Here is a 71855-nt window from a genome sequence, read left to right on the forward strand (position 1 = left end):
GGTCAGAAAGGGCAGAAGGGTCCAAGGTCATACAACAGGGAAGTGGCAGCAAGAGAGTGTTTCTAGGAGGGAGGAACCTGCCATTGCATGGATCTTTGGCTGAGAGGACCCAGAAGTGTCCTCTAAAAACCTCTGACCTGGGCTTGTAAACACAGAGACTGACAGGGCTGCGCAGGTAATGTGAGTGGAGGGAAAGCCAGGCAGGGACTTTGAGGAGCCAAAAGCCCTTGTTCATCTAAAGGGAAATGCCCCTTCCAAGGTCCAGACACTATTTCTTTAAAGTAGTTTGGTTGAGGCATAATTCCATATAACACCATAGAACTTCAGAAAACATACCGTAGAACTCACCCGTTTAAAGTGATCCAGTTCTTGTTTTTTCATATAGTCACAGAACTGCATGGCCATCGCCACGATCTAACACAAGAGCACTTTTGTCACCCCAGGGGAAATCCCATGTCCATTGGCAGTCGCCCTCCCTTCCCACCCCCCTCCACCCCCGCCCACAGCCACCAGCCCTGTGTAAGCACTAAGCTCATTGGAGTTCTTTCAATTTGCCTGTTCCTGCCATTTCATATCAATGAACCCATATGGTCCACGGCAACCATCTTTATGACTTTCTATGTTCTTAATGAAGCCTACATCAGGGTTGCATTCCTTCTCATTGTCAAATACTATTCCACTGTATGGATGTCCTACACTGTGCTCACACACTCCCCAGTTGAGGGACATTGGTGCTGTCTCTCCTTTCCTGGCTCTTACGAAAAATGCTGCTTTACTCACTCAAGCACAAGGTTTTGTGTCAGGTTTTCATTTCTCTCCTCTGCGTACCTAGGAGTGGATGTAACCGCTAGGCCACGCCAGAACTCTACAATTCACATTTGGATGAATTGTCAAATCACTTTCCGGAGTGTCTGCTCTATTCTACACTCCCAGCAGCATGGGAGCCGGGTTCCAGTTTCCCCACATCCTCCACGCCCATCTTTTTGGTTGTAGCCATCCTGGGTTGCTTTGGATTTGGTTGCTATGCTTTGGATTTGCGTTTTCCTAATGACAAAGGTGTTAAACATCTTTCCGTAGGCGTATTGGCTACTTGTGTATCTTCTTTGGAAAAAATCTCCATTTAGACACATTGCCCATTTTTTAATTAAGTTCTGCTTTTATTATTGAACTGAAAACCTTGCTTATTATATATTCTGAATAGAAGTCCTTTATCTGTCTACGATTTGCAAATATGTTCCCCATTCTGGGAGTTGTCTTTTCACCTCCTCAATGGTGCCATTTGCAGCACAGAGGCTTTTAAATGTAATGCAAATCCAATTTATCTAATTTGGGGGAGGCACTTGTACTTTTGGTATTACCTAAGAAGCCACTGACAGATGCAAGGTCAAAAACGTTTATGTCTTTTCTTCTAAGAGTTATATCATTTCAGCTCTTGCATTTAGGTCTTTGATCAATTTTTTTTATTATTAATTTTTAGAAGTGGTGTGAGGTAGAGGTCCAAATTCATTCTTTTGTATGTGGATATCCAGGTGCCCCAACACCATCTGTTGAAAAGCCTACTCTTTCCCCATCCTATTGTCTGGACACTCTGGGCAAAAACAATTCCCTTGACTACGAACCTGCCGGTTTATTTCTGAGCTATCAGTTCTATTCCATGGATCTACATGTCTACACTTTTGCCAATACCACACTGTCTTTTTTTTTTTTTTTAAGATTTTATTTATTTATTTATCAGATAGAGATCACAAGTAGGCAGAGAGGTAGGCAGAGAGCGGGGAAGCAGGCTCCCTGCTGAGCAGAGAGCCCGATGCGGGGCTCGATCCCAGGACCCTGAGATTATGACCTGAGTCGAAGGCAGAGGCTTTAACCCACTGAGCCACCCAAGTGCCCCAATACCACACTATCTTGATTAATGTAGATTTGTAGTAACTTCTGAGGACTGGAAGTGTGTGCATTTTTTACCTTTTCCTCCTTCAAGATTGGGTTAGCCATTTTAGGTCTCTGGACTCGGATGGACTAAAAGATTGGCTTGTCAATGTCTAGGGGCAGCCATTTTTGCCACATGACAAAATAAACCCTTTTTTCTAAGTCTTCTGATTTTTTAAGAGAAGTAAACAGTTTGGATTTTTTTTTTTAAATATAAAATTTCCAGGTTTAAAAGCACCATTCAGTCCAAACAAAACAACTTTTGCAGGTTAAATCTCAGGACCACTAATCTGCAACGCCAGCTTGAATCCAAAGTTCCAATTTTCCAAATGGGGATCTGGGACCCCGAGAGTGGGAAAGGACATTTCTTCTGGTCATAGAGCAAGTTGTGGAGGTGGGATTAGGACTTGGAACTCTGGTTTCAACACAGGCGCTTCCAGAACCCTTCCTCTCTGCAGGTCCTCTCCAAGCAATGTCTCCGGAAGGGCACCCCACACCCAGCCCAGGTGCCTTCGGCCAGGAGCATTCCTCAGTCCCATCCAGTCTAATGACGGTGAGCTCCCAAGATGCTGGTGGCTCCTTTGGTCCCCAAACTGAGGTCCAAATCCTGCCATTGTCTATGACCCCTGAACACGCAGACTGTACCATGTGTTTCACAAGCTCAAGGACCGGAAAGACAGAGGCCCCACTCCAGACCTCTCCTGCCACCTCGGGAGGACACTGAGAATGAGCTGTCCTTCTCCTTCCTGCGACCTCTTTGGGCTTCCACGGCCCCACTTTAGGAAGGAAGAAAAAAGAAAAAAGAAAAAGAAAATCAGTAGTAGCCAGGAAGCCTGCAGCCTCCACAAAGTAATTTGGAGCAGGTAGAATAGAGAAAAGAATTCGTCAGATTAAGAGCCAGGCGCATTCTGTGGGCCAGAGCACGGGGGCTCCAGGGAGACAACTGGCTGCAGCCTTGCTCCTGCAATTAAGATGATAGCATCGAGGCCGCCATAATCCTCGGGGTCGTAAAATGTGTCACAAGGCACTTCCTCGACAGGGTGAATCCAGCAGGCAGCTGGTCATAATTTTTCTCTCTCTTTTTTTCTTCTTCTTCTTTCTTTTTTTTTTTTTTTTTTTTTTTTTTTTTTTTTTGGTTAAGACAGCGATGCCAGCTCTAATTTTACTGCAAGGTGGCAGATTTTCATTTCAAACTCTCTGCAAAGATTGATTCACTGGAGTGTAAAAAAAAAAAAGAACACACACACATACACACACACACACCACCTTGAGGCGTCCCACATTCTTCCTTCCTGATCATTTCTGAGAAATCAAATCTTACAGCATATGATTTTCACAGATTTTTTTTTCTTTAAATAGTTTTTTTTTTTTTTAAGTCATTGGTATTAGGGTTCATAGAATCCTGAAAAGGAACAGCAAGAAGAGTCCTTGAAGCTTTTGGCACCCAGCGTGCCTCCCCCATCCCCGGCCCCACAACTTTAAAGCAGAGGGCTCTAAAAGCCAAAGAAGCAGGGACTTTCCTGACATCCCACTGTTTGTGGCTGAGCGGCCGAGAATGCAGGCCGTAATGTGTGCAGAACGTGTTAAACCTTTAGATACCATCGACCACAGAGTGTTTCATTTTATAGCACAGGGCTGAGGCCCCGACAGGGGATGGGACATGCCAGGTCCTCCGGGGAGTAAGGTGGCAGCTCTCACTGTAACAGGGGTCGTGGACCACCCTGCTTGACTCGGGGGGAGCCTGTGGCGTCAGGAGATGAGGGGTGGGTGGGAAAAGGAGAAGCCCATTTGGGGTGACCAGGAAGAGCAGTGTGAGAAGCAGAGAGATGGGGATAGCCCAGGGGCTCTTCTCTGTGCCCTTCCTTGTCCCCTCGCATTGCCCCCTCCCTCAGACTCACCCCTTGAGAATGGGCCAGAGTATCTATTCCAAGGCCAATATGTACCCCGTCTCCACAGAGGTGATCAGCTCCCCATGATGGTCGGTACTCACAGAAGGTAGCGGCCGGCTCTGGGAGAGAGGAGAAAGTCAACAGAACCCAAAGAGTTCCTGAAAGGTATTGTCAGACTTTCCCCATACTTTATTCTAGAAAGGTCAGGAAGAGATGAGTTCTATGGCCACAAAGTTGGGCCCAATTTATTATCTAATAACCTGGGAAACTCCTAAACACTGCTGAACATGGGTTCACACCAGCCCAGAAGGAAATACCTAGTAGAGTGCCATAGGCTCTGTTCTCTACCCTTGTCTTCTAACAGCTTTTATTAGGTTTATAAATGAGCTCATAGGTCTATGCTGTTCTAAACAGGTGGCTAGAAAAACAAGTGTGGGGGATGATAGTTTTGGGATCCCAGCTGGGTTTCAACAAGCATTCATTAAGCACCTATTGTGTGCAAAACTCTTCCATCCCTTGGATTTGCGAAGGCTCTTTTACCATGCAGTGGGGACACTGAGGCAAGGCCAGGCCCCTAGGGCTACACCTGGAGTCCAAGGGATTTTGGGAGTAGACAGCCTGATAAGACCCCCAAAGGCTCCACACTCTTGGCCGGGCTCCTTGAGTGAGGACCTGGTGCAGGGCAAAGGCAGCAAGACTTCAGTTGCTGAGCGCTAATCCTGGAACCAGAGCCAGCAGAAGAGGGGGTGGAACCGCCACAGCCAGCCTTGCCCCTCACTTTGCATGCAGACAGAAAGCACATGGGCCCTTGCGAGCCCATGGGACAAGGGCACCCAGATGGCATCCCCACAGCGGCCCATTCTGGGCACTGGGAGGGCTCTCAGCTAGCTGGCCAAGGAGCTCTTGTGTCACCCTCTCAGTGCCAGACCCCTCTTTCCAACTTGCCAGTAGTCCCAAACACCACCACCCACCCCCAACATTCAGCTCCGTCTGGCTCTCTCAAGAAGCCTGTAGGAACCCAAACTGGGTTCTCCCAGGACTCAGGGCGCCCTGATTCATTGGGCACAGGTCTTTCCTATGCCTGACAAGCGCTCTCCACGGTCCCAGCCATCTCCACATGGGATTCATCACTCCCTCACCTTAAGCCTCTGGGTCCTATCCCCTCCATCCACCGCCACAGTGTGAGCCACAGTCTCTTGTCCAGATTGGACCTCTGATTTGTTTTTTCGGTGATAAACTGTAGGCCAGGTTCTGAGCTGGGTGTTGGAGTGCCCCAGTGAATAAGATGCCAGCCCTGACCTTGGAAATTTGCTGTCCAGTGGGGGATGGAGACCAACAAATGAGCAGTAATCGTCCAGGGGTCTTGTGGTGGGAAGCACCCCCCCAGGGGTGGGCTGTTATAGTACCCACAAGGGAGGCACCTTACTTAAATCAGGGGCATCTGGGAAGGATTCCCAGAGGAGGTGATGTGTACACTGAGACCTAAAGGATTGGCAGGAATTAGCCAGGTGAAGAGAAGGAGTGTGTTTTGCCAACATGCAACACCTGCTTTTTTGAAAGTCTACTTTGCAGCACACACCAAGGATCAGCAGTGAATAAGGCAAACATGCTCTTGCCTTGGTGGAACTTAGAGCTTGGTATGGAGGTTGATAGGACACAAGGAATCATATCAAATTACAACTGTGTAAGAAGGAAAGGTTCGGGGCATTCAGAACATAGAACAGGAAGGCTTGGATGGAGACAGAAGTCCCTGGAAAAGTGAATTTAGGTAGAAGCTTAAGGAAAGATGGAAGGCCCACCAGGCAAAGGGCAGGGGAGGAGGGAGGGCACAGCAGGAAGGAAGTGAACAATCAAACAAACTGTGCAAATGCCCTGAGGCAACAAGGAATTTGCTGTTTTAATAAACCTGAAAATAACAAGTAATACCGAGAGTTTGGAGCCTCGTGGCAATGTGGTAGTTACCCTTTGTTATTATTATGAGCATCATGTAATGATTTCCAAGGTTCTTAGGTTATCACCTTGCCTTCCCACCATAATCATCACAGATGATGGTGGAACATTCTCTCCACTTCATAGATGAGGAGCTTGAGGCTCTGAGAGGCAAAGCCTGGTGCCCAAGATCATGGAGGCAGGAAGTGCACCCCTCCCTTCCCCCACGGCCCCAGTGTGTGTCCAGCACCACTTCCTAGCTTGTCATAGGTTGGAGGTTGTAGGGCTCCAACCCAGGGCCCTGGCCTGCAGCCTCCGCAGTCTGAGGAGGTGTCTAGGGCCCCCCTCCCCAGCTGCACCCAGGAGCATGCTGACTGTGCCTGGGATTTAAATGTGAATTGCCCATAAAGTTTTTCATTTCAACAGATCCCAGCTGTGACCCAGAGGGAAGGGGGGCTTGAGAGAGGAGGTTGTTAAAATGTGGAATTTGGAAATGGCCATCTCCTTGAAAAACAAAAGCGTGTTTTTGCTACAGGCATCTCAAGGGCCTCTTGTCTCCTCGGTCACCCGCCAGAGTACGTGTTGCATGTCAAGTGATTCCATCTTAATCGACAATTCAATTGGCCCAAATTACATTATGTATGTAAATTTCCATCTGCAAATCAGCACGGCTTGGACCTCACTCCCAACGGCCAGTCCCTGCCCTGGTCTCGGGCTCCCAGGGCCCACCCTCTGCTCCTCCCCTACCTACCAAGGGTGGGGCCCTGGGGGGACTAGGAGATGGAACAGAGAGCTGAGCATGGCCTCACAGAGTAGAACTGTACCCAGGCAGAGAGTGAGGCGATGCACCCAGCTCTGGGTGCAAACTGGGTTTCCACTATCCATTTCCAACGAGAGCTGGGAAAACAGCTGGCAAGGAGCCGCCCGTCTCTGGTTTTAAGCCCAGGCAGCATCAGGTGACACTAAACAAGGACACTGTCTACCAGGGGGGCAGTTGTAGGGAGCAGCTAGGAGCGTGGACTCCGGGGCCGGACTGCCCGGGTTCAAATCCCAGCTCTGGGGCGCTTCTGCGGTGAGATGTCGAGCAGCTCACTTGAGCTCTCCCGGCCTTGCTTTTCTCTTCTGTAGAATAGAGACAAAAGTTAGTCGTCATTCTCATCCTCAGTAGCAGTGGTACTACCATGGCTTTGCTGCAGAGCGTGCTGGAGGCTGCAGAGTGAATCTGCGAAACCCAGGAGTGCGCAAGCTGGGAATGACCTTCATTTTCTTCCTCACCGAGGACCGGGAGGAGGGTGAGCCCAAGGGAAGCACTGGCCTGGGGAGCAAAATTTAAGATAGTATCAAAAATCCCAGGAATACCAAATAAATCATATTTTAAAGCACTGTTTTAAAAAAAATCAGAATCAAAAAAGGCCAAAAAAAAACCAAAAACAAAAACAAAAAAACCCCACCACGTCCACAATGTACAAAGTACCAAAATGTAAAACCCGCTAGATGGGTGTGATTCTTTCCCTGAGCTGAATGAAATCTCAACAGGTTAGTGGCATACATTTTTTTCTATTACTCTCTGGTAATAAATTCCATAAGTAACCAAGAGTCTTATTTTGCGAACTAGAATGTCCAGTCCAGTTAAGACCATAGTCTCGTCCCATTTCCAGCCAGCCTCCTCCATCAGCTGGGGCTGGAATGCCACTGGCCTTGAAGGAGAGAGGCAACCTACCTCCCCTCTCTCCCAACCTCTGCTCTCCTCCTTTAGTGCATGACCTTGGATTCTGATCCCTGAGGGTGAGGCCCAGCAGCGATCAAGGGGCCGGATGTCCGGACTCTTCTGCAGCAGGGCATCTGGGACCTGGTGTTGTCCTCCATGGAGCTGGTAGATAAAATCCAGCTCTTTCTCATGTGGGGCTGTCATGGGTTCTTGGATGAGTCCCTTGCTGAGAATACCATCATCTCAGCTATGGCTGATCACTTCCAGATGCTTCCTTAGTTGCCGGGCCTCTGAGGAGCTTTTTGAGGCCCCACGGCCCCTCTGGGCCTGCTTCTTTGGAGGAGCTGCTCAGCCGGATGCTGGAACACAGGTGCTCCCCTGTGTGCTCACTGGCAAGAGGGCAGCTGACCTAAACGCGTGCTTCATTGTTCTTTCTGCTGCCCCAGACCCTGCCACCCACAGTGGCTTTCTATCAGACATCTTGGGCATGGAGCAGATGCCTAACATCGTATTTCCCAAACTTCGGGGTCCTTTGCCAAGCTCTCTGTTATGGCTAATATTATTTGTCAACTTGACTGGGTTAAAGGATACCCAGGTCACAGTTAAACATGATGTCTGGTTGTGTCTGTGAGGGTCTTTCCAGAAGATACTAACATCTGAATTTGAGTAGAAAAGACTCATGCTCACTAATGGGGACAGGCATCATCCAATCCCTTGAGGTCTAGAACAAAACAACAGAGGAAGGGCAGATTTTCCCTCTCTTCTTGAATAGCAATATCCGCCTTCTCCTGCACTTGGACATCAGAGCTCCTGCTTCTTAGTCTTTGGACATCAGAGTTCCTGCTTCTTAGTCTTTGGACTCCAAGGCTTAGACCAGCAATATCTTATTGGTTCTGTTTCTTGGAGAACTCTGGCATACCCTCCTGAAAGCCTCTCATTAGGCTGGAGGGGAGGGGGAGGACACACGCCCCAGCACCCTTCCCCTAACCCCCAAGAGAGCTCTTTTGAGGGCCTCTTCCTTATCCTTACAGTGAGGAGTGTTGCGCTACGCTCATAAAAGCTGCTATTATTCATCTACCTCGAACCCCAGCCTGTTCATCTGGCATCTTCTTTGGAATCAAAGGGTACCCACAGTAGTTCTCAGCCTTGGGCAGCTTAGCCAAAAATGAGGCCCAGAAGATGGCCCCTGAGTTTCCTTGAGCCCTCACTATACCCTGAAGGCCGTGTCTGATTATTCTGTCCATAAATGAGGCATCTGAGGACCCAGAGACAAAGCCCTGCAACCCATTCATGGCAGTGCTGAGACAGACGCCCTGGGCCTCCTGCCTTCTCCATCAGCCAGGCCAACTCTTTAGTGGCCATCTAGGAAAGACACTGGTTAGAATGGACAAGGGAATTACCAGCTTTCAAGAGGGAAAGGCAGGTGGCTATCCATGGGGACTGACAACCTTCAAAGAGACACGACCTTAGCCACATAGCCATAAAGCCACACGTCCTCAGTTAAGCACCTGCTGTGTGTCCAGGCTCCACCCCTGACTTCAGCGAGTGTGAGGCCAGATGACCAAGAATGACCCCTGCGCAGCGCACAAGGAAAAGCAGCATAAATCAGATCCCACCTGTGATTCGGGCCTTGAGGATCAGGGAAGCTACAAGTGTTGGAGCAGCCCAGGCAGCTCCCCGTGGGAACAACACCAAGGCTGGGGCAAGTCCACAGGACTCCAGGTGGAGACAGTTTTAGTATCTGGAATGTGTCGTGGGGGCAGGAGGACCTTCTGTCCTCTTCAGCTGGACACAGGACCCTCCTTAACCAGACACACAGGCTAAGCCATCTGTCTTAAGGACAAAGCCTGGGCTGTGTGAACTTGGGCCCATGTCTTGGCCTCTCTGAGCCACTGAGTTTTCACTTCCTCCTCTTTGTAAAATGAGGATGATAATGGCACAATCAAATCCTAAGGCCATGGCAAGAATAAAATGAAATGATGCATACCCGGGGCCAAGCACTATCTGGCGTAGATTCCAAAGTACTTTAAGGCGAGCAAAACAGGGTCTCTTGTTATTTGTCAGGGCTCTGGGCCACCTGAAGGGTGGAAGTAGGGGACATAGAGCAGGACCAAGTCCTTCAGTGCCCCATCTGCACTTTCCAAGCAGAAGAGAGGAAGGCCGTCCCAAGGCCTGCCAGGTCAGACATTCACTCAACAAACACCCGCCAGGCACATGGCCTTGGATGCCATGGATGCACAGAGCCCCTAAGCACAGCGACTGAGAACAGCGGAATAAAGCTGACCCAAGAGGAAGCCCAACTGGGAGGAGGCTACCGGAGGACTTGCCCTATGAGGTGCTATTCGAGCCAGACCTTGGAGAGGGAATGGGAACTGGTGGGAGGGCAAGAAAAGGGGAGGAAGGAGGAGCCCACACAGAGTGGAGGACTCAGAAAGTTCCCCAGGGCGCCCCCGCCAGGGCAGCCACAGCTTCCCTGGCCATGGAAGACCACAGGGCTCTGCCTCCCCCTAGTACTATGCACTCCATGGGGGCAGGACCCGATCGGTCCCAGCCACGGGAGAGGCCCTAGCCCCTGCCTACTGTCGCCTCATGGTAGATGCCCAGGAAGTGTTTGTCCAACTGCTCCTAGGCCTCTGGAGACCGGGCATGGGCTCCGCCTGGGACTCTAAACCCTCCACTCATTTATACAGTCCTTGCTAGGTGCCAGGCACCTCTGCGGGTGATGAGACACAGTGCCGGGCACGCATGGGCCTGGAGTCACCAGGAAGCTAACTTCCACGACCCTGGGAACTGGGGCCTGCTCTGCCCTCCCAGTACCAGTGAGCAGGGGCACCCCAGGATTGGTCCAGGTGGGGGACAGGGACTTGTGTCTGGCTATGAGGACTGCTGAAGTGTGGCTGAGAATCTAACCCAGCCTTCCACCCCAGGCTTCCAGAAGCATCATCGAGGCCCTCCACTGGCCGACCTTCTTCCAGATGCTGCTCCTGCTCTGGCCGGGTCTCAGGGAATCAAGCTACTGGAGAAGCTTCAGGCCACCTCCCTGACTGTTCACACCCTGCTGCCATTCTCCCTTAGCAGCTCTGGCTTTTCCAGAATCTCCTCTCAGGCCACTCCAGCCTCCCCGGCCATCCTCTCTGCCTTGGTCACTTCATCTGCATGAACTCTGCTTCCCCACTCCAGTCAGGGGCCTTTCCCGCTCGGCCAGAACCTTCCCTCGAGGGAGATATTCCAGATCTCCTGTAAGGTTGTCCATTACAGTCGGCCTTTCTCCACGGTAGTTCAGACATTCCCCAGCCTCAGCCGTGGAACGAACCACCCGCCCCAACCTGGGCCCAGGTCTCCAGTATCTGCAGACCACTGAGTATCCATTGTCCCAGCCAGCCCGACAGGTGTGCAAGGGCAGGTGAACAAGCAGGTGAACAAGCCAGGGGCAGAAAAGAAAAGAGGCTCAGGAGGCTTCTGGAGCTTGAAGGGCCAAGCTGGGATGTATTTCCTCTTCCCCAGCAATTCAAGGCAGGACCTCCCCACAGCTCCATACAACCCTGTCTACAGTCTAAAGCACAGGGGGCAGGGTGGGGAAAGTGGCAAATCCGTGACCCAAACCTGGGTGTTGTAACGGGCTAACAAGAGCATGTGAGCCGTGTTGCACTCCAGTGCCGCCGGTGGGTTATGCTCACTCCAGGCCTCCGTGGCCCCACCACTCCTGCCACCCTCATTGATGTCTTCTGTCTGCCTGGCTTCTGAAGGCATCAGAGTTTGTCACCCCAAGTGTGACCCCCGCAAGCTGTCCTTTGTGTCTCTGCCCCTCTACCCTGCTGGTGCTGACTACACTCCCTTCCTACCCCGCTCGCCTGGGCTCTCAGCACCAGCACTGAGCTCCCAGGCTTGCCTGCTCCCACCCATCTGAGCTATTCCATGCACCTGCTCTACCCCCTCCTCTTTCTTACCTGGAAAACCCTCATTCATTCATTCATTCATTCGTTGGTTCATCTGCTGAACATGCACCAAATACATAATCCTGTGGGCCAGGCACTGTTCTGGGTGGTGAGAATCCAAGGGTAGCAAAGACAGGGTCCCTTCTGTAAAGGGGTCCCAGCCTTCCTGGGGACACAAACACATACACGGATAAACTTAGTACAAATTTTAAGTGTAGTGCTGGAACAACTTTTAAGTGCAGTGCTGGAGAGGAGCACAGAATAATCTGGGCCTTGCTCGAATATCACCTCCTTCAGGATGCTTTCCTGCCACCCAGCAGTCAGGGACTCCTCCTGTGTGCCCCCAGGACCCCTTAAATGGGCCTCAAATAGGGCTTTTTATTATCTTGCATTATGGATACTTTAAAGCTGGGATCAGAGACAAGATATATGAATTTTAGTAGAGCATATGTCCTGGTTATTGTCAGGACTGGGTGAATGAATGAATGAATGAATGAATGAATGAATGCCATTACCGACTTGTTCTCCTGGGGTATTTATATTTGCACACGCACTACTGTTAGTATATGCATTTCTGTTAAGCTACCCATCCCGGTGGACACACTTAACCACTCACTGGCTCTATGTGGGCCTCTTGCTGGGTGCTGGGCCCAGTGGACAAACGGGATGTGGCCCCTGGCAGACGACACAGACAACAGGGGAGACAGGCCCGTAAACACCCTGCCGTATCCAGCAGCTCGCCGTCCCGACCCGGTGCGCATGCGTGCAGCTCCACTCGTGTCCCATGAATGATAATTGGAAACGTGTCTGGTGAGTCCATTGGATCCAGTCATCTGGGAGTGATTTCCATGATATGACGATCTGTCCCTGGGCAAAAAAAAGAAATGAGGAGAAAAAAGGAACTTTTGTCCATGAACCTGGAAGCTCAAATATGGCCCAGGGAAGCGGGGACAGTGGCTAGAAAGGGGTGAGGACAGAAGATGGAAACCGGCCTTGGCATCGGCCCCAACCAAGCAGCGTCTGGAACATGGGAGGGACCCGGACAGTGGCTGGGAAATTGGAGTAAATTGGAAAATAAGAGGTGCCTGCAACAAGCAGAGTGGGAAAAGTAGCTCTGGGGTAGTTCGGGCTCACAAGCCCATGAGCACCCTGGCGGCGCGCCCCCTCCCGGGCCCTCCTCTGCCTTGGCCAGCTGATGTCACCTCTCGGAAATACAAAGGCTAAAAGTCTTTTTCTCCCGGCAGGCCCCATGTGGACAGGAAGTGGCATTTGGTGGAGCCCTGATCAGGGGTGAGAACACCACCGCTTCCCCAAATTGGTTTTCCGACAGTAAATTATAATTGCTCTAAGTGTTCTAGAACTCGGGGACGGAGATTAATTACGGCTCTGTATCCTATGGCGCTCTGAACTTTAAGCACAGCGTGGTGCGCAGGTTGTTAATAAGAAGGGAGATCTGGGAGGACTTTTCAGATGAGCAAATAAAAAAAGAAAAACAATTTAAATTGGCTTCTGCACCTGCCAAGGGGGACCCTTTGGGCCTGAAAGGATGCTTTCCGTCTTTCCAACCTGGCCGCAGATTGTGTTAATGATGACCAAAGCAAAGTGGCTGCTGGAGCCTGGGGACACGCGGCAGGCCTCTATCCACCTGGCCCCGAATGGATCCAATCACTAGGCCAGTCGGCCCTTTACAGGAATAACAAGACCAGCAGTGACAAACTCGGATGTCAGGAGAGTCAGGAGGGTAAAGAAAGCAAGTGGAGCTGCCAGGGAGGGGGGAACACAAGGGAGTGGTGGAGACTGGGGACCTGGGGAGCCCCTTCCCTCACAGGCCACCTCAGCTCGGCTCTGGCCAACCACTGTCACATCCCAGGAATGCAGCCTGTACTGCTACGTCTTCAAGAGCAGAATCCCAGGTTTCTATTTAAAAAATCTATTTTCATAGTTGGAAGCTTATTACAATTTTAACATATATTATGGAACCAAGCAAAATCTATCCATGCTGGAATTTGGCCCATGGACCACCATCTTGAAACCTCTATATCAGAGATGCATTTCTTTCCTTGGGTGAATGGTCGGTTTAGCTCTCTCCTCCCATGGAGAGGAGAGCCTCCTTCCTTCCTTCCCACTCCCTTTCTCACTGCAGTGCTCACCACAGGTGCCATCCTCATCTCTTCTGTGTCCCCGTTATGGGACGCCTGGGTGGCTCAGTTGGTTAAGCAGCTGCCTTCGGCTCAGGTCATGATCCCAGGGCCCTGGGATCGAGTCCCACATCGGGCTTCTTGCTTGGCAGGGAGCCTGCTTCTCCCTCTGCCTCTGCCTGCCTCTTTGTCTGCCTGTGCTCGCTCGCTCTCTCTCCCTCTGTCTCTGACAACTTAATTAATTAATTAATTAATTAAACTTCAGGTCCCTCGACAGGTGTGGATTAGACACCCCTGTTCCCAAACAACTAAGAAAAGGGCCCACAAAGTAGGGGCTCAGACAGTGTTTGTCCAAAGAGAGAATAAACAACATTCAAACCTCTCTGCTTTTCTCATTCTCTACCTCGTCAGTCCCTAATCCAAAACCTGACACATGCCTCCAGTCCAAGCCAATGTCCCCTCCAATCCCTTCGCCATGTTTCCAGGCTCTGAAACTGAGACCAGAGCCAAGAAGGATTAGAAGCAGAAGGGATGTAGAGCCCATGGTCCAGATGAGGGAACCAAAGTCTGGCAGGAAGAAGAGATTTGCATAAGGTCGAATCATGAGTTGGCAGCTGAACTGAACCTTGAGTCTGGAGTAGGGCAGTGTGACGTGGAAGCCCCTCACATCTCCCCCCCTTCCTAGGCCTTCTCTCCTTCCGTCTCTCTCAGAGCACTGCCCACACTCAGGGGTCCACACCTCCCACCCACCCCCATCCTGGGCAGACGTCTGTAGAAGACCTAAAAGCCGTGACCACCCCAACGTGCACTCAGCTCAAAATGTACTGGGAAAGCCGTTCCTATAATATAAAACAGAAATCACTATTTATAATGTGAAATTCATTTATTTTATTAAAATGTGTTTTGGAGCCAGGCCCTATGGCTGCTGCTGGGCCCTGAGGGCAGGGCCCACTCTGGGAATATTGACCCTTGCAGCCCAGTGCCTGGCTATGGTATGGTTATGACCAACCCCATCCCAGGTCAGCTGCTTGCCAAGATGGCGAGTTATTATCTGGACACAAGAAGGAGATTGGAAGGAACAGTATATTCATGCTGGGGTCTAGCTGGCTTCCTTTCCACCCTTCTTTTCCCAGCTGGAAACTCAGAGAAGGAACCACTCAGTGGGAAGGGGAGGCAGGCAAGTATAGACTTCAAAAATGTGGGCTTCAGAGTAAAACGTCTGGATATGAGTTCAAGTTCCAGTGTTTACTAATATGTGACCTTGAAATAACCCTTCATACCCCTCTCTGCTTTAGCTTCCATCTCTACAAAATGGGGCAGGTGAGAAGAATAAAACCAGTATATTTCCAAGTAGGAAAAGTGCTACAGATTATGTAATCCTCATAACAGTCCTATGAGACATATACTATTACCATCAGCTTCAGTTTACAGACATGGAAACTGAGGCACAGAGAGGGAAACTGGATTGTACAAAGTGACACAGCTGGTAAATACTAGAACTGGGATTCCAATGTAATTACCCCTCTGTTAAGTAAGTCTAGAACCCACATTCCTCTTCTCTTAATTTTTAAGAAACTTAAGAAAACATAAACATGATTCAAAATCCATAAAACGTCAAAGATAGCGCAAAGCCTCTTCTTCATCATTACTCTGTATCTTCCACCACCCTCCTCTCAATAACTATTCTTCTACGTCTCTTAAACTAACTTGCAGTTTCTTTAAGAGTGTACAAGCAAACGTGAACATAAATTCCGTCCCTTCCCTTTTGCAGGAAAGGTTAGATACTATACGCATTGCTCGGCACCTTACTATTTTTATTTTTATTTTTATTTTTTTTTAAGATTTTATTTATTTATTTGACAGACAGAGATCACAAGTAGGTAGAGAGGCAGGCAGAGAGAAAGAGGAGGAAGCAGGCTTTCCACGGAGCAGACAGCCCGATGTGGGGCTCGATCCCAGGACACTGGGATTCTGACCTGAGCCAAAGGCAGAGGCTTTAACCCACTGAGCCACACAGGCGCCCTGCTATTTTTATTTTTAAATAATTTTAGACTCACGTAGAAGTTACAAAATAGTAGAGAATTCCCAAATGCCCTCCAGCCAGCCTCCCTCAGTGACAACATCTTCCGTAGGTATAGTACAGCTAGCTATCAGACCGGAAAACGGACAACAGCACAATCCAATTACAGTTCCTCCCATTTTACCAGGTTTAGGTACACTAATTTTTTACCTTTCTGATAAATAGCTCTATGAAGCTTTATCGCATGTGCGGACTTGTGAAAGCACCACATTGGTCAGAATTCAGAACTGCTCCCTTACCACAAAGAACGTTCCACATGCTACTCCTTTAGAACTACGCTGTTCTCCCAGCCTTAACCCCTGGCAACCACGGAGCTATTCTCCATCACTGTGTTCTGTCACTCCAAGAACAATAAATAATAAATAGAAGCCACAGCACACGACCTTTGCCATGGTCTTCTTTGCTCAAACTAAGGTCCTTAAAATCCACCCAGCATTTGCAAGTACCACTAGCCCATTCTTTTGCCTTGCTGAGTAGCATTCCATTGTATAAACACGGCAATTTGTTTCTCCATTCCTCTGTTGAAAAATCTTTGGGTTGTTTCCATTTTTTAGCTCTTGCTGTGGAGTTATTCGCACATGTATGAGTATGTTTCTGCATGAATGTAAGTTTTCGTATTTCCTGGGTAAATACCCAGGAGTGGAATGCCTCGATCACCTGTTCCTGTGTGTTTAACTTTGTAAGAAATTGCCAGACCATGCCAAACAGAGTGGCTGTTTCATTTTGCCTTCCCACCAGCAAAGCATGACAGCCCCACATTTTCACCGGCACTTGATATTGTCAACATTTTTTATTTCAGCCAGTTTAAGATCTGTGGAGTCGTACCTCAAAGCACACCTCACATTTTAAGCTTAGTACGACTTGGAGCTCTTTCTATATCCAAATAGAACTCTATTCATTTTTTTTTCCCTGCAGCTGCATTGTACCTCTTTGCACACCAATATTTACTTAACTGAACTGTTTTTTGTTTGGTGTTTGGATATTTCCCATCTTCGCTCTTTCAATGATTTGACCCCTAACTTTCAATCACCACATTTAACTGCCTTTGTATATATCAAAGTGTTGTGAGTGTATATCCTGTCTCTTTCAACAAAGGATAATGCTTTTAGTGATTTTTAAAAGTATCAGGGAGAGAAACCTAACTTGAACCAGCTTGAGTTAAAAGAAGAAGAAGTGTTTGAGTCATAGCTGGAGGAATTGAATAGCCAAGCCCTAGGAATGGGGGGTAGAGGGCAGGAGACCCAGAACCAGGGCCCCAGAGGGCACCTCCCTTGTCTCTCTGTGCTGGGTCTCTAGTCTGGGTCTTCCCCCTTCCTCCACAGCACAGCAACAGTGACGAAGGGCAGCGCCCGTTGTTACCTGACAGCCCCCCATACCATCATGGGGTGTGGGGACTGCCTTTCTTTGCCAAACCTGAATCAAAGGTATCACAGAAGTCCAGCTCAGTGGGAGAAGTGGGGACAGTTTTAATGCCATGCCCACCATCCCAGGAATGTAAGCTCATTCCTGAGATGGCTGTACATGCAGAGGAGGGGTTAGAAAATGAACCCAAAGATGCAAAGATTTCTCCACTCTTGGGGCTGACAGTATCAGAAGCATTCCCTCATCTCCCAGCACAAGCAGTCAGGCTCAGCACATATTAGATGCTATCGGCATGCAGCTGGTGCTGAACAAGATATGTGTCAATCAATCAAGCATTCTACTAAATGGCCTCCTATTTCTTCGCATGCTGGGGGAACCCACCATTTAAAATAATGCCGTTAAATTCCTCTGCGAAGCAGGCTTTCTTCACAGCAGGATTTGCTTAAAGTGGGGCATGCCTGCAGTCTCAGTTCCTGGGGGAAACCTTTGATTTTCCTGACAACCCACTGAGCTAGGCGAGGATGTTAGGAGGGCAAACGGTTAATGGATGTGAAAGCTTTCCGTGACCTGTAAGTGGCATAGAAATGTAGGACCTCACCATGACTATTATGATTACCCTTATTTCATCTCGTCTTTGAAGAGCTTTACACTGTAATTTTGGAAGTGGAATTGGAGACACCTCTCTAACAGTTCAACCTCATACTTCTCCTCCAAGGCTCAGTCCGGGGTCTCAGAGCACCGTTTCCCAGCGGCCCTGTTGCTGCTATTCAATGCAACATAAAGAGATTTCCACAGCCAGAGGCCTTCTTGGATGGGAATAAAGGGATGCACTGAGGCAGGGGCTTCCAGAGGCACACCAAACTACCCCATGACAGAAAAGCCCTTTCTATTCCAAATTTAGGGATTTGATTCAAGGTCGGAGTGCCTAACAGTATGCTGGAGGCTAGACCTCCAGGAAGCCCATGGTTTGCAGGAGGCGGTGTACTCAGCTAACCGCACTTCCAGACGGGGAAGGGAGATTCAAAGGTCCTCAGGACAGGGGATTGGGAGGTGCTACGGGAAGGGCCCCAGGTCTGACGTTGACAGAGAAGAGATGAACATTTGAATGACCCTGCTGACCTTAGGAACCCCAAGTCTTCCCCAGCTGCCCCTCAAATCCCAAGGCCCTTGCACTCCACAGGGGTCCTTTGGATTTCCCCCAGACTCTTTCTGTCCTCTACATTTTCTCTCCCTTTCTCTAGATTTCTTCTCCTTTTTTCCTAGGACTCCTCTGCCCCGCCCTCCTTCCCCAGAGCCCACCTCCATTCCCACCTCTCTCCCATGCTTGGTTCTACAGAGAATCCCATGACCCTCCCCTTCCCTCACTTGCTCTGCTGGGCCACAATGAAATGTATTTAGCTCCTAGAGTCTTTGTCATAAATCAACCTCTCCAGAGGCTCAATCATTTTTATTGCTCTTCTGTGAACATCCTGTCATTCCTCTCTCTGTCTCAGATATTGGCAAGCCTGGAACTCACAGCACTTTCCCTGGACACGTCTCATTAGAGAGCTGCCCATGGCTTTCTGCCTTTGTACTGTGAGGCTTCCCCAGCCAATTATCTTGACCCCATCATGACTTTTGGCAGACACCCCAAAAAAGCAGTTAGGGGTGAAGCTACATTATTAATGGGGAGTCTCCCAGGACCTCACCACTCCTGTCCCTTCTCATTCTCATGGAACAGCCCAGACATCATAGTTGAGTCTGGACAATGGTGCTACTGGCCACAGTGAGCCCCTCACCCCAAAAAAGGCTAAGGGACTCTAAAAGGAGCAAACATTGCACTGGAGTCATGATGCTCTGCAGTGTTTGTGGTGCCGAAATGTTGGTGATTGAACAACAGTGATCACAAGGAAATTAATTACACTGAAAAGGTCATATATCATGATAATTAATAAACACAGACTGTCTGAAGTCAGTGAACTTGATGGAAAATACACAGGTCACTAGAACCTTGAAGATGTACAGACAAAACAAGGAGGGGAATCACTGCAGACTGCTTGCATTCTTGCCACCTCAATGTGAGGGGAGCAGAGAACCCACTGGAGTTTGACCAAATGAAGCAGGGATTCTAACAGAGGCTGGTCTGAAAACGAATCTCCCCCCACTTTAGAATAGAATATCAGAATAAGAAAGCAACACATAAATGCAGTTATTAGATATTGAATATGAACCAACACATGTTCTCATTAGTCTACCTAAAGAGTTTGGGAAAGTTGGTGCTATGGACAAAGAAGGAAATAAAGGAGACAGGATTTAAGAGCTATGTTCAGCTTAAATAGGATCTTTGCACTGGAGAGACCATGTTTTTCTCCCACTGACTTGGGTTGAGATCAATGTCAGTCATATAATGTGGCCGTACATCCACAGGGTCATACCTGCACTATTGACTGGCACTGCCGCCTAAAAGAACTGTGGTCTAGGGGACCCCTGTCTATAAGCTTAGTTGTAGAGCATCTGAGCATCTGAGCATCACTGTGCCAGTGTGATGCTCAGATGCTTAACCTACTCTATTGCCCAAGAGAATTGGACCCTCCTAGAAGGGAGCAGTTGGAATAAAACCAGGAGCCAAAAAGTGGAATTCACTTTTTCCTTCAAATCCTAGTTATTGAGACTCTACTATGTGTCAAGCATTGTTGTAAGATAGGGATACAACAGTAAACAAAGCTGATGAAAGGAAGAAAGAAAGAAAGAAAGAAAGAAAGAAAGAAAGAAAGAAAGAAAGAAAGAAAGAAAAGAGTCCCTGACTTCATGGTGTTTATAGCCTAGTTCCCTGAATATTTTCTAAAATTTCAAAGACCTTGTGGATAAAACTGAAAGTTTTTTCTTCCTTCAATCTGTACTCCTCCACTTTCACCCCAATAACAGAAGAGGTAACTCAGTAAAACACCTTTATACTACTTAAAATGTAGTGTAAAGAGAAGGATAACTATGTCTCAGTTCACATGGGAACACAGTTAAGCACATCCACTCACTATTTGGTAGTCAAGAACTGAATAGCAGTCTCTATGTTAGGAATAAACAAGATTAAAATAATCAGCGTAACAGCCATGCAAACATGATTCAGGAAAAAAAAGTAGAAAAAATAAGAACCAGATAAAGAACCCATTCTGGAAAAAAAGTAATTCCAAATAACAGAAGAACACTTCCCCATGGTAATAAAATTTAATTAAAAAAATAAATGTCATTGGGGTGCCTGGGTGGCTCAGTGGGTTAAAGCCTCTGCCTTCAGCTCCAGTCATGATCCTAGGGTCCTGGGATCGAGCCCTACATTGGGTTCTCTGCTCAACAGGGAGCCTGCTTCCCCTTTTCTTTCTGCCTCCCTCTCTGCCTACTTGTGATCTCTGTCAAATAAATAAAATCTTTTTTTTAAAAAAGTCATCAAAATAAGAACCTAAAGAATAGGTGATAAAACAATATGAAGATAAAGAAACCGGCACCAGATCTACCCTATCACCTGAAACAACAAAGAAAATAGAACAACCTGAAACAACTGTTGCAAGACACCAAACAAGAAATGAAAGTTGGGAAACAAGTAAGATGAGGCTTACAACCGCCCCAGCGTACTGCCTGGAGGGCCTCCAGGCATCCACACATGCAGCTGCTCATATGGGGGGCGGGGAAGGTGGAATTGTTCCTGTCCCCACCAGGTTGCTTCCACAGGCTTTAAGTAAGGTACTTCAAAAGATTTTGCTTCAAGGTGGAGGGTCAAAATTAGTCCAAGACTAAATGCTGCTCTGGTCATGCCTAACAAAGCTTAAAATAAGACATGATAGCATTGAGTTTTTAAGAAACTTAGGTACATCCCAGAACAAGACTCAATAACATATGTAGGACTATAAAATTATCCAGTGCCACATAAGACCAAATTCAAAATGTCTGACATCCAATAAAAAATTATCAGAGAAGATAACTCATAGTAAAGAAAAAATGTAATCAATCAAAACTGACTAAGAATGACACAGAGATTATAATTAACACACAAAAACATTAAAATGGTTATTATAACTGCATTCCATATGTTCAAGAATATGAAGGAAAGAGATTTGGAGACTGGTGATATAAAAACCAAAATTGAAATCCTGGAAACGAAAACCTCAAAGTCTAATATGGAGGGGAAAAAAAACACTAGGTGGAATTAACAGCAGATAAACAATTGCAGAAAAACAAGATTTGTACGCTTTAAATAAAGTGATAGAAACTATCCAAAATTCAACAGTGAAAAAATAAAATTTAAAAATAGATGGGCAAAGCATGATTGAGATGTAAAACAAACTCTAGTGCCCTCATAGATGGGTAACTGGACTCTGATAAGGAAATCAGGGAAGACATCTGAAAACACAATCACTAAAACTTTTATACATTTGAGAAAAACATAAACATAAGAGATCCGAGAAACTCAACAAACCTCAAGCCCAAAAAACGTGAAGAACAGTTCAGCAAGCCATGTGATTTTTAAAAATTGCTTAAAATCAATGATAAGGAGAAATTCTAACAGGAGCCAGAGGTGGGCTAAAGGTGCTGTAGAGAGAGAGGAAGAAGGAGAACAACAGATGTCTCATCAGACCTAGCAAGCCAGAAGAGATGGAAGACCATCTTTAAAGGACCAAAGGACAAGGCTGGCCAACCTGTAATTCTATACCCAGCAAAATGATTCTTCTAAAATGAAGGCAAAATAAAGATTTTTTCAGACAAACAGAAGCTGGAGGAATTCATCACAACTAGGCTTCTCATACAAGAAATGGAAAAGAAAACCATTCAAGCAGAAAGGAAATGATGCCTTAAGGAAATGGAGATCCCTTCAAAGAAACAAAAAAGCCCTGGAACTGGTAAGCATGTAAGTAAACATGGAATATTTTTTTCTTATTTAAAGTGATTTAAAAGCTAATTGACTGTTTGGGACAGAAATAATCAAAATCTATTGTAGGAGGTAAAATGTGTAACCATAATAGCTTCAAGGCCTGGAGAGTGGGAGAAAAGTATCTTGTAAGAATCTTACACCAAACACCGAAAGGGAAATAACAATAAGTTGAAAGCATATACTACAGACTCCAGAAGACTAAAACAACGGAATAACTGAATAAAACTTCGAGAAAGTAAGCCAACAAAGAGACAAAGAAATTACCGAGGGGTGCAAGGAAACTTTGGGAAGTGATGGAGACGTTCATTATGTTGATTTGTGTTATTGGTTTCATGGCGTACTCATACGTCAAAACGTATCAAGCTGTCACTTTAATTATGTACAGCTTGTTTTATATCAATTACATCTCTGTAAAACTGTTTAAGAAAGCAATAGAACAATATAGAAAGGAAACCACAGAGCCCATGGAACAGAGCAAGAACCATCATAATACCTTCATAGAACGAAAAAGAAATCATACAAAATTAAGAACAGAATCGATACAGATGAGAAATGAATTCCTGATATCAAGTAAAGCATTTTAAATGGGCTGCCAAGTTGTATAGCTCCAGGGAGTTCATATCTGTTAGACCGTGATGTGAACAGGGGCCCTTGTGGCTCTGCACTCGTAGCCCTTGTGGCCCTCAGCTTGAGGTGATCACAGTGAATGCAGAGGAAGAACACAAGAAGGTCAAAGTAATACAGTGAGATTTTGATGGATTTGGAGGACAAAGTTGACTTTCTGTTAGAAACCAGAAAGCATGGCAAATGAAATAGAAATATAGTAAGAGAAATATTTAAATCCCTGAATTGAAAAATAATGGAATTTGCTGATTAAAAATACCACTGGTCCCAAGGGTCTTGGATAGGAGGTGGGGAGATAATAGAGAAGAAGCAACATCAAGACATAGTCAGGCAATATTTCTGGACTTTAACGGTAAAGAGAAAGTTCTTTAGGCATCCAGGTAGAAAAGTTAGTCACCCACAAGCTGCAATGAAGCAGGCCTCAGGATCTTTGTGTAACAGTACACATTGTCCAGGAGACATGGAGGAATATATTCAAAATTCTGATGGAAAGAAAATGTAAGCCAAGATTATTATATCTACCCAAGATGTCACTCAGGAATAAAGGCCATAGGAAGACATGTCCAACTAGGAAAGAATTGAAAGAATTATGCTTACTCTTGATCCCATGTTAAAAGGCTATTTGATGATACAATCCAGCTAGTCAAAATCCAGAAAACCTCCTATTATCTCCTTTTCCTGCTTCTCTGGTCATAAGAATCTTGACATTTCTGCAGGCACATTGCCACCCACCTGTAAGACTACATAACCTTGCCTCCCTTATAGCTAGTTAATGGTCAAGTCCTAAAGTTCTAGTGAATAGTATATAAGCAGACATGGTGTGTGCAACTTCCAGGAAGTCTAATTAAAGGGAAGGAGGATACATTCTTTAGCCTTCATCCATTATGCTGCCTGAAGGACAGATGTGATGGGTGGAGCCCTAGCAGCCACCTCAAACCACAAAGACAAAGACTAAAGCCTAATGATGATAGAGAAGTCACCTAGGAGTTTACCTGCTTAATATATTTGTGTACTTGCCTCACCTCCTCTGGACTTCTTCTTCAGGATTACCTCATACAAAAAAGAAGCAGACTTTTATTTTGCTTAACCCATCAGTTTTTTTGTTGTTGCTGTTTTATGCAGTGGAACCAAATTCTGATCGATACACCAGTCAACTAACAGATATGTCTAAATCAAGGGCTGAGATATGGAGAAGCTATGATTTTTATACTCAGAGTTCATGAAACTCCATTCATGATGTCATTAAAAACTGACATAATTATTATTATGGGGTGGCATAGAAATGTTATATAATGTAAAAGATAAAAATAATATCAGTAATAATATCAAAGAGTGGGAAGAGGGAGGCGGGGAAGTGTAAGTGCTGATCTCCTCAGCTCTCTGAGCAGGAAGTCAATCAATACTGTGCAAATTTAAAATATGTCGTTTTAAAATAGACTCCAACCTCCTAGTGTTTTCTGTAATCCCTAAGAGGGAATCTATTAGAAAATAATATCTCTTGTGCTGAAGAAATATTTATCTAAATGGAGCAATTCCTTCCATTTCATTTTAGTTTCTTGTTCTTTTAAACTAACATAAAATTTAATGAAATACTTTTTTATTAAAATGTTGCCTCTATGTTATGGCCCCACCATTATACTCCTGTCTGTGTAGACTCTCAAGATCTCTGCATATTTTGATTTCTGGGGATTACACTTTGTGAGGACTTTTTACTACCTTTTTCTTGGTGGTATTCTTACTGTCCTGATTTTTTTTTATAATGACGTATAAAACTCTTTTTTTAACATTAGTGGGTTTCGGGTGCCTGGGTGGCTCAGTGGGTTAAGCCGCTGCCTTCGGCTCAGGTCATGATCTCAGGGTCCTGGGATCGAGTCCCGCATCGGGCTCTCTGCTCAGCAGGGAGCCTGCTTCCCTCTCTCTCTCTCTCTCTGCCTGCCTCTCCATCTACTTGTGATCTCTCTCTGTCAAATAAATAAAAAATCTTTAAAAAAAAAAAATTTAAAAAAAAAAATTAGTGGGTTTCTAGTACACATTCTAGTGTACAGTACTTATAATAATTACCAGGGTCCTCCCTCCAAGTCACTGATTAATGCTCTATAGCATGGATGTTTTTTTAATTTAAGCACCTTTATATAAAATTCCAGGTTTTTTCAACATCTCACCTCCCCTTCTTACTTCAGTATTTTGATAGCCAAGATTTCCAAAAATGGGGCTTCTGATCCAAATGACACACTTATTTCAAACCTTAATAGTGAAATGATTGTGTCCAATTTACACTTTAAACCACTAAGTATGAGGGTACCCGTTTTCCCTCTTCAGTAATGGATACTAGGAATATTTTTTACTTGTGCTAATGTGGTTTAAAAACCGGTACCTGGGTGGCACAGTCGGTAAAGCATGTGCCTCATGGTTTCAGCTCAGGTCACCATCTCAGGGCTGTGGAATCAAGGGATGTGGAGTCTCTGTGCTCAGCAGGGAGTCTGCTTGTGATTCTCTCTCTCCCTCTCCCTCTGCCCATCCCCCCACTCAGGTGGGCTCGCGCTCTCTCTCATTCAAATAAGTAAATAAGATCTTAAAAAAAAAAACAAAACCTGGTATTTCATTGTTATTTTCATTGTATTTCCTTGATTCTTTGTTAGGGAGGGACTCTTTTTTCCCTACATTATTGGTTATTTGTGGCTTTTTCTTGTCCATTTATCTATCAAGTTATTTGTCTTTTTCTTATCGACTTGTAAAAAGCTCCCTAGAGATAAAGGCTATCAATTTTTTGTAATACATGCTATAAGTCTTTTCTCCCAACATTTATCAAATATCTTCTGATTTTGTTTATGGTATCTATATAGAGACATAAATGCTTAATTTTTATGTGGCATTTATCATTTTTACCCTAACAGTGAGGTCAAGTTTTTTTTTTTTTTTAATGCTGAAAACTAAACATAACTAAAAGCAATGCTCTTACCCCATTACATCACTCCTACCCCGACCCTCATCTTTGAAGTCCAAGCTCCCCAATGGGCTTTCAAAGTCCTCCATGGGAGTCCTACACACTGGTCCAACAAGGCTGCTCCCTCCTCCCCCAGAAGACCGGATCCTTCGCGGGGACAAAATGCCAGTCTGTCCTCTCATGCATGTCAGGGGCCTCCTGCCTCTGAGCTGAGCCTCAGCTCTTCCCTGCTTTAGCCAAAGCCCACTTTCATCCAAGATCCTGTCCTTCGCTAAGGAAGCTTCCCTGAAGCCAAGCTCAAGAGCTCTCTTGCGGGACCCCTGAGCTCAGCGGGTGTCCAGTCAGTGGGCACCTAGACACCCTCCTGTTGCCCACTCACCAGCCACCATGCAGTCTGGTCAGGGCCTGCCCCTTATTTCCTATGACCTAAGCACCTCTCCATTGCCCTTATTAAAATACACTTTAGGGGCACCTGGGTGGCTCAGTGGATTGAAGCCTCTGTCTTCCACTCGGGTCATGATCCCAGGGTCCTGGGATCAAGCCCTGCATCAGACTCTCTGCTCAGCGGGAGCCTGCTTCTCCCTCTCTCTTTCTCTGCCTACTTGTGATCTCTGTCTGCCAAATAATAAATAAAATCTTTTTTTTTAAAAAGAAAACAATTTAAAATAAAATACACTTTAATTATCCATTTATCGTCATCATCCTCTGGACTAGCAGCTTCGCAAAGTCAAAGTTCTGTCTTCTTCCTATTTGCATATCTCTGACTCCTGCTTCTCTTCTTTCTAGCAACACCTATGTTCTTGGCAATTGCTATTTTCCATTCCAGTCTCAAATCTAACACATCCATGGAGAGTCCCTGATGACCACAGTGAAGGGATAATACAGCCATTTTACAGGATAGAACACTGGGCCTAGGAAAAGCCAAGTCAGTGTCTTGAATTTTGACATTGGGCATAATAAATTGTAGGCTCAGCTGCTGGAAGAAACTCCAAGCTATGTTCTTGCCCAACACTGTGACTTTCGGTTGATGGTCTCGAAGGACCATCCCATAATAGCTTACCCGTTTTCTAGTTTGATAGTTCAAGTACCTCGAGATACGAGATGCCAGCAGTCAGGCCTGTTCTAGTAATGGCCAGCAAATAGTTCTATCTACAAACTTCCAACAGTTTGCCAAGTGTCTCCTAATGTGGCCACCTTAATATAAATTGCTCTAAAATATTATTTTATGAATATACAGTATCCAATAACAAATAGTATCTTTTTGTGAAATTAATTTCAATTTAGCCTTAACTAATACTAAATTGCTATGGAATTACATATTACATACACATTACTACAGAAAGAAGTTCATCATGATTAATGTTATTACAGTGAACACCAAAGGAATTAATAATGATTTGCAGTTACTATAAAGTGGTACTGGTGTAGGAAAAAAGGTTAAGTCTAATTAAATTCTGGCAACCACTTAGGGCCATGCAGCAGTGAGGATGCTGGGTTTTATGTTAATTAATTCTATATGAAATGTTGCTGAAGTGTTTTAATAATGTCCAAAGAGCCACATTTTGACTACCGATGTCTATTTTGACTTCTTTTCCCCACGGTGACATGGCATGGGAAAGGTGTCGAATCCTTGGGATTCATCAGGAATTAGAAAGCTGTGGGGGTTTCTGATTCTGATCTCAGAGGAGTCACGCTTGGTGGTGAGACCAAGTTTCTCCAGTTCCCCGCAATGACCCATGCTGGAAAGTGGATGACTTTTCTTTAGAAATAGGTCTTGTCTGTCCTGAGTTGCCTTCTGGATTAGACATAACTCCACCATCGTCTGTTCACATGGGTGGATTGGGCAGCCTGGACATCCCAGAAGGGTTCCAGCTTCCCCAAAAGCGGACGCGGGTAACACAGAGCCCGATCTTCCACTAGGAGATCGTCCAGCTCGCGGATGAGCTTGGGACTTGGGAGAATCTGAAGATTCAGATTTCGTTATGGTTCTTTAGCTCATTTCCTTTGTAACTTGGGGCAAGTCATTTAAATTCTGAGTCTGCATTTCCCCAGACTTCACAGTATTGTTTTCAGAATTAAATCAGAAAATGGATAAGAGAGAGAGATGGGAAGTTCTAGGAGCTAAATAATAAATTCACATTCTTATTCGTGACCCTCCCCTGGGCGTGACGTCCCACTGTTCTCAGGGTTCATTCTTATACCCAGCCTCAAAAACACCTCAAAGCAAAGGAAGGGCCAGACCTTTTAAATATGATTCCTGCTTCACGCCACACAGAAATATTTAATTTAATATCGCAGATAGTGAACCTGTTTCCATTAAAGCAGATGCTCACCCACTTGACTTTTTTTAAATTAATCAAAGCACACAACTTAACATCTCGGGCTGTCTGGCATTGTAAGCCAAGGGCATGGCTGGAAGCTTGGCTAGAATAAAGTTCAAATAACTTAACTTTAATTCAAATAGATGACTTTTAGTTGGAAGAAAGAATGGATGGTGGGGTGCATGGGTGGATGGGTGGACATCCCGATTCCTTTGACCCAGTACCAGAAATAACATTTGTGATAACCCAACCAAGACAGAATCTGAATCCTGATCCCAGCCTCAGTGGTCACCATTCCAGTTTTGTGGGCACTGGTGGGAACAGGTCAGGCTTTGTCAAATTCACCTGCAACATTCCCACTCCTGAGCACGGCTCATGGCAAATAAATGCCTCACAAGCACCCAGCAGCTACCCCTGTAGCCTTCCCCGAGCATATACTGTCACCCACAATGATCTCTCACTATGCTGGGCCTATAGAAAGCGTATGTCTCACCCAGAAGGTCTCAAACTTCAGGGGTAAGAGAACGGTCTAGAGGGTTTATTAGAATACAGAGCTTTGTGCCCCACCTGCAGAATTTCTGATTCAGTGGGTACGGGACAGAGCTGAGAATTTGTATTTTAACAAGTTCCCAGGTGATGCTGTGACTATTGGTCTGGGGACCACACTTTGAGAACTTGAGTTCTAGCCCAGCGGTCCCTATAGAACTTACCAGAGTAGTAACTTAGAAGAGCATTCTCTTGAGTAGGAAGTTTCTCGAACACCAATATGGCATCTCCTTGTTGCCTTGCAGCAACGTTCTAAAGATAGTGCCATTACTAACTTTTGCTTTCAGAAAGGGAAACTGGATTGTGGAGGGAGACAGCACCACCAAGGTCATGGGAGGCTGGATCTTCTCTCATTACCCTGTGCTGACAGTCTGGCTGGAAAGGCAATTGCTGCATGAAAACACAGCATGTCTCCCAGGAGCCGTAGCTAATACAGTGAAACACATGATGTGTGAGCTCCACAATGTTTCACAAGCAGTAGGTGGGCAATGACAGACTCATTGACTAAGGATCAACTGTGCCAAGGATCCTGGGAAGGACAGTCTAGCCCAGTTCACCTGACCAGCTGTGTGACTTTTGGCAGGTCAACTAACCTTTCTGGGCCTCCTAAATCCTGCCCAAAGCACTCATGCTCCTTCTGCCTCTGACTTCTGTGTCCGTACAGGTCTGTATCAACTTTGCCAGGATCATCTGAGAACCTAGCAAAGTGGGCTTTCTTCTGAGGCTTCATGCTTCCCACACAACCCAGAACAATGCACAGGGACCAGGGACACCTCTTCGGCCCCTTTCCATCCTACAGCACCAGAGGCATCGAACTAATAATACCCCTGTGGCCTTTGGAGGGCTGGGGAGGAAGTTACCAGAAGCCAGAAATGCAGACAACTAATTCCTGATGAAAAGGAAACCTATTTTGTGTAAGTTAACATAAAACAAAACCAAACCCAAACATAACATAAAACAAAACCCACCATGGTTCCTCCGCGCATTCACATTTCAGGGCTGTGTCATCAGCCCTGAATCCATTCTGAGTCCATTAGCAGCCCGATTGCGAGCACAGAGGCCCCCAGACTCCTTGGAACCTTGAGAGTGAGTCTCTGGGGAGCTGACTCAGCCCTTTGTCTTCACAGAGGAAGAGAAATTGGATTCTAAGGCACAGAGGACAGCAAGTCTGCATCCAGAAGCCTGGAGAGACAAAGGACTCAAGGAGGGGAACAGCCCAAAGTTCTGGACTAGAGCGAAGGTGGGGCCTCCCTATGGAGGGAGAGAGGCAGAGAGGAGAAAGGATTGATTTATTGTCCACAACTCCATGGTGGACACTGCGCGTAGTATCATTACTTCTAACAATGACAAACTTTCAAAATAGACATTATTATCCCCATTTTATAGTTGCCACAATTGAGGCTCATACCTCTAAGTGACTTAGGGAGCTCATAGCTTCATGTAGACTCAGGCAAGGGAGACAGGATCAATTCAGATATGTCTAATCTTGAAGTTCCCGAATATTTCTTCTTTCCTCACCCCATGCAGTGCCTTGGGGTCAGTGACCAAGAAGGCTCCATAAGAAGAGAGGAGAGAGGGTACCATGGTGAGGGGCCCTGGACCTTTACCTGGGCTCACCTGAATGATGCCTCCCAGATGCCCTGCCTGGGCCCGCCAGCTCCTGAGCGCAGGAACACTTAGCCTCTGCAGAGACATGGAAACATCAGTCCTTCAGGAGACCTCTCAGGCTGCTGGGGGGTGGGGGACAGATGTGCTGCAGGGACATTGGTGCTCACTGCTCAGCCACTGGCAATAATGTTACCCGAAGCTCAGAAGTGAGGACCCCACACTCATGGGCACTGATGGGCCAGTCTTGTCCTTAAAGCAAACCCAAATGTAGACCGTTCTCTAGCTGAAAATTCCCTGCTCTCTGGGCAGTTTTCTCCAGCTTCCCAGGCTGACCCCCACCCTCCAGAGAGCTCCATGTGTGTGCCTCATGTCTAGCACCTGGACCCATCCTCAAACAGCTAGAATGGCTGTGATGTCTCCCCCACCTGACTGTGAGCATCTCAGCTCCTCCTCCTCCCTCCATGCCCATCAGCACAGGTGCAGCAGAGAAGGACTAGGCTACAGGTGTCCAGTGGAGCTTTGGGCACGGTCCAGTGCAGTAGCCACTAGTGGCATGTGGCGCTCAGGAATCTGAAATGTGGCTCGTGCAAATGAAGAACTGACTGTTTTTGTGTATTTTATTTCAATGTGTTTCCGTTTAAATAGCTACCGCTTCATGAATACCTGTTGCCTCTGAAAGAGAAGGACAAGAGAAAGGAAAAGGAAGGGAGTCAAGCTGATGAGGGTGAGAATAAGGAAAATCCCATCAGTAAGGAGGGAGGGAGGGAGGAACTGTCTAATACCAGACAACTGGTATTAGACAACAGACAACCTGCAAGTTGGTGTCTGGCTAATGTTCATTTGTGGGCCCTCCTGTGTGGCCTTGGAGTGACAGAGAGGCACAGAGCAGCCCAGGACCCCCCACAGCCTCCTTAGCTCTTGGTGAGCGTAGCTCCCGGGAGAGCCCAAGTCCAAGCATCTTCTAGAACATCACGTGCTTACCACCCTCTGAAGGCTCCAGACTTAGCAGCAGAGACCCAAGAGTGTCAGACAGAACGGCCCCCCGGCTGGCCCTCCTCCTGGCGGCACAGGCAGGGGGTGAGCTCAGAGGTGGGAGATGGCTGCCTCCCACCCACTCCCGCTCCCATCCCCCTCCTCCCTCCCTCCCTCCCCTCCTCCGTCTCCACATCAGCAATAGATTTCCAGGACACTCTAATGAAGTACATCTTGAGTCTCCTTTTCACGGCTAATGAGGAGACAACAAGAATTTGACTAATACCAGTACAATTACTGGAGCAGTCAAGCGAGGGCCTCTGATTAGACGTGATAATTTGCAAGGCTGGGCTCTTCACATTAAGTTTGCAAACAGTTTAAAAATCACTTCCTCTATTTATCCAGCTAATCCCTGTTTAATGACTCCAGACCCAAGGAAAGAAAGGGGAAATGTCTCTTTAAAAATTAATAAATAAATAAATTAAAACACTAACAACCCCAACCTTATTTGCCCAGACAGGAGAGATGGCAGAAGGACAACCCGACTGTCATATTTTCAGGCAGACTCACTTAAGATTTCCTAGCTGCGAAGGATTTTGTCCTCCCTAAACCATGGCCCTCGTGCTCTCCCCAGCCGCTCAACCAGCCCGGCCACTCCTTCCCTAAGCAGACAGAATGGTTTGTCCACCTCCATGTTGATGGGTCTGATGGCCCAATCCTGGAAAGGCTGCAGGTGGTCACTGGTCTCAAAGTGTTGTTGAAAGGACAGACCCAAGGGTGAAATTCCAGAGGGTTCTTTATCCTCTTAACCACTCAAAGTATAGTCCAGGGACCAGCAGCCCAGGCATCCACCCTGGGGCCTGTTACAAATGCAGAATCTAGGGCCCCATGGAGACCTGCCCCTTCAGAATCTGCCGTTTTCCAAGCTCCTGGGTGACACGTCCGCTTGTCAGCGCTGCTTTATGCCATAGCATTTGCCTGACTTTGAGAATGACCTTGAGACATGTGGTTTTGTTGATTTCCATCCATACTATGCATTCTGTGGATCTGTGCTTGTCTGTACCTCCTCTGTAGAGATTTACAGTGGGGCTTATTCAAAAAGAAGAGCACATCTGGGAAATGCCGGGTCAATTCAAATCAAAATTATTTGTTGAATGCAGGTTTTACAACATCTTTATAATACCAAGCAGCATTTTAACGTCCACGAGGAAAGATACTGTCTGCGGTGTTTCCCAGACTCACTTGAAGCGGGAACCCCTCTTGGTGAGCGTGGAGCGTAGCAGATTCCTGGTGACTCAGCAGCGCCTGTGCAGGGGAGAGCTACTAGGGATGGTGGGTGATTCTGCAAGACACACGGAGTTCTCTGTCCCAGCTGTGGTGTCCCGACAGCAAAGGTACATCCAGGAAAGGAAAGCTCGGGGCTCCCGGCTCTGTCCCAGACTTTCCTCTCCAGTCATCTTCCTCTGGCAGTGTCCCAGGCAAGAGGAAGGACCCAGCCCAGGTATCAGGTCCTTAACTAAGACCATCAAATCCAGGCATCTGGTAAAAGAAAGGGATCGGGGGTGGGAGGGTACCAACCTCCTTTTCATCATAAATCACGGTGGAGGTGATGGTAATGCCTTTCTCCTCCAGCTCCGGGGGAACGAAGAACTGCTCACACGTATAAGCGAGGCTCGTGTTGTGCCAAGAGCTTTCTGCACCTTTTCATCCGATCTCTAGGAGAGCCTGGAGGTAGCCAGCCTCACTGGCCGTGTCACAGATGAAGAGAACAGAGGCCACTGAGGTTCAAGTCGACCCAACTAAGTAAGCAGTGGCACTGGGATTCCCACACAAGCAGACCCAACAGGCTCTGCTCTGTGCAAGGTGAACAGGCACTCGGTGGTGATTAAATCCTAGGGAATATATACACATACCCACATGCTCAAATATATGACTCTAGTCCCTAAACGCTCTCAGGCATATATATGTGGGCATACACATGTATATACAGGACAACGTGCAGTGCAATTTCTTGTCCCTGTGGGAATCCCAGAATTGGAAAAAGCTTGGTAAAATCTCCAATGGCAAATAGCGCATCTCATCCTTGCAATGCCCCTAACAGTAAAACAAACCAGGTGTTCTTACCCCCATTTTATGGAAGGGAAGACGGAGACCAGAGAGAGGAAGTGATTTGTCAAGATCTCAGGCTCACCAACAATGGCCCAGCAAGCATTTAGGGTGGATCTCATTGTCCCCTGGGGCCCGACGCCACACTCAGGCCACCACACTCGGGCAGCTGCCCACCTCAGCCTGTTACTATCACACTCCGAAGGATTTAAAGGCTCCCAGGATATATGGAACTTCAAAACTGTGTGTCTGGGGTAGCACCAAAGATTTGACACCCAGAGGTTATGGAGCAAAGGCTGTGGGTCTATACATCTGAGCCTCGACTACCACATACACACATAAATAAGACATACACACCCACCCATATGCATACACACGCATACACGTACACAATATACACACATACACAAGACATACACAACCCGCCCATGCGCATACACACACATACATACATGATATACACACATACACATTCATTTAGTACACAACCATCCATGGGTACACACACATAAGCATACATGATATAAACACATACACACTCATACACACCCACCCATCCGCACACCCATACACATGCATGATATACACACATACACTCATACACAAGATATACACACCCACCCGTGCACATACACAATATGCACACATACATAAGACATACATACCCACCTACCCATGTGCATACACACTCATACACATACACGATATACACACATACACAAGACACACAACCCGCCCATGTGCTTACACACACATATATACATGATATACACACATACACATTCATCTCATATACACCCACCATGTGTACACACACATATGCGTACGTGATATAGACACATACACACTCATACACACCCACCCATGCGCACACCAATACACATGCATGATATACACACATACACTCATACACAAGACATACACACCCACCTGTACTGTGTATACAGATACACAGTATACACACATACACTCATATACAAGACATACATACCCACCCATGTGCATACACACACATCCACATACGCAATATGCACACATACACAAGACATGCACACCCACCCATGTGCACAGACATGCATACACACACAAAATACACATGTACACTAATACACAAGACATAAACACCCACCCATGCACATACACACACATACAAATACCAATGCACACACTAAATACACAATATACACATGTACACACCTACACACAACACATCCACACCTGCACACGTCCACCCATACACATGCGTGATATACACACATACACTCATACACATCCATGATATATAGTACACACATGCGTGCACAGAAATATACAATACATGTGCACACATGTGGACACGCACGTGCAACACACATGTGCATATACATATGTACACACATCACACGTGCACACATACAACATGCACTCTGATCTACAACACACCTGCACAGAACATGCACACACATATACAACACACACACACACACACGTACACACACAGCTCTGTGTTTCATGCTGACCAGGGTGGTTTTCAGCTGCTGACTTTGCCAGAATTTCTTGCACAAGCCAGCCCACTCCCCGCTGCTGGCGGAGGCCAGCCTTAGCCAATGAACACTCATAGAAATGGGGTCTGGCCTTTGGGCATGGGCTGAGAGGAGCCTAGAAGTGGTCATCTTGACAGAAGACAGGAAGAAGCTTGGAGGAGAGGGGCACTAAGTGAGGACCCTCAGGTGGGGAGGGTGTTGGGTGCAGGCAACCTAGGGCCAATGCCCAGACTACCAGTCAGGAACCCTGGAATCCACCCCAGTCCTGCTACAGGTGCACGCTGTGACCTTTCCCCTTATCTCTCCCCCCTCAGTGTGTCCACCTGTACAACAAATCTGATCCATGGTTTAGTGGACCACTTCTGTGAGTCTGACTTTAAGTCTGGTTTATGGGCAGAAGAGCCACCATGAGCTTAAAGCCCTCTGCCCAGGAGGTCAGGGAAGGAGAGGTGTACTTCTCACAACCCGCCACTCACGTATGAGAGACCTCAGGTATCTGGCCTGATTGGCAGGGCCACTAATGCTTCCCCTCGGGGAGCCACTGGGATGCAACTGTGTGACCTGGATGGAGTCTCTTCCCCATCTCATGGGCTCAGGAGCTTCAGCTGGCTCCTAAAGATGCAGCACTGGGTAGCTCTAAGTTCTACAGCAGTGCAACACCATGAAGAGAAGGATTCTGCACCCAGATTGCTCTGAGTTCAAATCCCAGACTTTACCACCTCCTTGTGATGTCCTCAGGTGTGTTTCTTGCTTTCTTCATTCCTCCATTTCCTGCCCTGAACATGAATAGTAACGCTGCCTGCACGCGGGAAGGAGGGAATGAGCACAGTCGACATCAGTAGGGCTAGACAAAAGGAGGAAAGACTTTGGTTGGATTCTTAGGAAACAAGTAGAAAGAGAACCCGGCTGGGGGATCTGCGCAATATGGGTGGAGGTCTGGGTTCAAACAGTCAAATGCCTGGTTTCGTTATGGCACGACCCCTCCCAACAGAGTCCTGTGCAGACCCCAATGTTACCAGTGTAAAATGATCTCCAGGTAATACTGTCCAATGACAAACAAACAAAAAAACCCCAAGGTGCAAAGCTGCACATACAGAGTGTTTCTGCTAGGGTGTGAAGGAGGCCCCAATGCAAATATGTAGCTGCTTATTTTTACAAATAGAAACACTGGATGAATAAACAGAAAGCAGGAGGGGAGCTTTACTCATGGGGGCGCGGGGGCACGGGGAGAAGCAGCAGGGCGGGAGGTGAGTGTACCTTTCCATTTAGTAATCACTTTTGAGTCATATTCCAAAATATTCAAAAATAAAAACAAAAAGAAGCTCAAGCTGCCTTGTGGGAGGCGGACAGCTTGGGAAACCGGCAGGAGCCAGCCGGCTTCTCTAATCCACATGGACAAGCAGACAGACAGATAAACAGCCCCTAGCTGGAGTCCCCGAGGGCGGAGAAGCCGGTCAGCCTACAGCCAGGGAGGCCCCCTGTCCACCCGACCCTGACCCAGGCCAGCAGGCAGCCCCGAGCCCTCTCACCCACACCCCTGCTGGCAGGGAGCATTCCACTCCCCAAGTCTTCCCGGAATGAATGCTTTCTCTAAGCTCATTGCAAAACATCCTGGCTGGAGCTGCAAACGGGAATCCAGAAGCACCCCCTGGAGAGAGGTAACCCCTTCCTGAGGACATTCCGGCCTCCTCCGTGCGAGGGCCTGCAGCAGGAGAGGGCAGAACAGGCCAAACGGCCGGCCAAGCCTGGGGCCCCGCGGGGCAGCCACGCACTGACTGGGTGCCACATCTGGGCTGGACCAGCCACCCGGGTTCAGGCAATGTTGGCTGTTGGGAGGGTTGCCCCACGCTTTGAGGCCTCTAGGAAGACAGGATCAGTTTCCCCAGCTAGGTTCCAAGCCCTTGCCCGAACTCCCTCCCAAGCAGACAGTCATGTTGATATCACCTGACAATCCTAACAGCCCGGTTACTCCCCCACTAGACGGTGAGCCCCTCGGGTCCACAGCCTGCATTTCCTCCCTCGCTATTGCCGCCAGACCACCCCAGCACTGGCCTGGCACAGGGCAGGAGCCTGAAGAAAGTCTGGTAAATAGGGAATGGGTAAGAAAGTTGGCAGGATTGCAGGCAGGGGAAATAAGGGGGGAATTGTTCCCCAACTGTGTCAATAACAGACCCAGGATTCTTTCTCCAGAGCGCAGCCCAAATCTGAGTCAGTCACTTCTCTAAAGTGAACTTGAGAGGCTGGGATTGGCCATGGAGGCCATTCCACGGAGAAAAGAAAGTCTCTTATCTCCCTTGGTCCATCCTTGAACACAGCCATGCTCACAACCCTCCGAAGCCATGTCTGGGGAGGGGGCTGCAAGGCAGCAGAGGGCTCATGGCACCCAGAAATCCAAGTCCCAGGGCTGACTCCAACCCCCTGAGTTTCCCACATTTGGTGGCACATCCAGACTGCCAGCATGACGGGTGAATTCATTCACTTGTTCACAGGTACTTGCTGTGCACCTGCTAAGTGCCAGGCTCCATACTAGGAAGAGGAGTTCAACAGGGCTGAGTCAGGCTCATCCTGTTTCTTTGTTTTTGCATTGGATTTGGCGTTGAAGACCAGGCATCATTTCCACCATCACCTTCATTCATAACCGCCGTCACCCCCTTCAACAGACACTTGCTGTACCCCGTACCTCCATGAATCACTCCTCAGGAGAGGCTGCTCCCTCTTGTTTAAACAGATCCTTGGAGCAGGCAGGCTCCTGTCCCCAGCATCTCGCAAGTCAGAAGACCAGCATTTTGCCCTGGTTCTAGAAAAGACCACCTAGCCGTATGAACCGGGATAGGAGAAGTGTGGGCTCATATGTCCTTCTTCCTTCAAAGCCAGAAGGGTAATTGGCTTCTACCACTAAGAGGCCCCAGTCGTTCTAGCCAGAGGTGCTACTAGCTGCCACTCTAGGGGCGGCCTGGGGTCTGGGCAGGGCTGGGTGAGAAGGAGTGGCACCCATCTCCAGCCCTACCCACAGGACTCTGGCCATGGCCCTCTGCAGGGAGGGAAGATCGGGCACTGTGGCCTCACCCTTTCCTTGACTTTGCACAGTGTCAACCCGTTGTGGAGTTTTGGTTTGGATTCTTCATCAAATGGGGCCTCCCCCAAACAGTAAAATCTTTGTGTAGGTCCCCTGGTGCCCCAAACCCCACTCTCTGGAGCCTCAGGGTCCAGATAACAGCCATTTAGCTGTCTGGGGTCCTGTCCAGCTCATTCCAATGTGTCACCAAGGGTCTCTGCCTTTCCCTGAACAAATACGGGGAGGAGACACCAAGTCAAGGGGCCCGAGGGACTGGTGGATAAAGGCCATGGGTGCAGAAAACAGGAACAGGAAAGACAGGGTAAACTCAACTTCAAAGTAACAATCGCAAGATGGAAAAAGGCTTGACTGCCCTTGTGCGAAGGGACAGGCTAGGCTGCCCGGGCCCCTGGACTCAGTGTCAGAGTCCTGAGAGAGCACTCATTTTGTCGAGGGAAACTGAGGCTGAGAAAGGAGAACTCGGCTTATGGCCCTCGGCAGATGTGATGCGGGGCCAGGCAAACACCCAGACTCCCACTGTCAGACCCATATCTGAGCAGGCCCACCAGACCCCACCAGGCCCAACCAGGCACCCCCCCACCGACAGGCCCCACCAAGCCCCACCAGACACCGCCATGGCCCCACCAGGCCCCCCGCCGACAGGGCCCACGAGGACCCCCGCTCCCCGCCACAGGCCCTGCAGGCCCTCCCAGCTCTGGGCAGCCTGCTGCTTCACTGCAGAGTTCAGTGCTCATCCTTCGGCATCTCTGGGGGCAGGATTTGGGGATATCCACTGGCCACGGCGGGCTCAGGGGCACGGCAAGTTGTTCTCACCCTGGGTAGCCTCAGGACACCGGGGTCCGTGTACTGAGTGTGCCAGCCAGGAGCAGGGCTAGGGCCAGAGGCTGGGGCGGTCAGCCAGGCTCTCAGTCTGGACCCCCTTTCCTACTTCTGCCCCCTCCCTGCGTCCCTACTCTGTCCCTCTGTCCTCAGGCCCTGACCTCCCTCTACCACCTCTGCTCATTCACTCGCTCTTCTACCCTCTTTCTCGTCACCTCCTGGTTTCCCAATTCGGCCTGCCTCTCTCCTTGCCAACCCTAGCCTTCCCCCTCAGTGTTTCTCACTCTCTCCATTTCCCCGTGTGTCTACCTCCCTCTGCTTCTATCTCTGTCTGTGCCTCTGTTTCTCTCTGAATGGGTGAGTGGGTGGCACAGTCTCTCCCTGTGTCTGTGTATTGCCCCAGGCTCGCTCTCATGTTCTCTCTCTCTCTCTCTCGTTCCCATCCGCCGGGTCTCTTTACCTCTCCCACAGCGATGCAGGACACACTCTTGCCTCTCTTACCTCATTTGCTCTCCACAAGGACTCTGCTTCTCTCTGTGTGCCAGGAAAGGCAGCAGCTCAGAGAGTCTGAGAGACTGTCCAAGGTCACACAGCTGGCAGGGCCGCCTCCCCACGGCAGCGTCAACCGACGCTGATGAGAGGGCTGTGTGCAGTGTGTTCTGGCCTCACACGGCGCAACACGCTGCTCCCCGCCCCAGGGCTGCGACGACCCGCCGGAGCACTGAACACTGAACTTTCCTGTGCTCGTTCTGACCCAGGTTCTCCAGATCATCCAGCCCGACTCCCGGGGGACAGCTCCACTATCCCCAGAGGTCCCCAGATGTGCCAGTAACCGGCCGTGTGGTAGTTCCTGAACATGAGTCTCCAGGGAGGTGTCCCGGCTCTGCAGTGTGACGCAGACCGCTGGACTGGGAGGGGTCAAGCAGCCCCCCACCCTCCTCTCAGACCCTGTGCTAGAGTGGCTGGGTATCCTTTGTGGGCCTGCCACGCAGTTCGGGAGAGAGCTGCACTCAGAGTCACCGGGAGGGCAGGAAGGACAGAGATGCTTCCCCACCCTGGACCGCTGCCCACTGGGTCACTCCTTGGGGGTCCCACAGGCCCTTCCAACACCCACATCACATCCAAGTTGACGTTCCCACCTGCCACCACTGCAGCCCAGCTCCTCTTGGACGCCCCCTTGGGGGAAAAAGAACACTACCACCCACCAGTACCCCCTCCAGCAATCCAGGATCATCAGTAGTTCCCCAAAACCCTTTGCTCCGAAGCCAAGCCCATGAAAAATCCAAATAGGCCTCCTACTAGGCTTTGTTTCTCCCCACTCCTGCCACAGAGTTCTGGAGTTCTGGCTTGCCTGTGACCTGGGCCCCTGCCCCCACCCTGACACTCCTGTCTTGTCCATCTGCTGCACAGGAACAGAAGGGAAGCAAAGTCCCGGGCTGAGTTCTGCAGACAGACAGACTGGACTCGAGCTCCTGGGGCACTACCCTTTGTGTGGGACTTGGGGCTAAGTACTTACTCTCTGAACATTGCAACAGCAGCGAGCTAACTGTCTTGTCTGTGTCTTCCTGCTTACCAAGCGGCCTTCTGGTTGCCATCTGACATCCCCCCTAGAATCATCCACCAGAAGAGAACAAGCCGAGCAGGATGACAAGGCTGTTCTATGCAACATGACCGTTCCAGCTCTCCATGTAAACCCGTTATTTGGTGTTTTCATTTACCAAAGATAAAATAGAATCATGTAGAATAAAATGCCCAAATTGGAGGGAGGAATCTGAGGACGTTCACATAACAACAATCATAAACATGACAAAGACGGAGAAAAGGACAGTGTATGGGACCACACGGCCTTCAAACACCTGTGAGGCAATTAGAGAATAAGGTTTATGTCAGCGGCTGCAGCGTTAGGACTCATGTGGATACGGTTTAAATTGAGGTAAATAATTGCTACCTTACTGAACAACCGGGTAGTGAGGTGCCTGTTGCTGAAGGTATGCAAGCATATGTGTCAACCTTGGCAGGCATGCTACAGAGAGGCGTCATTCTTAAGCCTTCCTTCTTCCTTCCCATTGCTACAATGAAGCACTAAATAACTCTTAAATCTGTCCGACCCCCTCCATGCCACCAACCGGCACCTGGGCCCATCTCCCCTCTCCTCCTGCCTGGATGACCACAGCAGCTCTGACTCTCCCCAGCACCCTCATCACTGTCCACTCAGAAGCCGCAGTGATCTTCCCATGCATGAATAAGCCCGCTCTGTTCCCCCACCACACCCTCTCTGCAGCCCTAGTCTCCCTCACCCCCGGGTCTCCACTGCCCTCAGGGTAGAGTCTCAACTCCATAGAGTGGCTACCAAGGCCTCTAGACCTGATCCTGACCAAGCCCCAGTACACTCTCCTCCCACCCATGCCTCAAGTGAGATACCCAGACAGACAGAATATTTGTCCATCCTGTCTGAGCCTCCGCCTATCCCCAGAAAGCTGTCCCGGGGGGCACCCCCCTACACATCCTGCTTTGGACATTTCCCAGCAAACAGCTCATATTAGCTGCAGCAGAGCTGGCTAGTGCCTCCCCAGGAGGGGGAACCGCAGGGCAAGCAACAACTCCACCTGTGCCTGCAGCCCTGAATGGGTTCAGGAATGGCTGGTTCAAGGCAGGAAGGAAGGGAAAAGAGGCAGGCTCCATGGAGGGGATGAGGTAAGCCGGGCTGGAGGCTGCCCTTGATGTCCTGCCTAACCTTTCTAGAGTTGTTCTGATCCCAGGAGGGAGGGCTACTCAGATCAGCTTAGAGGTCCTCCAAATATATTTCTGCACTGCCCAGGCAGCATCAGAGAACCACCGGCCAGAGGGTGGGCTGGAAGGAGTGAGAAGAACTCTGTGGGCCTCAGCCCATTTCCTGGGGGTCTTGGGCTCAAGCAGCAGTCCCCAGGCCCAAGGTAGGGTCACGGATGTCCCAGGTGTTCCTGAGCACTGGCCTCTGCACGCTATTTGGAACCCATCACAGCCAGGGATGCATTGGTCGCCGGATCTGGCTAACATGATCTTGGAATTTTCAGGGCCTCACATGTATTCCCCAGCTGGTCCCTGAGAACCGAAGACCCAGAAATGGTCCCTCTCACTCTCCATGTGCCCGCCAGAGATGGAAAGGATGGGACAGGCCGGATATGCAGGCCACAGCTCCCCATCTGGACCCCAGGTCCTGGGCCTTGTCGCAGAAGGAGGGAAAAAACCAGAATAATCACCCAGTCCTCCTCTCAGACCCAGAGCACTCCATTACTGTTACAACCACCGTGAATCAATGGCTACAATGTGCCAGGGACAGTTTATGCATGTTACACATAGAAATTTATTTAAACCTTTCAATAATCCAGAGTCCTATCGCTGTATGTGTCCACAGCCAGGATTTCAACGCAGGCAGCCAGGCAGGCTAGACTCAGACTCTACTGCTTCTGGATTATTCTGTGAGCACAGCAGCCAAAATTAAAGGACACGCCCAATGTTGGGTCACTCAGATTCTGGCAAAGAGTTGCACGGATGCCAGAGCTGTGAACCATTTTCTCCACAGGCCCACAGGTGATCATCATGGTCCAAGGTAGTAAGAACTAAGAAAAGATATTGTGGACATAAGGGTTGAAAAGAAGCGCACAGTCCACCAGATGCCAGTGGAAGCCATTCTGGGGCCCTCCCATTGCGGCAGGGGGAAACTGAACACAGGATCATGAGGATGTCCCAAGAATGACAAGGAGAGAAGGCAGACCTGGTCCCAGCCTGGGCTCTGTCTCCTGCTGCTTCTCAGCCCAGCACTGCTCATTTCTCCCCACGGAGCCTCAGATTTTTTCCCCTTATAAAATGGGTCGATAAATGATGAAAAAGGGAGCACATGAGTAAGAAGGACCGTGGCCCTGGGCCCAGTGCAGAGGAGGCCCCTGAGGAACATGCCGACACCTGGATCGGAAGGCACAGGGCAGGAGGCCTGAGCCGTCCATACAGAGAACTGGTGGCTTCAGAGCCGACCAGGAGAGTGGTCCGTGGGGAAGGAGAGACACCCCTTTGAGAAATAAAGGCCCACAGGTCCCCTCTTGGCTTTAAGCCTCCTTCAAAGAGTCAAACCAGAGCCCAGTCTGTCGGGCAGTTTTCCCTTGGGACAGCCAAGGAAAGGGGTTCCTGCTCCATTATCCTCCACCCCCTCCTAATTCACAAACAAAATATAGTTTCTCTGGATTGTCCATCAGGTGATGATGACCGGGGAAGGGGGAGGCCTGAACCGCAATTTCCACGAAGTGTTTACTAAGCCCACAGGGGGCAAGTCCGTCTCTGCAGCCACCGACAGCCCGCCAGCACTCAGGAGGAGAGGGAGGCCTCCGGAAGCCCAGCAGCTGTTACAAAGTGGCCCCAGCCTCAGCAGGGAGCACACAAGGGAAGTGGGAACCCAAGAAGGAGAAGAACCCAGCCAGTGCCCCTGGGTGATGTGTGGGGCGATCTGGGCCTCTGGGTCCAAAGCTCCCTCTTCTCACCTGGGCTGGGTACAAATAAACCCAATGGGGAGGACTCTGCTTTGGAGCCTCAGAAACAAGCCTATGCATGGCGGGAATCCCAGGGGTCCCCTCCGCAAAGCTAGGAGCTCTGAGGACCGACGGAACGGAGACTGGTCAGTGGGGAACACATGAAGGGTCGGCCAGGCCGCCTCATTCAAATCTTGTTTCCTCCTCCACCAGGGATACGGGGAGTCAGAGCTTCATCTGGCAAGGGTCGGGGCGGGCGGGGAGGGGCCGGTGTGATCTTTGCTTCTGCAAGCTGCTGGGACGACTCACAGGGAAAAGTTGCACCAAAACCCCTCCCGTGCCCAGCACCCAGCGGGTCCCCAGCTGGTGCCTGTCAAGGACGACCGATCCTGAGTCCACGGTTCCCAAATGTCTTGTGGGGACCAGAGCACAACACTGAGTGCTCAGTTATCTGGGCCTGGCATCTGCAGATTCTACTCAGCCAAGACCCGACTCCATAGCTTCCCATCTGATCTCCAACCCCTGTCTGTCTCTCTTCCCTCCCCATCTTAGAGCTAATTCTACCATCCTCACATCCAGACAAAGGCCAGGCACTCCTGGGTACCCCCCTGCATGGACCCCTCCCAATTGAACAACTCACCTAGGGTAGGTGTGCTGGAGTTCTCATCAGCCTTCCCTCCCCAGAACCCCCTAATCCTCAGGTCCTCTCAGCGTGGCGGCTAGACTGGGAATTGTTTGAGAGATGAGCAGCTTCTCACCCAACACCTTACCCCCAAAGCCCAGAACATCAGAACCCAGTGGGAGCTTAATAAATGTTTCTTGAGTAGAGGGACGGATTAGAAAGACTTCCCAATGGTGGAGACATTTGAGGAGTCGGGAAGCGTGTGTAGAATTAGTCCTACGGACACAGAAGGAAGAAGTGTTGAAACGACCCCACGTGGCAGATCCTCAAAGGGGTAATAGGATGACGGCGTGGTGAGCCCCAAGGAACGGGCGGGATCGGCAGTGCCCACACCCTAAAGGGGCCTTGAATGCCACACTAAGGAATGCAGTATGAGGAGGGCTGACTGTATTTACTTTTCTTTTACATTTATCTTTTAAGCAAAGACCACTCTGACAGCCTTGAGGAAGACAAATTGTGAGACCAGACCAACACTTGGCTCTGCCTTCCCCGGGCCTCTCATGAGATCAGGTTTCCCTGCCTTGGCCAAAGTCTTTAAAACACTCTGGCTTTGGGTGAAAGATTGCTGGGGCCCAAGGGCCGGTGCGGGCAGCTTGGATGGTGCTCAGGGTCCCGCTGGTGCTCACGCTGCTGCTGCTCCTGTACCCTATCCTTGTGGCTCCTCCAAGGCAAGGAAATGGGGCAGACATGGCTGGGCTGGGCATAAGGGGTGCGATGGGATCCGGGGTTCGACCCTCCCGAGGACATCCGTTGTTGCCACTGTGGATGCGTCTGTGGGTCCATTCTTGAGCAGCCTCTGCAAAGCACCCCCAACTAGAACAGCCTTCGGGCGCCCCCACGGTCGCCTCCAGAATGTCTCAGCGGTCCCCATCCATCCTGCCTCCTGGTGCACCAGCCTCCTCCTGGATGCGCAGTAGCCACGAGTGGTGTGGGATGGGAGCTCAAGGAGAAGCGATGGGACATCTGGGCCACTTGAGTGACGCCAGCATCACTTCTCCTCCCCCTCCCTCCCATGCCACCCCAGGTGTTCCTTGCGGGCAGTATGCATCTCGCATGGGCCTCCCCTGCCATCCTGGTCCCTGCAGTCCTGGTCTACACCGGCACCCCTCCATCACCCCACCCCCGACCTCTCCCAAAGCACCAGCACTCTGCCTTCAAACACAGAAGCACACCACCGGCTGTGCCCTCCCCACACTGAGGTTCTTGAAGCTGCGCCTCCCTCCTTTGGGTGCCCGGAGCCTGGGGCCAGCCAGGTGTAGAGTAAGGTTCCCTGCACCTGACAACAGGAGCCCCGAAGACAAGAGGGGGTGGCGGCAGGGGGAGGGGGCCGCACTCTGGAGGGAAGGAGTGACAGCCAGGGCCTGGGTAGAGAAGGAAGTGGAAATGGCCGTCTGGGTCACTGGTACTCCCCCTTGCCTGGGCTTCAGAACCCACAGGGGATCTTTAAAACCCAGACCCACTCCCGAGCTTCTGACTCAGCAGGTCCGGGTAAGGCCCAGAAACTGGCATTTCTGACAGGCCCCAGGTGATGCTGATGCTGCTGGTCCCGGGACCCAGCTTTCTGGGGTGACGTAAAGAGAGGAGGATGAAGAACCCAAAGGAGGAGGTGGGCTGCCCGTCATTCCATGGTGGCCCAGGGGAGACTCAGCCGTGAGCAAGGACAGGGGGACAAGAGGAAGGAAACAAGAGAAGCCTCGTGCCCAGAGGCCTGGAGGCAGGCACCATGGCCCTGGGTCCCCCTCTGCCCCTGACTCTCTGTGTGGTATCAGCCAGCTCCTCCCAGGGGGCCTGAGTCCCCTCCCCTGTAAAAGGCACACAATCCCCCTGTCCTGCCCACCTCCTCAAGGGGCAGGTGTGCCTTGCAGGGAGAACGGCCATAAGAGGGTTTTGCAAACTGGAAGGCCCTCAGCAGATGTGAAAGTGATTATTATAATCCCCCTCCCCCAGATGGCACTATTGGGGTTGCCCCCTCCTCGCCTGCCAGGCCCCTCTCTCGGCGGTCTCCAGGGACGTGAAGGGCCCCGGCTGGTCCCTGGCTGCCTCAGGGGGCCCCCAGCCTGGGCTCAGCATGGGCCAGCCTCCAGCTCACGGGGTCTTTCTTCAGGTGCAAGGACCCAAGTAGCTGTCAGCGGGTGGCTCCTCGGCGGGGCACCTCAGGCGGGCAGGGGGCGGGGGAGGGGGGGGAGGCTCAGCGCAGCCGGGAAACAAAGGCCGCTGGGAGCTGGCAGGGAGCCATCAGGGTTCAATGCACAATGGCCCGGGGGGCTGGCGGCTTCGCTCCTGGCCGGCATTTGCATAATGTCTGGGGCAGGAACAGGTGCCCGGTCAATAGGCAATTGTGAGGCTGTTCTGTCAAAAGAGAAGGGGCCTGTATTGAAGGCTAGGCTTGCCTATTGCAATGCAAATAGCATTCAAAGCAGACCAGCCCAGCTCGGGCTCCCGGGAGCTCAAGCTTCATGAAAGCCACCGAGCCGACCCAGGCCCCAGGGCTACCTCTGCTGGTGCCCGCTTTGTCTGAGGCCAAAGGGTGGCATCAGCAGCAGGGGCTGGGAGCCCTCAGCAGGGAGGGTGAGCAGACCAGCCCACTTATCCAGGAGGGCTTCCTGGAGGAGGAGGTGATATCATCGAACTTCAGCCAAATACGAGAATGAAGCTCTGCAGCTTTTTTGACAAGACCCCCAGAGTAAAGCCACTACTCCAGCTGGGTGTGCCATGGTGAAATCAGAAAGGGCCCCCGCATGCCAAGTCAACCCTCACTTCTCTTTGCCTGGGGTCAAGCCTGCAGATTCAGGATTCTGTCTTAACTAGGACCTACGGAAGGCTTCCTGCGGACTAGAACTGTTGTAGTTACTTCCTGTAGATTAACGCATTTGATCTCTCAGCAACCATGCGGGGTAGAGGAGAGTATTACTCTCATTTGACTGATGAAGAAACTGAGGCACAGAGAAGTTCAAGGTTACACAACTAATATGTGGCAAAATTGAGGAAAGAACCCAAGCAGGCTGGCTCTGGAAATTGTGTTAACCACAGTGCGAGGGCTGCAAATAGGGTCCCATGACGGTTTCACGATGGGACATCGGTCCGGAGAGGAGGCAGAACCGCTCGCTAGCTAGACCAGAACCCATTCTCCCGGCTTCTTGCACTGCTCGTTTCTTACAGCTCCAGCTGTAAGCATGGCAAAGAGGCAAAGGACTCCCGCCCAACTCAGGAGAGACCCGTGGTGGGTAACACTCCGATGATGCTTTTCCTGACGTCAGCAATGAGGAAACACTTCCCCTTCACTCCTGGAAACAGTCCAGTTTATGGAGACTTTCACTCGGCACGTTGTGTGGTTTCCCCCAGAAAAGTGGGGGGGGGGGGCTTCAGAAGTTGGTCAGGGTCATCACTTACAAGCCAGGTGACCTTGGACAACCGGCTTCTTTCCTGTTCTCTGGGTCTGAATTCCCTCCTTTGTAACATGGGGGAGGATAATAATCCCCGCTGCAAGGAAGTGAGGAACACACAGCGCCTGTCCAGAGCTGGTCCCCACTACTGTCGGCAATCTTCCCCACGCTTCATGTTCTCTGGAAGCTCGAGCTTCAAAAATATTTTACCCCACCCAGTTTCATGTTGAGATGAAGAGGGAGCACAGGCATGTGTGTGGGTGTGAATTTATTAAGTCACTCGCTTGCATTCCATTGACTTTGCAAGATTCATTTTTTTTTTAATTTCTTGGAAATTATTAGGGAACTCCCCAGTGGAAGCCATTAGCTGCCGCATCATGCTTAAGATGCTTGAACCAGATAAGAGGAAACTCCCTTTAGGGCTGGGACTGCTTGACGGAGTCTCCAAGCTTTTCTCCAGGGCCTGAACCCTGGGTCCCTCCTGCCCAAGATGTCAGAGATGCCATCACCATTAGTGATCCCTGAGTGAGGTCTGGCACCAGCGCTGGACGGAGTAAGGGCAGCGCACACTTGTCGTCTCTGATCTAGTGGCTACGTGGGGAAATCAGACCCCGAGAAGAGAAATGGCTTCCCCCGGATCACCCGGTGACAATGTCGAAGGTGGAAACCTTGATTATTTTTCTTTAGAACTTTTCCCTGAACGTTTTACAGTGACCCTGTATTATTGGTAGAATTAGAAAAAATAATAAAGTATTTTCAGTTGAAAAGTTAAATAAAATCAAGATGATTCTATTAATATCATAGGAAAGGAAGGCAGAGGGTGGTCAGAGTCCAGCTGGGGTGGTGAAGGTGCATTGACGGCGGGAGGCTCGTGTTAGCCTCAGCGCTGCTACACGCATTTACCCAGTGATTTACGATTCCTGTGCTGCGTCTCATCTGCTTATGCAGTTCGTTCACCCCAGAATGCTGGGCCAAGAGCAAGAGCAAGGACGACTTACTCCCATTTTGCATATGAGAAAATCAAGGCTGCCAGGACTTACCCAAAGTCAGAGATGGTGTAAGTGGACAACCTGAGACGGGAACCCTGGGGTTAGGCTTTGGGGAAAGTCAGAAGGGAGCCCCAGGGAGCCTGGAGAGAGCCTGGAGACCTTCCGTTCGTGGCCCAGGAGGGTCCCCATCCGAGGAAGCAGGCATCTAGAGGCGGGTCCCACTGCAGTGCATCCCCAACAGCGTCCTGCGCAGACCTGCTCCGGCTGGGGTCCTGCGCCATCCCGGAGGAGGTGGGCAAGTGTCCTCCTGTTCCCAGGCCCCTCCCAGCCCTCCTCGGCTGACCTCATCAGCTCCCTGGACACAATGCACCCTTCTTCTCCCCAGAGCACCCCTCCCCCAGCTCTTAATTAAACTAGCCAGTGGTGGTCTTCGCAGCAGAGGCCCAGCGGTGCCTTTTTCTTGAGCTGCCCATTGTCTCACCCCAGCTCCTGGGTCCAGCCTCCAGTGGGCACCCATCCGGCCCCGGGGCTCAACGTCTGATAGACCTGACCCCTGGACACAAACAAATAGTGAAAATACCAGCTTTGCAACAGGGAGGACTAGGATTTCTCCTTCCTGAATGTCTGTCAAAGAAATCACAAACCATTTATGGGTTTGTTGCAGGAGAAATCAAATAAACCCATATTAATAGAAAAAGAAGCATCCTGTGGGAGAAAGATCTGGAATCCCAAGACGAGAGTTTAAGACCTGATGCTACCATTGAAAAACCAGATGGCCTCAGATGAGTTGTTGCCTCTCTGAGTCTCGGTGTTCACATTTATAAAAATGGGAGTCACAGGAAAACGCAGGCAAAGAAATGGCAGGAAAACGCAAACCAAATGATTAGGAAATCTAGAAGGCTCGGCTTTACTGGAGCCGAATGCCTCTCCCCCAGACCTCACTGAATGGAAACCTCCTTCTACCCTTTTCTGTGGCCACCTATGAGAAGTCTACCTCTGGCCTCTGCCCAGGTTCTTACAAGAGGAAAGCAAGCCATAAAGAAATTGGCTTCTTCTCTTTCTAGTGGATAAGATCAGAGACAAACGCAGCCTGTGAGTTCGGTCCAGTGGGAGAGGCACCCTTAGCTGCTGAGAGCTTGCTGGAAAGATTTTAAAGTTGTTGCCGTTGACTTAATTGGTCACATACATGAAGCTCAAGGACCTGACCCTGGCCACAGCAGTCATGATTCTCGCAGACCCACGAGCACATGCAGAGCACACAGAGCTGTGCGCCAATCTCAGGTTCCAGAGACACGTAGTCCCGAGTTCAAGTCCCGATTCTAAGCTGTGAGGTCTTAGCCTAGTGACTCAACTATCCTGGAGCCTCAGTTTCCCCATGTGCAACAGAATGAATTCCACCTGCCTGTTAGCATTACTTTAGACGGAATAGAAAATGCTGAGAGGTAGGGTGGGGGCTCAGGCACGCAAACTCCCCAGGCCACTCTCCATACGGTCTCCAGAAGGGCCTTTCCCAAGTACAAAGTGACCGTGTCCTGCCCCTGTTTAAGAACCTCGAGAGCCCCTCATTGCAACCAAATCCAAGCTCTTTAACTTGACACGACATTCCGACTCCAACCATCCCCTGTGCGTCTCATCATGGCCCTCTTACCGAGACTCCCCAAAACTATGTCCCACTCACGCCTAGCTGCATGATCCCCAGACTGTGCCATGATTTCTCCAGACACCTGCCCCTGCAGGTCCTTCAAACACTCCTGACCTTACCTATTCTCAGACCTCAACCTGGGCTAACAGAGTCAAGGAAGACTCCTTTATCTCTGTTTAAAAACGCTAATGGAAGATATTTTCTTTTGAATAGGAAATGCATTCACGGTATTGAAACTCCAAAAGACACAAAGACTATATAGGGAAAAGGCTCCCTCCTCCCGAAGTCCCCAGCCTCCCAGTTCTTGGCTCTGCTCCCCAGAAGCAGCCACTCTTCACGGGTCTTTGACCTCACCCAGAGAGAAGTACAGAAGACGATGATGTATAGAAGAGAGTGTACAGAAGCGCACATGTGTCCAACATGCGCGGCGTTACGGAGACCATACTGAATGTAATTCGAATCACGCTACCGTTTGTATAAAAGTGAAGACGTATATACATTCTTTTTCTTCACTTTTATACAAATAGCAACATAATTTGCATTAAATCCCATTGAATGCCTTGCCCCATTCGCTTAAATATGTATCTTGGAGCTCAGTTTATGTGAGCTCAGAAAAGTCCTCCCTACTACCTTTTTGTAAATGAGTGCAGAGTATTCGCTTGTGCAAATCTACCAAAAATTGTTTAGCCAACTCCCTGGTGAGGGGCATTTCAGTTGCTTCCAATCTTTGATGACACAGAAAGCACTTCAGTGAACCACCCTGCCCCAGTAGAGGGGAACTAGACTTCTAGGGACAGATTCTTGGATAGGGGCAGTGTTCAGGTACTACCACGTGTCCCACCACAAGGGGGTCAGATCGATCTCCACCATGGGTTTGTACCATTGTGCACTGTGCCCACCAACCGACAGCAGGTGCCTGGCCCATGCCCTGATGAACAGGGTCTTGAACAGCCTGGGGATGAGGCGGGAGTCGCATCTCAGGGACACTTTCGTCTGACTTTCCTCATCCCAGCGAGAGAGTCAGCCTTCTTTCATGTTGTTGGGTGTAGAGCCCTCCTACTACCTTTTTGTGAGCTGTTAGTTTATATCCCTTGCCCAGATTCCTAGGGGGTTGTTTATTTTTCTTAATGATTGGTAGGAGCTCTTTATTTACCAGGGAAATCAATCTTTTGCGATGACTTGAATTGCAAATATTTTCAGTCCTTGGTGGAAAGGTTCCTTGAAGAAGGCAATACTTGGAGGGAATTAAGTATCCCTCCTCTGTGAACGAGTTAAGTAGGAAATGGCATGAATGAACGGATGAATGAGTGAATGAATGCGTGAGTGAGTGAATGAATGAATGAATGAATGAACGGGACTCATTCCACCTAGTTTGTCAATCAACCAAACAGATACATCAGGAAAACTGCCCCAGGTCACAAGCAGCCTGACAGATGACTGGGATCCCACCTGGACTGAGTAATCACCCACCCGAACTCAGGCTCCCCAGACGGACCCAGGGGCCTCCTGGCGCCTCTTTTCCCCCCACACAGTCCCCTCTTCCCTGGACAGACGTTAACATCGGCAGAGCTCCACAGGGCAAGGGAGCAGGGCTGCATCTCCCATTACAGAATTTATCTTTCTTGTCGGCCTGTCAGAAACAGAGAATTTATTGCCTCATTCACTTTGAACAAAACCTGTTTCTGGAGATTTTTATGATGGAGGAGTAAGAAAAGGAGTAAAGTAAGGGAGGAAGTGTCAATGGGAGGGATGCAGCCCAGAATGTATAATCTTGCAGAGACAGGCGTTTCAGCATGAGGCCAAGTGTGGGCTCTGGGCCCCTCTGGTTTCTTTGGCAACCTTGTTCCCGGAGGGGCAGAGAGTCACTCGCCAACACGTGCAAAGGGTAGATAGGTCCTCATCTCCCAGAAACAAGGGGCCGGCCTCTTCCCTGCACTGAAGCCTGTGCTCTGGGCCCCCAGGCTCTGTCCCATAGGGACCCCGGCCACCCCCCCCCAAACCTGACCCTCGGCTCCATCAGAAAGGGCTGGCCTGTGGCAGAGAACAGGGCCAGGAGGGCCCCTCTCCTGAAGGGAAAGAGACAATCAAATGAGGAAACTCATTACATGCCTACCCTGGGCTGGCACTCCGCGTGTGTCATCTCTGACAAGGCTCCCCACACCAGTCCCCAACAGGGTCAGGACAGTTACTAGCCCCACTTCGCAGAGAAAAGGATGAGGAAGGACAGAAAAGAAAACCCATGTGCCCAAGGTCACAGCTAGAACCCAAACAGAGGGGGGCAGTCTGAACCAGAAGCCACCCACCTGGCCTATGCATCAGGCCCCGGGCCCAGCGGGAAGAGTCATATAGGGCAGAGTGGGGTGAGGCACTCCCGGCAGGAGCCTAGGGCTAGCTCGGAGAGGAGGCAGGGAGGGAGTGAGGAGGACAAGAGCCTCCAAGGCAGTAGGAGAAGCGAGGCCGGTGCTGCTGGAAGACAGGAAGTGGGGCCGGACAGCTTGTGGGGGGACGCAGGATGCCGGTGGCCGGGGCCTCCGTCTCCCGGGTCCCGGGCCATCCCCCTGCCCTGGAGACCCGCTTCCGCTTCCGCGGACCCTCTGCCCAAGGCCCCACCTCGCCCAAGCCTCTTTCCCTACAGCCCGCCTTGGGCTTCTCTTCCTTCCCTCACGCACCCCTGCAGCCTGTCGTGAGCGGCGCTGCCCACCAGCCACAGGGAAGAGGCCCATTAATAAGGCCCATGAATAAATCACAGCATCTTCTAAAGAGAAGAGCAGTTCTAAGTGCTATAATAAAGTGGCGTGTGAGTGCAGAGGAGGGAGCAATTAAAACTGTCTGGGAGGAGGGCAAGGTTCGGGAAGGCGCTTCTGAGGGGCTGACGCTCCAGCTGGGCCTGAAGGGCCGGCAGACAATGGCATGGAGGGCGGCTTCCTCGAGGGCCAGCTGCCCTGGCAGACAGAGCAGACTGTGTTCTAGGAGCCATGGGCCTGACGGACGGAGGGACCGAGCTGGAGGAGACGGGAGCACGGGGAGCCCCAGGACCTAAGGAGGTGCTGGGCCGTCTGCCTCCAAACTCAGTGCCCGCACGGAGACGCAGGCGTGAGCAGTCAGATGAACATGCCGGAAGGGCCCCTTGCACGGCAGCACAGCCCAGCACAGGAGCAGCAGCCCCTCTAACCCTGTGCCTCCTAAGCCGCCCTCCGCTTCTTCCTTCCCCAGAGCACGGACCCCCAGCTGGAGATGTTCTTAGGTTACCCTCTAGGAAACGGCCAGCTGGGAAGGTCTAAGTGGTGGGATTTGAGCCAGCTCAAAGACCCCCACCCCTTCTTCCATTTGTTGTCCATCCCTCCACTTCTCACTCTACACCCCCCACCCCACTAAAATCTGAGTTCCACAAACAGAAGGGTTGTAATCCTTCTTTGGCTCATTGCCACATCCCAGTGCCCAGGACAGTGCCTGCTCATCAGCAATGGCAAGAGAAAGGAAGAAAGGCAGAAAGAGAGAAAAAGAAAGAGAAAGGGAAGGGGGAAGGAAGGACGGAGAGGAGGAAGAGACCAGCAGAGACTGGGAGGAAGGAATCTTCCTAAGAAGATGGAGAGGACAGACCTTAACTCCAGCTATAGGAAGCAACAGGCCAGCTCTGGTCTCACCTTCTGAGGAACCCTGGGCAAGAAACGGACTCTTGGAAGCTTTATTTCTCCCTCAGTAACAGGACCAAGAACAGACGCCTCAAGCGTTTGTTACTAGGATCCCATCAGAAATCGTGGGAATGCCCCATAGAGTTCCCGACGCGCAAGCAGCGCTCCCCAAATGCTATCTCCTCCTTGCCCCCCTCTTCATACACCGCGCCCTATTTTGCCCTGTCCGTACGTAAAGATCCACAGAATTGAGGGATTTTTTTTTTCCCCTCTAATGTGAAAGTTGACGTATTTTGGGTTCACCGAGAAGGAAAATCCCCTCTCGGTGGGCAAAGCTATGCTGTGATGAGAAGCGACGGGCACGGAGGACTTGGGGCGCATCTGCCTCGGCCCCTCACTGGCTCTGTGGCTCTGAAAAGGTCCTTCAGCCTCTCCCTTTGCCTCCTGTTTGATAGTAAGAGGGAGAAGGACCGGTCCCTTTCTAGGTTTCTCTGGCCCATGTACTTTAAGGAAACGTCCCTGGAAAAGCTCCCTAGGGCCCTAGAATCTGAGCTTCCCTCTGATCCTGTGGGCTCACCTGGAAGGGAACGGGGACAGCCACCCCAGCACAGCCTTCCTCGAGGGGACTACCTCATCCACTGTTCTCTTGCGGGTGGCCAGGGGAGCTGGCCTCCAGGAGTCTGCGTCCTGCCTGGCTCCCAGGGAGCCAGCTTCTGAGTGTGAGACACAGCCAGACTTCTGCCAGCGTGACACCTGCACCCTTGCCGGCCCTACAGGTCTCCAATGCCGTGCCAGTTCCGGGCCCCGTGTTTCGACACCACCATGTTGACAGAGACATTCTGACTTAGTCTAAAAACCAAACATTCCATTTTCAGCCATGTTTTTGTAGTCACCAAGTCAGGCGTGGAAAGAACTACCACTAACCCCCTCTGCCCCTTGCCTTTCCACAGTTGTCACTGGGTCCCCTCTTGCGGTAGAAGCCAGCAGAAGGGGGTGCGAAACTGGGATGAGATAAAGAAAGGCGACAGGTTGGGGAGTACAGGGATGGCCAAGAGTCCAGGACACAAGCAAGGACACCTTTGGGCACATTCTTGTAAGTAAAGGACAATGATTTCCATTTTGATGAAGTACCTCAAGGTACTTCGATTTGAGGAAGTACCTTCCTCAGTGCCTTCTAGAAGACCTGCCCTGCAAATTTGGGGCTGTAGCCTAGTAGTCCGGGAAGATATCAAGTAGTAGTCAAGGCATGGTCCCCTGTTTGTGGCAGATGGGATAAGTCAACCCCAATGGTGCCAAGCAGGACTCCTGGGGGGCCCTCCTTTTTCACTCACTCTTTCATCAAAGATGGAGACAATGAGGCCAAGAGAGCATCCCCAACATCCCCGAACTAAGCCAGAGGGGAGCTAGGAACTAAATGTGAGTCCCCTGATTCCATAGCCCACATTCTTGTGTTCCTCTTGATAATCCCAGAAGATGGGTTAAACTGTAATGCCAGTGTTACTCCCATTTTACAGATTTGAAAGTTGAGGCTTCAGAGAATAGGAGAAATCTGCTCAAGGTGGCCCACTCTGCCAAGGGGTGGAGGAGATCCAAACCCAAGTCTTCAAACTCCTGACCCAGGACAGGTGCACCTTCTGTCATCCTGGAGCAGGGACGGTGGCAGCACGTGGGAAGGGCTGGGGAGTTGACAAGGGTGGTGACCAACAATGCCCGAGGCCAGGGAGAGAGATGGAGGCAACCCCCTGATGTACTCAACGACTGCTTGACGAATGTGCCAGATCCCCTCCCTCCAGCAGGCAGAAGCTTTAGTGACCGTGGACAGCCCCATGGGATCAAGTCAGCTGCTCTGGTGACCACAGAGGCTGCTGTGCGCCCCGGAATCCACCCACACCCCCCGTGCTAAACCACGAGCCCCTCCGGCCATCCATTCCACCAGGTGCCCGAGCTGCTTCTGCCCATCAGACAGATTTATTGGGAGCAGGAGCAGGGGCCCATGGGAGCCCCGTCCCAGCACCCCCCTCCCCCCATCAATCCCAACACGGGGACGGGCAGGAGACAGAATATATGTAAGGTCATTCAGAGATGGAAAAAATCATTCACAGCACTCCCGAAATAGCCGATCTCCGCTTTGCAGCAATTGCCACCTTCTTGGCCCTAAATCAAATTTTGCTGTGAGAAGCAAACTCAATCTTCTCTCTCCCAAGTTTGGCTTTTTATGAGATTGGCAATAAATTGGGGCGTGGACAGAGAAAAGGCACCAAAGGTCATGGAATGGGGACATGCCTGTGCAGCGAGCAGGAGAAAGAGGAGCAGGGAGGGGGGAGGGCACAGCCGGCTTGACCCTGGCTGGAGGCAGCAGACGTGCAGGAGGGCCCAGCAGGCTGTGGGGTGAGTCGGCACCGAAGGCAGACCCACCTTCTGATTCGGTGGGTCTTTTCCCCCCACCCAGGTTAAAGAAAAAGCTTCTGGCTGCCTTGCTCAAGGCAAATCATAAGAACTGTAATGATCACCGTTTGTAATGATCACAGCCTGGAGGGCAACTGACCCGTCCGGGGTAGCACAGAAGCTCTCTGAGCCGGGGAGACAGTCAAGCTCCCCGGGCTCCAAAAATGTGGGTGTCCCTCTGGCTTCCAGCTTTGGAGCTCTTCTTTTTTCTCTCTGCACCGGGACCTACAACCTGGGCACTGCTGCTGACCTCTGGGGCCCGCTACGTCTCTGCTGTGGAGGCTGTCCCGTGGATGGCGCCATGTTTCGCAGCATATTCCTGGCCCTTACTTACTAGATGCCTATAGTATCCACCAGTCATGACGACCACAAATGTCTCCAGACATTGCCAAATGCCCTCTGGGGAGCAAAATTGCTCCCAGATGAGACTCAGAACATACATGCTCTCATGGGGTCTGAAATACTTCCGGATGGCTCATGTCCTTCTCTAGCAGTAAGCCTCCCCACTAAACTCCCTGTTTGCCCCCTAGCGCTATCTGCCTGCCAAACTTTGCTTCCTGGAGAGCTGCTCATATGGAGTGGATCCCTTAATTAAAGTTACGGTCCTTCCCCAGGTCACCCCATCAATCCCCTAACCAACCCCCTGCCGCTCCCCTGAACTCGATCCCCTACTCCCCTAGTGGATGGACCCCGAGTCTGAGCAACTGTGGTTCTACAAGGAAGCTGGCTGTTCCCGCTCCATTCCACTCATCCAATCAAGGCTCAAGCCCAGTGAGCTCTATGCCTGGGCCGTCCCCCGAACGGGCCCCGCTCCCCAGTCTCCCTGCCACAGGCTTCCTCAGTGTCTCCCCACCTCTAAGTGTGCCCCCCTTCCAGTCCTCCCAGACCTTCACCACGGGGAACTTTCCAAAGCACAGATGTGCTCATGTCTATCCCCTGCTGGTAAAGACCCAGTGGCTTCTCCACACCTCAGAGCCTAGAGGCCCACGGGGCCAGTCCGCACCCTTGGCTCTGAGCATGCACCCAAGCCCACGGGCCCGCATACGCGGCCCATTTTCCAGCCATGATGGCAACAGTACTCAACACAGCATTGGATAACAGGTAACACTTGTCGAGAACCTTCTGGATCACTGGCACACTTCTCACCATTTTAGACATCCTTGACTTAACCTGACAACTACCCTATCGGCAAATATCCCTGTTAGCCTCATTTTGCCAATACAGAAAAGTGAGGCACAAAGAGGCTATCACAGAAAATGAGCGGCAGAACCATCCTGCTCAGCCACTGTGTAACACTGTTTCTCAACCCCTCCCCCAGACCGTGGGCACGGGCCTCAGTCTACCCGGAATGCCCTGCCCATCCAGGCCCCTCCTCCTGGAATACATTCCCTACATTTCCTTTGAGACTCACATCAGTCCCAGCTTCCCATGTCAGAGACGGTTTCAAACCTTCAGAGGGTAAGGTCTCCGATTGCCTGAAGCCGCAGAGCTGGGCCAGTGTCCCCCATAACCCATCCTGAAACAGGCCTTGGCCAGAGGGCACTCAGGTAATATAAGGGGCTCTGATCCGCCATGCACACAGGATGGGCCCACAGATGGTGCCCCACTCTTTCTGAGCCCGGGCTCTCTGCCATGGTAGCATGGAGACCAGCCCCTCTTGGTCTATGATGCCTCTCGCTGGACCAAGAGCCCTGCAGTCCCAATTAGTACCTTCAGGGTGGCCTTCTCCGTGAGCAGTCAGCGTAGCTTCTGCGCTGGGCCCTCCTTTCTCTTTTAACTCCAATCAGCCTGAGCTGCATTCTGTCTTGTGCAACAGATAGCCGGGGCAGGCAAACTTTTCTCCTTGTCTGTGTCTGCAAGTCTTCCTTCTCTCTCTTCTAGCAGGCTCCATCCTCTTTCCTCGACTTTTCCGTATCCTTCCTGGCCCAACTCAAAGGTCACCCACCTCCAGGACACCTTCTCAGACCGCAGAGTACAGAACAATGACTCACGGCTCTGCCAGTTCTTGCCTGTGTAACTCGGAGCAAACTACGTGCAGGAACTCTGAGCTGCGCAAGCGGCAGGAGTGCGAATGACCGTCTCCTCGGACTGTGGGGGACACAAGACGATATTACATAGGGAAAGGCATCTCTGGGATCATTTGTCTGCAATATAACAGAAGTTCAATAGATGTTTATACCCAAATATTATAATAATTAAGCAATACTCATAAAGATGGCAAAGCATGGCCTTATGGCATATGAGCAAATGAAACATTGCATTTTAGTGCAAGAGATACCCCTTACTGACGTGTTGGTAGTTCAGTAAAATAATCAATAGAGGGATGAATGAATGATAAGAGGCATTCCCAGATTTGCAGGGAACTGTAACATTTCTCGGTGAGTAGCTACTGCGTGCTGAGCCCACACTGTCCTCCTCGGCATCCATTCCCTTGTTCACCCCAGGTGAGCTCACGCATGGCAGGTGTTCAGTGAAGTCTTGTTGGGTAAGCACCAACAGAGGATGCAGATGCCTTCCCATGTCTATCTGAGAAGAAAGAAGGACACAGGCTGTTTTTAAGGGCCCAATGGGAACAGACCCTAAGAGGACCAGACTCCAGGAAATCACAGTCATCTGCCGGGCACGGAGATGCCATTCTCCGGGGCGGTTTTAATCCACAAGTTGTGCCGACCTCAGGGAACGAGGTGGTTGGAATGGAATCCAGTCTGTATAAAGACCAACTCTGGTGATGTGTCTGGTGATGTTCCTTTTATTAAACAAGAATGGGGGTGTTGTCAACATTGCCTAAAGTGGGTTTTCCCGGCTGGATTGGAACCCCGCAGAAGACAACACAACTTGGAAGAAACATTTTTCTATAAGAAAATTATCTTGGTTGGGTGCTTGCTGCAATGGGCTTTAGTTCCTCAATGCCTTTTCTTTGCTGAATTATGGGAGACAAGCCTCTTACCATCTCTGGGCTGCCGTGAGTTACCTTATCTATGACATGAGGATTGGCCCAGATGATTTGAAAATTCTTTCCAGGGAAAAACCAAAAACAAAATCCTTTCCAGCAATAATCCTCTGGAGGTCAGATTATCTACTGGATGTGTTAGTTCTAGGCAACGCTGTGTGTGTGTGTATGTGTGTGTATGCGTGCGCATGCATGTGTGCATGTACATGGGTACAGTGTGGATGCACACATGCGTGTGTGCAGGTGCACGTATGCTCAGGGCTTGGGTGTACATGTTTTCCGTGTCCTTTAACTTGATTGAAAATGTCTCCCATCAGATACCAACAATAAACACAGACCTTAGAGACTTCCCTTCAAACATCCACTGACTTCAAAACAGATAAGGGATCTGGGGAAAGCAAGCCACCTCTAACGTACATAAATATGCCTAGCAAGCTTTGGAGCCCCTAAGGTCTTTTTTTTTTTTCCTGGAAGGTATGCTAAACGTGTCCACATAATTGTGTGACAAATATTGTATAGAGCTTTGTCTCACAAAAATCAGGTGTTTCATTTACCCAGGAAAGCAAATGATGTGCCATCTGATAAACAAGGCTACGAGAACTAAGTTTTTTCCTGAATAATGATATTCTGATGGCTGCACGGACAAAGCACGAGAAAATCAAATTATTTCTATACAGCAAAAAGAAAAGTCGGGTTCAATACCCAGGAGGATTACCACTAGAATTACAGGTGGGTCCTTCTGGGAAGGTAGCCTCTTTGATTCTATGCAAATAACAGAATAATTTGAAAATCCATTGTTCTCCCCACCCCGGTGTGTTTTTAGGTTAGCTGGTCCCTTATCACTCTTTGGAGCTTCAGTAAATGTATACTTTTAAAGAGGTTATCACGGGAACCTTCTAAATATTCTGAACATTCTCCATTGTGGATCATTCTCCCCTTGAGTCCGTGTTCTACCCTCACCCACTGTAACTGACCTAAAAAATAAGCAAATAGCGGTATCATTCTCTCCCTCAGAAATCGCCACGGACCTCTACGGGGTTGAAGTCCACATCCTCTCACATCCCTCAGGGCTCCTCAGATGCCCATCTTGTCCTCGCTTAACTGGCAGACTCACCTGCTGCTTCACTTCCACGTTGCTTTCTTCCGTAGCCAGGAGCCCCTTGCCAGACCCTATACCCTAGGTCTCTCCTTCACAACCCCAAGTCTTCATCCACACTGTGCCCTTTTTTGGAATGGCCTGTCCCAGCTCTCCTACCCCTCTTTTAAGACCCAGCTTAAATGTTTATTCTTCCAAGGAGCCCTTCCCAAATGTCTTCATCACTGCATCAACAAATATCTGTTGTGGGTCCTCAGTCCCAAGTGTTAATGATAGAGAAAACACAGCGAGTGTGACACACAGAGGCTCACTGAGGGGGTCACGCGGGAACCAGAAGATGTCAGCGAGGGAACAGAGCAGAAGTCCCAGACGTGGCCAACCCTGAGGGCAGCCCCGGGCTCATGGCAGGTTCTCTCCTGCTGGTGGCCTAAGAAGGTTCCCCCCCCACCCCAGGATGCGTGAGTGATTCCCCTGGGACTCGGGGACACCGTGGGGCCCTCCTGGGAGCAAGTGAAAGCAGCTGCGGGCGGATCCCCTGTGGTGCTACCAGGAATGTCACCCCACCCTGGGCAACTGGTCTGGCTACTGGTGCTGCCAAAACCCAGGGGAGGACAGGGCCCGGGTCTGAAGCTGAGCCAGGTCAGGAGCTGGCCAAGCAGGTGGAGGCAAGAAGAGCGAGAGCTGGTGGTGCCTGATGGAGACCAGAGGGGACTCTGGCAGAGTGGCAGGACGGGTGGCCGGAACGCCAGCCTGCAGTACACTCCACGTGCGGCAAATGGATAGGGGACTCGAAGTTTCACATGAGCAGAGGCTCTCTGCCTGGCTCCACATCACCGGCCAGCAGCTCGGGGAGAGCACGCCGTGTGTGCCTGCTCACTGCACGAACGCACGCTGGAGCTCGTCAGCGTGGAAACAAGTGCACTGGGGACCGCCGTGCAGGAACTCTCAGGGCATCCAAAGATCAGCACTTTGCTTCCGGTGCCCCCTCAGCATCCCTTTACAAGAGAAGGTCCCCAGGGCTTATTTCTGAGGACGGGGAGACAGATGAGAAAGGCAAGTGGAACCTTGCAAAGTAATAAGCCAGGAGCCCTTTCCTTTTTTCTTGTCTTTGACCAAAGGGAAAGGGAGGGCTTCTTAGGGCTCTATAGACCCCCCCCCCCAGGAGTTGAGTCCCAACCTCTGGGGGGCACTTGTTAAAGGACCATTGACTGCTCTTAGTGGGGGCCTTCGTCTCCACCATTTTTCTAAGAGCTCGACCTCTCCTCCCATCCAGCCTCCCCCCAGGAGTCACACTGCACCTGTCTTGCTGTGACCCCACTAGAAACTTCTGGCTGAGGTAGGTGCCTTGGTTTATGAACTGCTTTTCCTAGTAGGAGAAGACCCTTTCTAGAGAGACAGATATCAATGAAGTATAGCCATGACCAAAGTCCTGCTTGGGCTCTCTGAAGGAGCCTAGAAATCTCCATTGCCTAGCACGGAGGGGGTTCCCATTCCTCCTTCCCATCCCAGCAGCTCGGAGAAGTCCCGCAAGTGCACACCAGTCAGGGAAAGCATGGATCCTTGGATGCGACCAGGGTTCAAGCAGAGGTAAGCGGGAATCAAGACCAGCCCAAACCCTAGACCCCGGGAGAGTCGCATACCCATGTGTCCTGCTGAACAGAGGGAGACCCACGGTGGCTATAAGGGCTGCCGGGTGTGCATGGCCCAAGGAGGAAGGACTTGGGGAAAGGATGGGGAAGGCAGTGGGGGTAAATTGAGGAGGGTTGAAACACCAGGCTGAAGAGTCTGACTGAAGTCCATAGGCCTGGGGGAACCATGGAAGCCTCTGGAACAGAGGATGTGCCAGTCCAAGGTCAGCCAGAATGCAGCTGAGAGACTGGAGGAGAAAAGCAGCTGGAAGCCTTACAACAGTCCAGGATGGAGACTGTGCTTAAAGAGGGAGAATCAGGACCCTGCCCAGCTGAATGCCAAGTATTCCAATAGGGCCGTCTATAGACTTAGGACTCCATCATGTGTTTGCAGGATTCAGGAAGTAGCCCTTTCAGAGGTTACTTTGTCTCAGGAAAAATTTGTCCACACAGAGCAATCAAGCCATGCAAAGGGCTGGGGGGAACATTCACTTTGGAGGCAGACACACAGGGTTGGAGCACTGATGGGCTCCTGCCACGACTGTGTAGGTGAGGATAAGGTTGTTCCAAAGCCCTAACATCAAATACACCAAAATGCCTATGGTCTTTATGGATGTTAACCAAGAGTCTCTTCTACGTCTCTGAGCCTTGGTCTTTTCTCCTGTAATATCCCCCACTTTGGGATATTTATAAAGTACTTGGAACATAGTAGAATCTCCACTGGGTGGTCGGGTCCTCGCTAGTGCGAGTGCCCTGGGGACAGGCCCAGGCCACGTTCATCTTTGGCTCTCCTGAATGTCTTGCACATTCGAGATGCTAGATGGATATTTCTGGAATGTACTTGCTGTTGAGGGAGACTCATTCCTCAGTGCAGACAATCAGCCTTTGGGTCCCAGAAGAACGATGCGGTTGTTTTGAAAGGAGTGGAAATTACTGACCTTCAAAGCAAATTTGAGCTGAGGGTGTGTCTGAAACAAAACACACAAAGGAGGTGGGAGCAGGGAGGGGACACAAAGATCTTCCAGCTTTGGTGGCGCACCCAGGAGAACATCTTCCAGAGCCAAGAGGAGGTGGAGCCCAAGAGAGATGGGACCCAAACCCCCTTCCCTCCTCCTTGTGCTCTTTCGGGATGCTGCTGGTGTTTATCACGTTTTTCTCGGGATAGGGGTAGGGACTGGCTTCCTTTGAGCAGGTGTCCCTGAGAAGGGAGCCCGGACTCCCTCGAGGAAGGTGACACGTGAGCAGGCGTCGATCAAGCCAGCCCCGCAAAAGGGCGTGTGGCGGACCAGTGCATCGATCCATGAGGGCGGGAGGAGGGTTGGAAGGGCCAGGCCTGCTGTGCTCAGCAGGTATCTCATCCTCTCGGCCACGCAGCCCTGAGTCTGTTCGCAATTACAGCCTGTTTTGATTATTAGGTCAGAATATTCATCTCCCTGGGCTTATGATAAAAGGCCAGAGCAAGACGGCACTTCTCATTTCAGACCAAGCCTCCCTTTCTTTGTATGTGTGTGCAGTTTCTGCCTTCTTCTTTAGCCAATTTATTCAGTTCTTGACTCCAGGAGGGTGCTGGCTGCAAGAAGCACCCCAGACGCTGTGAATACAGTGGCCCTGTATGGCAGGAGAGGGAGGCTTGGCGGCTCCCCTGGAGCCCCACCCAGAGAGGAGGCCAGAGCTGGGCGGGCTTTTGACTCATCCAGAAGGCAGCTTGCTGCCAAAAGCAGGGGCTGGGATGGGGAGAGTCCTAGAAGCCCAGGCCTGGGAGAGGCCTTAAAAGTCAACGGTCCAACCCGTGGCTCATGGTGTGTTGCTTCTCCACATCCCTACCAAGTAATTTCTCCTCCCATTCCTCCAGGGATGGGGAACTCTCTACCTTTTGGGGCCACCTGGTTCGCTGGACATCAGCTCTAGAAAGGGGAATGCATCCTTTCTTGTAAGGGTAGTGGTTCCTCTTCCAAGTCCTCACCAGGACAAATATTCCCATACCTCAACACACTGAGTTTGATATGGCTTCGAGTCTCAGTACCATCCTGGGTAAATGCTCCATCTCCTATGTCGTGTGAATACTCAGAGCTAGGACGATCCCCCCCACCCCGGCTTCCTTCCAAATAGCCCAGCTCTCTGTGCATGGAGTCTGTGCTGCTTTTTGGCAGACCCAGCTCCAGACTTTCTTCTAGACTTGAAGGAAGAAATGTTCTCCTAGGGCACAAGTGTAATTAGCACTCCTTCGTCTTCTCCGCCAAAGCCCCCTCAGCTGTTCTCATAGCCCAGGTTCCACAAGATAAGTTGGTGGCCTGGTTGCCTTCACTCTGTGGCCCTGAGGAGCCGCAGGAATCTTCAGGACAAACATGAACAGGACCAGAAGAAAGAAAGGGAAGTCATTATGCTCAGGCACAGAGCAGTCAACGGGCTTTGCCCGCCTCAGTGATGTGGTGGCCTGGTTTCTGGAGCAGGGAGAGAGAGACAGCGACAGAGAGAGGGGGGATGGCCTCTCGCAGAGCCCTTGAGGGCTCGACAGTGCTCTTTCTCATCCATGTCCGTGTCACCACAACACTGGGAAATAAATGCAGTGAATTAAAAGATGACCATTTTGCAAACTGGGGTTCAGAAAGGCAGCAGTGACCAAGCTAATGACGGGTTGGCACTGGGAGAAGAGACAGAGGGGATCTTTGAGTCAAATCTCGATTGACAGTCTGACAGGCAGGTCTATAGAATTTGTGTTAGATGGCGTGATCCTATAAACAGTATCATTTATCATTCAAACTGCGTCTTTGGGACTCAAAGGGGGCACTATTCAGGTTTACACGGGACACAGGCACAAACCAGGACCATCCCTGGTGAACCAGAGTATTTTTCCTGCTGCCATAGAGACCTCCAGTTCCAGGTCCTCCAAGCCAGTCTCTTCTGCTTGACCACGCCCACCTGAGAGAACCCAGAGCCCCCACTTATGCAGTACCGTCCCTGAGGACAACTCCTATTTTCTTCTCGCTGGTTCAGGCCTGCCTTCTAAGATACAGACTGCTTCACCAAGTGGCCCCCTGGACATCTCCTCCTGGATGACCCACAGGCTCCCAAACAAACCTCACCTGGAGTTCTGGGCAGGCCCTGGTAGTGTGTGGGCATCTGGTCTACCCTACAGCAGGCACAGAGAGCCCCAAGAAAAGCCAGCTCACAGCAAAGACACAACCTAGACTCAACCTCGCCCTTTGACACAGACCATCCAGCAAGTCTTGCTGCACTCACCATCCCTCCCAGACGCTTTGGGCTTGTACTCCAGTTGGAGATGAATGCCCGTCCCTTAGTATTTTTCCCCTTTTAGCCTGATTCTGGGTTTAGTTCCCCGTTTTCCTGCCCCTGACTTCTCTGAGGAACCAAACCCCTACCCACCTCCTCCTGCCTAACTCAGGTCTTGGTTCACTTTGTGCTGGTTCCCACTCCCCTCCTGGATTCCTTCACACTCACCCCGCGTTCACTACAAGCCAAGCACAACCATGCCCAAGTGAACCCACAGCCCCTCCCCAGAACTCAGTCCTCCTTCTGGACTCCTGATGTTAGCAAAAGGCACCACCAGGTACCCAGTCACCAATGGGAGCCTGTTGGTCCCAGAACCCCAGCCATGTTCCCTTTAAGAATACTCACACTGTGTCTAGGGAGCGCTCCCATCATCCTTTGCCATCTTCCCTTTTCCCACGCACATTGCCTGCCGTGGGGCTGGCTGGGGTCAGCAATCAGCCACCGTTGCTGAAACAAAAGACTGGGTGGCTAGATGAAGATCACAAAGCCAACAGAGGCCCAATGGGAAATTTGGCTTCCTTCTCTTCCAGTTAATCCGAAAGATTGGGTTGATTTCATAGGAATGCTTCCTAAATGCGTGAACAATTATTATTGTTTTAAATTAGCAGGAATAAAATTCCACTGTCTTTCTCCCTGAAGCTACTTCCAGAGATGCCGAGCTGTAAATCCTCAGCGCCCACAAGGAGCTAGACAAACAGCCATCGTTGTTGCAAGGAAAGGCTGCAGCTAGAAACCTCACCAATCCATATTTTTCCCTTAAGGGAAGGGGAAGGAGCTACAGAGCAGGGAGGAATTTCTTTTCATGTTAAAGGAGAATCTTATAACTCTTTCCTGACCTTCTAGCTTCATGAGAGAGGCCCGAGGTTGAGCACACTGGCTGGCTGAAAGAGGAACACATGAATTACACTTAACTCAGGGAGGCATCGAGTGCGTTTCATGGCCCAAGCTGGTGGCCGGTAGTCTCAGGCCCTGCTCACACCCGCTCTGTCCCTTGCTTGTTGACATCAACGCACCCACTCTTCTGCCTTAGAGTCTAGCTGCAAGACAATGCTTAGCCACTGGGGCCAAGGCATCTGAAGCTTCATGCCAGCTCCATCCCCACCCATGGTGTAAGTCTGCTCCCTCTCTGGGCCTCAGTTTCCCTTATCTGCCTACCAGTCCTGACGTGAGATTCTCAGTCAATGATGGCGCTGGTTGTTTTTTCTCCCTCTCTTGTGCAACCAAATCATATAGAACCTCCACTCACCTTTAAACTCACTCTCCTTGGGAAGGACAAAGCAAGGCATACACAAGAGTCCCCTGGCCTGGCCATTGCCATCCTCTCCCGAGGGCTCATTTATATACACATTGCGGGACTCCAGGGCAGATGGAGCAGGTGATTCTGAGGAGCAGCTCATGGTGGAACCTCAAAGCACACGGGGATCAGGTCTGGCTACAGCTAAAGCCATCCTGCCGTGCTCAGTGGTTGGAACTTTATCTCATAGACCATAGGGAACCACAGAAGGGCTTTAAGTAGAGACGGGTCCAACAGTGTGTTGTCGGGCAAGACGCTTGACCTCTGAAACCTTGTTCTCCTCTTGTACAAAATGGGAACAAAAAGAACGTCCACCATTCAGAGGGACTGAGGTAAAGATCCCATGGTCAAATGGATAGAAATGTGCCTAGCAGAGTTTCTGACATACAATTGTCCTGGGAAAGTGGTGATTGAATCAAAACGTATTCACCAACTCCCCTGTCCCAAACTCACCAAGCATGCTTTGTGCATGCACGCACACGTGCGTGCGTGTACATACACACACACGCACACGCGTCTTTTTACCCCCAGCTCCTGCCCCACCAGAATCACTTCTGATAATGATTTTCCTCTGCAGCCGTGCCCAGCGCACGAACCTGCCTCGGCACCGATTCCCCTGCCCCAGCCCCGCCACACCCTTCCTCCCTGGCAGTTCTGTTGGAAAGTCTTGCTTGGCCTCAGGGAGTGGGCCACATGTGCACGTGGCTTTGTGGTTTCATAACTGAGCTTCCTTGGGAGTGAAGTAGAGCCTGCGCGTCTACTTGGAGCTGTGGGGTGACAGAAGGGTGGGCAGAGGGGATGAGAGGGAGGCCACTGGGGGGTGCGGAATAAGGGTCCTGGGGACCAGCCCCTGTGGGGTGTGTGCCGTATCCTCTACTGTGGGGAATGGGAGAGGCACAGGATGCCCTGAACCAAGGAAGAATCCTTCCAGGGGGCTGCTGAGCCCTTCTGCGGGGGAAGGGTGGAGCATCCAGGGGTGTACTCCTAGGGAGACCTCTTCCTTGCCTCTCCTTCTCTGGAGGCCCGGGAGCGAGCTCAGCAAGGCCCCTTCATGCTGCGCAGCCCCCATTCCGCGGTGGGCAGGGGCTGTGGCTGTCCTGGATCCGTCCCTGCTGGCTGAATCCTGTCACCCTGTCACCTGGCTCCAAGCTCTTACAGCCCCTGCTGCTGCCGCTGTCCCCCCTCCGCTCGGCCCTGGTCCTGCTAGGCCTACCTCCTTTCATGGCCCCAAAGGTCACAAACAACAGACTATGATGTGTCACAGAATTTTCCTGAACGTTGGGAAACTATGGGAAGCACAGCAGGAAGCAAGTGAAAACGGATGATTTGGCAGGTGGCAAGAGACGATCCCCCGGCTTCGCCTGAAGTGCAGCCTGGCGCTAGGGGCTGTCATCCCCACGCCAAGAGAGCTTCTTTCTACCCTCCCTTGTCCCTGAGTCCCTGAAGCCCTGAGCCCTCCTTCTTCTTGAGCTTCCAGGGGTCGGCCCCGAGCTATTACACAGAAGAGAGAAGGAGGGGGTTCTGGAAGCCCACTACCCGGGCGTTTTCTCTCACCAAGTCATTCCCCAGAAACACGAGCTGTAAATATGATCCCTGCTTTACAGGTGAGGGGCATGAGGCTGGGGGAGGTCAAAGGAATGGCCCCAAGGTCCAGATTTAGGAAATGATGGCGTCAGCTCTCCTACATACTCACCCACCCATTCCTTCAAAAGATCGCAACAGCCCAGCTCAGAAGCAAGGGCTGCTGAGTCACCTCACAGCGGAGCCGGAGAAGCCGGGAGTGCCGGAGCCTCCGAACGTGGCCGGCCGTGGCCTGCGCCCCACGTCTTTACCTTCCTGCCCAGCTGGCTCTGGCTGGCCGTGACATCTTGGGGAGCAGCGAGCCATGGGCACAGTAAGCTCGGGGAGTTTAACAAATGTTTATAAAACCTTTTCATACACAGTTAATGATCCTTATTAGGACCTGAAAAAGCAGTCACTCATGCCACATCCCAGCTTTAAGGAGCATTTGATTATTACATGCCACTTGACAAATTAATGAGAGAAGCTGTAGCCCATTTGTCAGTGGGGCCGATGCCGGGGGGTGTTGGCGGAGAGGCCTTTGTCCTCGAGCCGACTGGGCCGGATTCCCTGCTCCACCTGCCGCCCGCAGACACCCACCACTCTCCAGCCGCCAGCCCACCAGCTGCAGCCCCTGAAAAGGCCCACCTTGGGGCTCTGCCATGGCTCTAGTTCCCTACCCCCACAACCGACCCTGGCTGTCTCTTCCCTGAGGCACCCGGGAGAGGTCCGTTCACATCCTGCGGATCAGGGTTATGGACACAGATGCCTGCCTGTTCCCCAGCCCCAAATCTGGATCCTTAACCAGGTGCTCAGACCAGTATTTGGGACCCACCAGGGCTTGAGATAGGAGTCCCAGATGCCTGCGCATCACGCCTGGCTCGGCCCCGGGGGCTGAATGACCCTAGGCAAAGCTCTTCGTGTTTGCTTGGCATCCTCATTTGTAAAATGGGGATGTCCTATCTATCTTCAAGTGATGTTTGCAAATATGACATCATCCCACACGACCAAAGAGTGTTTTTTCATGACACTGCCAAGTTGGCCTTGCCATCTGAATGATGGAATCACAGCATTTAGAGCAGGAAGCCACCAAGGTCAGGGCAAAAAACAGCTGACGGAACTAGACAGAGGAGAGAGTTGTACGAGACTGTGGGAGTACGAACTGCCCCCGAATAGGCTAATTTTGTGTTATGTGAATTTTACTTCAATACAAAATGGTTAATTTTATGGTATGTAAATTTTACTTCAATACAAATAAAATAATAAAACAAAGTAAAATCAAGTTCCTTTCCATCTTAAATGCGACATGCTGACCAGCCTCTGAGCCTTTGCCCAGGCTGTTCCATCTCGTCTGCTCAGTTATTTCCTAATCACCTTTCAGGCATCTTGGAAATCATTTCCCCTAGGGGTCCTCTGCTGGCCCCCCGAGGACGTGCCCCCTATTGCTCTGCCCCACCCAGGAGGGGACATGATCACAGATTGTTTGGGGTCCACCTGTCCACACCTCACTAAGAGATGGGCTTTGGGGTAGGAGTTGGGGGGACAGTCCACAGCTGCGCCTCACTGGGTGCACAGTAAGTGCCCAGAAATTTCCTAGAGCCAGACTGGAAGATCTGACTCTTCCTTGGCCATGGTTTTAGAGGTGAAGCCAGTGTGGCTCCGAAGAGGGCCGGGCCCTGCCCCAGGTCACACAGTTGCTTAGTTGGTGGAGGAGCTGAGGCCATCCCTGGAAGGGGCCCCTTACCATTCCCATCCCTGTCAGCATCTCCCCCTGGGCAGAAAGCACAGCCCCGATGCACAAGCCTCTCCTTCCCAGCCATTAGCTAATCTGGCCATAGCCAGCATGCCAAGACCTTCTGTCTGCCCTTCCTGTTTCCCCAGGGCACTGCTGTTTACGTTGTCAAGGGCTTATCACAAACAGGCAGGCAAAGACCGTGTCCTAGGGAACCTTGTCCCCAGAAACTCCTACCAGCACAAGGTTTTGGCCATGGGGATCTTCAGCTTTCATGGACACCTGCTGGAAACTGCTCACACATAAGGCCTCAGTTTCCCCACATCTAACATACCAGATGCACAGTTTACTGATGGAACATCACTGTCACATGACATGGCAAGGAGCCATGTCATGGCCTCGCAAACTGACCACCTGAGTCTGACTCCCAGTTCCGCTTGTCACTGTGGGACCCCGCAGGTGATCTCACCAAGGTCTGTCTTGTTCCCTCTCTGTAAAATGGGCATGCCCCTAGTACTTGCTTTCTGGGGGTGTCGTACTTTTCAGGACTTGGAACCATGCCTGGAGCACTGTAAGCCTCCTGGATGTGAGCTGTGATTTGTGTAAGTCCTTCCCCTGCCTCCACAGGATTACACCTGGTTTCCCTTCCCTTATAAAGTGGAAGATCGTACCTCTCACGGCATTCCCCATTGGGGGGCCGTCAGCCCCCGTCCAGCACTGGTCACAGGACAGACGAAGCACGTGGAGCACATGCAGGGAAGGCCCAGGTGTGGGCGAGACCTGGCTCTGGCACCCTTTAACTGCTTTGACCTTGGGCGCGCCATAAAAATGAAAAGGGGGCAGGCACAGTTTATAGAGAGAGAGCCTAAGACCCAGAGAAGGCTGAAGCTGCCTTCATGTACCCAGCTATACAGAGGTGACCTGCAGGGCATGGTGGGGGGAAGCCAGGCCTGGGGCCGGTCACTGCCCTTGCTGGCCCTCTGCCCCGCCTCCTGGAAATACAGGCAGCACATTAATCCTACCCTCCCAACCCTCAGAAAGGGAGCAGTGAATGTGAGAGAGAGCTTTGAGTGGTACCTCCCGGCAGGTGAGCAGGAGAAGGCACCTGCCAGTCACCAGATGCCACCCACTCTTCACTCCCCCTCCCCATCACCAAATCTCCTCCCACCAGCCACCAAGTATCGAGGTCACAAACCTACACTTTCTCTGTCCTTCTTTCCGCAAGACCTATCAACTCTGCTTCGGACACGTGCCCCAAAGCCACCTCTCTTCACCTCCACTGCCAGCAAGCGGGCCAAGCCGCAGCCATCTTGACTGGGATTGCACAAGAGCCCACTGGTTTACCTGTGGAATCCAGCTCTCAGGCTCCTGCCTCGAGCTCCTTTGAAAAGTAAGCAGATCCTAACTTCTCTGTTTAAAACCCTCCTAAGCCTGGGGCGCCTGGGTGGCTCAGTGGGTTAGGGCCTCTGCCTTCGGCTCGGGTCATGATCCCAGAGTCCTGGGATCGAGCCCCGCATCGGGCTGTCCACTCCGCAGAGAGCCTGCTTCCTCCTCTCTCTCTCTCTGCCTGCCTCTCTGCCTACTTGTGATCTCTGTCTGTCAAATAAATAAATAAAATCTTTAAAAAAAAAAAAAAAAAGCAAAACCCTCCTAAGCCTCCTCATCTGTTTAGAATAAAGCACAAGCCCCTTCCCTCTCCCACACATGACCTGACAACTTTCTCCAGCCCTACCTCTCTTGCTGGCCTTGCCCCAGCCACACAGGCCAAGCCAAGATTTCTCCCTTCTATGCGCTCTCCCCAGCTTTCCCAGGGCTGTCCTCTTCGTATCATACAGATCTCAAGTTGGTGTCCCCTCTTCAGGGAGGCCATCCCCACCACCCCAGTAAGTACCCCATGAGCCCCGAAAACCCATCGACTCTTTAAGGATTCTGTTCACCATCTGACCTTTGTCTTACCTGTTTGCTTTGTATTCCAATGGCCATACCCACCAGGCAAGGTAGCAGGAAAAAGTAGCTTTTTACAGCCCAGTCTCTGCTGTGCTGTTTTTTCTGCCACGAATGTTCTACTCCCTCTTCACCTGACTCTAAAACTTCTACTTAGCTTTCAACACTTCACTCCTATTGGCCCTGGATGAGCCTTCGCTGACGCTCTCCCTCAGCCTGTCACATCTCTCATTCTCCCTTTAAGTTTCTGCAGACCCCTTCCTGCCTCCAGTCTGGGTCTTGATCTGTACTCTCTTTTAGTCTGTGACCCCTCAGGAGCCAGATCAGGATGCCATGACGGAGCTCAGCCCTTGGTGCCGCGTTGGCCTTTAATAAAGTCTTGCTCACCACCCATACAGTCAGCAAACCTAAGGAAATGGTGATGTACAAATGAGCTCCCCACCCTCCAGGAGCTTGCCTGCAACCTAAATGGAGAGACAAAGATGATCACATGACAAGCTAGTTGCCTTTATGGACAGAGACATAAAAAGTGCAATGCCATCATAAGAATAAGCAAAGATAAGTCATTATAAAATGAGAATCACAGCAGGACACCATTTATATAGCATTTTAAAACCTGAAAAACCAACCTATATATTGTTGATGAATACATAAATCCGTGGTAAAAAAAAAAAAAAATACATAC

At 50.4% G+C, this 71855-nt stretch overlaps 1 long non-coding RNA gene across 3 annotated transcripts; it reads right to left on the reverse strand.

Annotated features, from left to right (window-relative positions):
• Positions 1-3802: 3802 nt before the first annotated feature.
• On the reverse strand, positions 3803-57638 carry LOC116573647. Of its 3 annotated transcripts, XR_004278910.1 has the most exons (4): positions 57386-57638; positions 12004-12254; positions 11400-11553; positions 3803-6866 (listed from the first exon to the last, which is right to left on the reverse strand). It is a non-coding gene; the product is annotated as an uncharacterized LOC116573647 (long non-coding RNA). The 3 variants fall into 3 exon arrangements; XR_004278908.1 differs by having other exon boundaries at positions 3803-11553; XR_004278909.1 differs by lacking the exon at positions 57386-57638 and adding an exon at positions 48008-48233 and having other exon boundaries at positions 3803-11553.
• Positions 57639-71855: the final 14217 nt, after the last annotated feature.

The sequence above is a fragment of the Mustela erminea genome, chromosome 14 (assembly GCF_009829155.1).
Source record: "Mustela erminea isolate mMusErm1 chromosome 14, mMusErm1.Pri, whole genome shotgun sequence".
Lineage (NCBI taxonomy): Eukaryota > Metazoa > Chordata > Mammalia > Carnivora > Mustelidae > Mustela > Mustela erminea.